The following is a 72,089-nucleotide window of genomic DNA, read 5'->3' as shown; positions in this document are numbered from 1 at the left end:
TGCTCCACAAAGCCCATCCTTTGATTCCCAAGTTGTTACCAACCCTGTCCCTTTAATTGAAGACACTCTCCCTGTTGAACAGGCTCAGCCCGAATCTGCCCCTACTGTCTCCAATGAGCTTTCTATCCGACAAGAACAACCCCCAGAAGTCACACATCCATCTGCACCTTTGGGACGTGGTCACCGTTCTCGCCGTCCTCCATCATATCTCCAAGATTTCGAATGCTCCAAAGTCATCGCACATAATCCACTAGCTTCTTCTACTTCTTCCAGTCCTTCCTCAGGTATGGCTTATCCTATTGCTAACTTTGTTTCTTGTTCTAGATTCTCTCTCAAACATCAACAATTCCTTGCTGCCATTTCTTCTGGTGTTGAACCAAAAACATTCAAGGATGCTGTAACTGATGAAAGGTGGCGTGTAGCAATGCGAAAAGAAATAGATGCCCTTGAACAAAATCACACGTGGGAACTCACTTCTTTGCCACCAGGAAAACGTGCCATTCCATGCAAGTGGGTATACCGCATTAAGTACAACTCAAATGGTACAGTGGAGAGATTCAAAGCACGGTTGGTCATTGCCGGTAACAATCAAATAGCTGGAGAAGAATACTTCGATACATATGCTCCTGTAGCCAAAATGGTGAGTGTCCGAACACTTCTTGCGGTAGCTGCTGCCAAATCATGGCACCTATACCAGTTGGATGTTACGAATGCCTTTCTACACGGAGACCTTACCGAAGAAGTTTACATGCGCGTTCCACAAGGTTTCAATCATCACAAACCACATCAAGTATGTCGCTTACGTAAATCTCTCTACGGTTTGCGGCAGTCCCCTCGCAATTGGTTTGCTAAGTTGCGGTCTTCCATTGAATCATATGGCTTCATCCAATCCAAGGCAGATTACACCTTATTCACCTTACACAAAGATGGCCACTTTGTTGCTCTTCTCATCTACGTTGATGACATTATTCTAACAGGCGACAATGATGCCTTATGCACCGATGTCAAGGTCTTTCTCCAGTCATGCTTTCACATCAAGGATTTGGGGATTCTTAAATATTTTCTTGGCATCGAAATAGCTCACGGTCCATCAGGTCTTTTTCTGAGCCAACGAAAGTACGCTCTCGACATATTGGAAGACGCTGGTCTCCTTGCGTGCAAACCATGTGCCTTTCCTCTCGAAACAAATCATAAGCTTGCAGTTACAGAAAGTCCTCCATTCTCGGATCCCGCACGTTACAGAAGACTCATAGGACGTTTGGTTTACTTGACAATTACTAGACCTGAGTTAAGTTACTCCGTCCATGTTCTTTCCCAGTTCATGCAAAATCCTACTATTGCTCAATATGATGTTGTCATCCGCGTTTTAAGGTACATCAAAACTGATCCTGGCCAAGGTTTACTCCTTCGATCCGACAATGATCTCCTTCTTCGTGGATATTCTGATTCGGATTGGGCTAGCTGTCCACTCACCCGTCGATCAGTTACTGGTTATTTTATCATGTTGGGTACTTCTCCTATCTCTTGGAAAACAAAGAAGCAACCCACAGTGTCTCGCTCCTCCGCAGAAGCTGAGTATCGTTCAATGGCAGCAGCTACAGCTGAGTTGTTATGGATCAAATCGTTTCTGGACTCGCTTGATGTTCTACATTCACACCCTATGCAGTTGCACTGTGATAACCAATCTGCCATGCAAATAGCTGCTAATCCAGTTTTCCACGAACGTACCAAACATATAGAGATTGATTGTCATTTTGTACGCGATCATGTTCTCAGCAATACAATCACTACTACCTACGTTCGTACAGATCAGCAACTCGCAGACATATTTACCAAACCGCTTGGCATGAAGCAATTCAGTTTTCTTCGCAGCAAGTTGGGCATTTCGTCACTTCATGCTCCAACTTGAGGGGGCGTGTTAGGAGAAGATCACCTTTGATCTTATCCTTTAGCAACTAAGTCCTAGTTTTTAGCAAGAATAATTTGTTATTATTCCATGTATAGTTTGTTGAACAGTATACTTTATTCTAGTTGATCCTCCTTGATTCTGTATAACCGACTTGTGTATATATTGGCTATCAGCCATTTCATTAAATATAACAACATATTCAAATCCTCTTAGTTTTCTATAGATCCCGTCCAGGGGGCTTAAGGCTGTTTGGGCTTTCCACCTTGAAGGCCCAACCAGGAAGGACATTGGCCCAACCATCCATATGCACCCATCCTCTCGGAAACACACACAGTTATAGTGTTTTTATCGGACTTTGACATGAGGTGCTAGACTTCTCATTGTCTGTCATATCTACCATAAGCCTTACAGATACAATTACAATTACTAGCTATGTAGCAACAAATTTCTATTCACCTTCGAAAAATAATTATTGCAGTTAATATCGTGAAGCTTGTGTTAATGTGCATGTTTTTTGTTCATGAGATTTTTAATTCCTGTACAATCATTACAGGAACTAAAATTTTTACAGCATGACATAATTATTTTACATAAATATGAATAATTATATGTTTCCTAATTGATAACAAATCAAATCAAAAGTGAATTGATTTTCGTGCGAAATTTGTACGAGTTTATCAGTAATAGCATATTGAGAAATTAATTTTTGTTTATTCTAATTATCCACTATGTGCATGCAATGGTCTTCCCAGACAATGTTATAGCATGTTGTATATGTCATTTTCCTTCTATTAGATTGCAGGAGCTACAGTTATCTTTGAGTTATCAGAAACAAGGAAAAAAGAAGAAAGAAGTAGACTCAAGGAAGAACGACGCAGACAAGAGCATAGACAGGACAATGAACTACTTAGAAAAGAGCATAGACAGGACAATGAACTACTTAGAAAGGAGCATAGCCAGGACAATGAACTACTTAGAAAAGAGCATAGACAGGACAATGAAATACTTAGAAAGGAGCATAGACAGGATACTGAACTACTTAGACAGGACAATGAACTACTTAGACAGGACAATAAACTACTTAGAAAGGAACATAGACAGGAAAATGAACAATGGAGACAAGAGCTACAGCTTATAAAAGAGCTACAGCTTAAACAAGAGAATGAACTACAACTACTTAGACAGGACAATGAACTACTTAGACAGGAGATACGGGTTGTCTTTTGGCCTTTCTGTCAGTTGTGGATTATGGATGGATTTCATGGAAGCAAAGTATCCTTTTACGTAGACACATAAGCATGCTTTATATTTGATTGCAATGAATGGTGGTGATTTTAAATTGACGATATGTATGAAATTACTGTTTTTCTCATATAGGCTTAGTTTCACCAGCTTATTTATTTGTTTTTATTTTTTTGGTCCTTAACATGATATTACAGTCTCTAAAACTAAGACAAAGTGATCACGAGTTCAATCCTGCCTATGCTATTCTAAATAAAAAATTTCAGCACAAGGTCGGGTGAACATATGCATTATTCATGATTCAGTTTTGAATAAATTCTTTCAAAAGGTTGTTTTAAATATATAACCAGTCAATGAGACTCTGCTTAAGGGAATTGGTCCGTGACACAGTGTAGTGGGTGGAAGCAATTGATTAGGGTCAAAATTATTCTAATTCTTAAAGATATGCTCACATTTTCATTATTTTGTAGGCGATAAATCTAAATCAGAACTTCTTTCAACAAAAGGAAGGTGAAGATGAAAAAAAGCTTGAGATTAAACAACTTGCAACATTTGCCTTCATTCTTATCCTAATGCACACCCATGGCAATGAAGGTAGAAAGTCCAAATCTATCTGATTGTTGCAACAGTCAAGTACTCTGCTTAGATTTGGATGGGGTACGTAATACTTAAATTTATTCGAGACATCGCATTTGATTTGAAAGAATGTGAAATAAATGAGATATAGGATCATATTTTAATTTCGGCAAGATACTACAGATAAAAGTGTTGAAGAATTTTTCTCATTTTTGTTTCTACCATTCGCTTGCTTTTGTGCAGGTTGAGCTTTGGAGCAGCGGTATAAGATTTATGGAAACAAATTCTAATCACAGAAAAGGCTATATTTTCACATAAAAAGGATGTATACATATAATTGTCGTCAGAGGCTAGCTCCCAGTGGTAGCATTGTTCTTTTTCTTCATAGCTAGTCTTTAACATGTATCAGAATTGTAATAATTTTCTCATATAAAAAATGAAATAAATTATATTTATTTTTTGTCGGGCTAATTTTTTTGTTAATAAAATTAAGTTACTCTGCTAATGGATGGTGTATTTAAGTATAGTGGCAGACTTATAATTTTTTATAATAGGAAGCGATAATAAAATTATTATATACATTTTTTTTAATTATTAGTCTTAATAAAATATTATTAAGACTAATAAGATATATTAATTATTATATACATTCTTTTAGGGAGGGGCTCATTTTTATTACTAATAACTTATTATTATTATTAAAAAATAGAGTTCGCTTTTTCTACAGTCAATGTAGATAACTTATCTACATTGAGCCAAAAACGATGTCGTTTTGAGATGGAAATCAAGGTATTTTTTGTAATTATAATTTATTTCAGGATTATAATAATCTTTTTAATTATAATTTTTTAATTTTTCAATACAAAACGATGATGTTTTGAGAATGAATATAGATAAATTATCTATATTCACTGTAGAAACATTAAAGTCTTAAAAAATATTATTTTATATATAAAATAATATAAAAATTAAAATTTAAGGAGCCGCAGCGGCTAATACTATAATGCTAGCCCCTCCTTCAAACCATCCTTGTTTAAGGACTGTGCTGATGTAACTAGCTATGTGTCAAATTCGAGCTGCGAATAAGAGCTTAGGAGAAGATGATTGCTTTGGAGGTAAAATTGAAGGTCCAAGGGTCAAATATGTAGACCGTCAACTTATGCAACAGCGAACTCTCCAACAATTGGGAATGATCTGTTTCTGTTCTTCGTGCTTGGCTCTTTGAACACTTCCTCCACCCGTTAGCACATCCTTAAGAAAATGAAAAAAAAAAAACCATTTTCAATCTCAAGGAAGAAGAGAGTTGTAGAAAACACAGCTCTATACGAAAGATTTATATCGTGCTTGAAGAAGTCCGGAAGATGTATATCATGATTGTAGAAAAACCCATCTCTGTATTTTTATTTTTTATTGTGCTTGAAAAAATCAGAAAGGTTGGTTGTCTCACACCGATAGACGTTAGTTTCATAAAATCACCCCGCATTTTCGGTAATATTTGATAATCAACTAAATATAGAATCAAGGAACTTGAGCCAATATTTTTTTATAATATTTTGTCTTACTAAATAATATTTTAGTAACATTCTTGAGAAATTTACTTAATTTACTTTCCTAACATATTTCTCGAAATAAAATAATTTCTCCTTTGTCAAACACCTCCTTACCGAACTAAGTTTTGTGTATTTACACATCATTCATAACTGTTAAAGCAAGGGTATTCATAATTCATAATTAAAACAATTCACTACTTAAAAAATATGGATTAGAGACGAAAAAAAAATCCATCTTTAATAGAAACGAATTTTGTGATGGAATAACAATCCTTTTCAAATAGGAAGGGAATTAGGGACGAAAATATTTCTGTCAATGTTATTGACGGATTTGGAGACAGAAATTCAATCTTTCTCTAATAGACACAAATTCGTCTCTAAATCTGTCTCTAATAGAGATGACTATTTCTCCGTCTATAATAGAGATAGATTTAGAGACAAAACATAATATATAAAAATAGTGATAATATTAAGGATATACATTTGGGCTTAGGGAGGGGAATTTAGTGATAGATTTTTTTCCATCTCTATCGGTGATGGATTTAAAGATGCAACGTGTAGTTACGTCTCTAATTCTGTCACTAATAGAAACAACTTTTTTTGTCTCTATTAACGAGGGATCGTGTTCCGTTTCTAAGAGAGACATATTATTTTTTGTCCTTGTTTAAGATGGGAAATAATGTGTCTCTAATTGGGATGAGTTTTGAGACAGAAGTAAATGACCTGTCTCAAAATTCGTCTCTAATAGTGATAGATAATTTTCTGTCTCAAATATGGACAAAAATAATCTGTCTCTCTTATGGATGAAACAAGATCCCTCATTAATAGCGATGAAATTTTTCTGTAACTAACAGTGACGGAATTAGAGATGCAAATACATGTTCCGTCTCCAATTTCGTCACTGATAGAGATGAATTTTTTTTATCTCTATCAGTGAGGGGTTATATTTCATCCCTATTTGAGACGAAAAATATTATGTCTCTATTTGGTACAAATTTTGAGATGAAAGCAAATGATCCATCTCAAAAATAATCTCTAATAGAAATATTTCACTTTCTGTCTCAAATACGGATGGAAAATAATTCATCTCTATTAGGAATGTGAACAAGATCTCTCACTAATAGAACTGTAAAACAAAACCAAATAAAACTTGCATAATAATTCATTAATGCAATTGAATTTCATATCACTAGATTTTTTTTATTGTTTTTTAATTACTTATAAGCATTCATAGTTGCGCATTTACTTTTCAACTTTTTTTCTTTCCAATCATGATTAATTATTTGGCATTTGTAACAATTTCGGTATAAAAATTTTCATATCAAATACTGACAAAAAAGGCCTTTCAGAAATATACTATGACATAGATATTTCCTACTAGAATATAATTATCTCCCGTAAAGAACATTTGTGTTTTATCCAAAAAATAATAATTGTAAACATCATAATAGATGTTACAAACCACGAATAAATAAAACTTATTATGTTTTAAATATATAATATATTATTTTCCATTTCAGTGTGCAAGCAATCATTTTCTACGTATTTTAGCATGTTTAATAATAGTTATTTTTTTAGGGGAATGAATTTTTTTTTAATATATACCGAACCTATTAATTTTTTGAGATGAGTTGCTCCTTTCCCCAAATATTCCCACAAACTTAAATTTTTTGAGCGGATTATAAGATTCATCTGACGTATAGACTAATCTAGACTCTTTTGGAATGAGGGAGATGCATTTTTAAACCCACACTAATTAATTTATGTCCTTTGGTATGCATTCACGCATTCATCTCTAAAAAATATTTGTTATTATATTAATTAGTCAATTTTTTGTCTATACAATAATTACCTACATACAAATTCAATAATAAAAACTTTATATTTTATTAAATTTCTAATACTAATTAATGTGTTTCCCAGTTAAGAAATATCATGTATATACTATTTCCATTATCTACTATACGGCTACTATATAAATCTCCTGTCAATAAGCATCATCTATCAAATAAAGATTCATATTAAATATAAAGTAAAATATAAACTTAATAAAATTAAGAGAAAAATGTTTCTGCAGTTAATGCAGATAAGTTATCTGCATTTATTTCCAAAATGACGTCGTTTTGGTATTGAAATTTTAAAAATTTATAAATATAAAGTCTATTTTAACCCTGAAATAAATTAAAATTACAAAATACCATGATTTCCGTCCCGAAACGACGTCGTATTGGGCTTACTGCAGATTACTTATCTGCAGTAACTGCAGAAAAAGCGAACCCTAAAATTAACTATTAATTGTATTTATTAATAATATTTATAATATTAATTGAATTTATTCCCAACTTACCATTCTCTACCTGTTAAAGTAACGGTGATCATTATTAAAAAAATTTAATTTAAACAAAAAAAAGTTAAGTTAATAAATTGAACAAAACCAATTAAGTTTCATATTTTTCATATTGAGAAATGTTATCTTAAAAGATATAATTTTGTGTCATTTTAATTAGGAGAAGAAAGAAGGAGAAAGAACCCCCAAGGGTAGCTCAGTTGGCAACTGAGCTCCCAAGGGTTTGTTGCAAGATTAATATATATATGGGTTAGTAGATTTTCCAGAATCGCATAAATGGTGAGGAATGTTTGGGGCTCTGTTTGGAGTTGGCAGACAGTTTTGCTTGTCCAACTTCAAACGGTGATAACCGGAGCTAAAAAAACTCCAAATGAGGCATGTGATACCTTGTTGGAAAGGTAATTGAGTCTAGATTAACATACTAAAAGATGATAAGGTTATAACAAGTGGGTTGCTCACAGTGACTAGAAAATAGAAGCATGTATAGTTATAGGAAAACCGTAAAAATGAGATTTAGACTAAGTAGATTTATGGGAATCCCTTAGTAACTTATAATAATCATATATATGTCTTGGAGGAGTTGAAAATAATCTAAGTTATCTTAGTGATACTAGAGTGTGATTCTAAGATTATGTAAGGTGCTTAAACTATGTGGTTGATTGTGTAACAAGTGAAAACTTCATAATGTTCTAAAAACGTAATTAAGTAATAAATGGTCTCGACTTGTAATGAGCATATTATTGACAAATGAGTATGAAATGTGGAACCATTAAATGATTGAGTCTTAAATATGACTTGATTAATTAATATGTAATTAATGATATGAATGGTTCCTACTCTAGGTGTGCCTAGAGAACCTTGCACTTAAGGATTTTATTGGAGTGTGGGCTTGTACTAAGCTTTTTGAGTAAGCTACTGATTTTGGTTGCTCCTTTCTCTTGTGGTCCCACCATGATGGTGGGCATTATGGTTGAATTGTATAAAAGTATGTGATATGTGATATATGTGCATGCATTCACATTCATATAGATGTTATATGATTCTTGATGTTATGATGATGCACTGATGATGCATGGTATGAGGTTCCTGGCCAGCGAATATGTATGTGGGCTGCCTATGGCTTGACCCTAGGAGCTATTTCATACTACAGTTGTGTTGACTGTCTATGGCTTGATCCTGGAGTCACACTAGGCATGTTGGACATGTCAGTTAACTATTCTTGGGGAAATCCCTTGAACAGTTAACCAGAGGATGAAGTATGATGCTATGTTTATGCTGTTTGTTTGTTATATATGCTTTACATCTGACTTGTCATGCAGTTAGTGGGCTCAGAGAATTAGAGGATCCTCTAAGAACCTTGAGCTTACTGAGATGTTGTTATCTCACCCCTCTTTGGGGACATCATTTCATGTACCCATGATAGCAGTGAGCAATCTAAGGGCAAGGGCCTAGCTATGGATTAATGGATTGAGGGTTCTGTTTATTTATGTTGTTATGTTGTTATGTGGCATGTGTATTGTGTAAGAACCCGCACCGTTAATTAAGGAAGTTAATTAATTAATTATGTGAAATTAAAAAATAATTCCATAATTGACCCTAATAATTATTATGAGGCTTAAATAAATATAGAAACTGGTTATTGTGTTGAAAGTCGCTTTTCTGACGAAAAGTGCAGATACAGTTTCTGCTAGTTGGTATAAATGCGTACCGAAAAAGTATCCCGAAAAATTATAATAAGTGCATGAATATTCCTAGAATAATATATAGGACTTGTAAAACAAGTTTCGAGTTAAAATATGAGAACTGGTGCCAGAAACTGATGCTGGCTATGGAAAAACGCGTACCGGAAAGGTGCTGCGAAAAATAAAATAAAAATATGAAAAATCTTAGAAAAATGAGTAGGTTCAGAATTTCAAATTTGAGATTAAAATGCTAAGCATAGCTATTAATGTTAATACTGTGTATTTAAAACTTAAGTGGCCTATATAAGACCTTGGCACAGATTTCTAGGTCAGAAATCTCTAACATTATGTGCCTCCTTGCTGAACCTTGAGCCTCCCTTGCTGCCACCCTCTTCCTTGCTTGAGAAATCACCATTTTGATCACCTTTCTCATAGTTTCTTCACTAAATCTCTTGGTATGAGTGTGCTTTGGACTTGTGAGTGTGAAATGAGTACTTTTTCTGAGTGTGGTGGCTGTGGGAAGTCAGTTTAGTGGCTGTGAGTGGTGGTTTGTAGGCTGAGTTTGTGAACTACCTTGGTGAGGCTTTGTTCATGACTTTTGTGTTGCCAAGTAGTAACCTTTTGGCTTAAAGAACCAACCTTGGTGTGTTAAATTCGTATCTTGGGGAAGTCAGTACCTTGGAGCTGTGTTGGAGGCTCCAAGTCAGTGCCATTTTCGAAGTTTTGAGCATTGAAAGGTATACAATGATCACCCTTGTGTATTTTGATGTTTTAAGCTTGTTTAAGCAATTAAAAATCGTAACTTGAACCATTTGATAAAAGGAATGTGTTTCTGGGTTCATAACATGTTAATAAACATCTGTTTAAGGAGTTCTTGGACTCCATATCGAGTTTGGATCATTGGAGGTCAATTTTACCTTTAAAACTCAGTTTTCTGCGTTCTGTCGAAGAAGTATTCGAATACTTTTCGGGAAGTATTCGAATACTTCCTGGAAAAAGGCAATAATCGAATACTTCGCGAGACAACAGCGACCTAGTTTAGTAAAATTGCGATATCTCAAGCTTCAAAGCTCTAAATTGAGTGAGGTTTGGACCTATGTAAAGCTAACACATAGGGATACAACCCTGTAAATTTTCAGATCCATTGGATAAGTGGATTTCTCTCAGTGTATGTTTGAAGTCGAGACCCTATTGCTGGAAATTCAGCTTGTCGTAAGAACTTTGCAAAAATCATAACCGGAGTTATACAACTCCGATTGAGGCATAAGATATGTCGTTGGAAAGCTTGAGATGTCTAGTTTAAAATAGTAAAATCTTAGAGTATTTGGTAAAAATTTGCAATGGTAGTTTTAATCTGGTAGTCGAATACTTCTGGCAGGAGTATTGGAATACTTTTCTGGGAAGAAAAGTATTCGGATACCTTTAAAGAAGTATTCGAATACCGGAAAGTATTCGAATACAGTGAGGTTTGGTATTCAGATACTGTAGTATTTAGATACTGGGGGAAAAAGTATTGGGATACTTGCTAGTATTCGAATACTTAAATGAAAGTAATCAAATACTTTATGGAGAGCTGGAGTATTCGATTACTACTCGTGGAGTATTCGAATACCTCCTGCAGAAATAACATGAAATGAGTTAAAATGAGTAAGAAAGCCTTAATCACTTAGTGGAATCTGAACTATGATTATTGATGATTAATTATGGTATGGGCAGATTGTGATTGTGATGTTTGTGGGCCTTGAGCTTGTGTGGACTCTTGGCATTGGATAGTTAGCTTGCAAGGTAAGCTTTCGTGTCTTCGGTTTAGCCATGTTGTGGTTCCACCATGTCCCATGGGGGCATGGTTATATGCATGCTGTGTTACATGCTTTGAATATTTAAAATGCTGTTGAGCTTTATGTGTAATGGCTTTTAATATGCATGTGTTGTTCCATCTTGACGGTAAGCCTGAGTATGTAGCGTCATACAAGACGGTGATCCGGGGTGGATGCAAGTAGCGTCTTGCACTATTTGTGGGTGTTAGACGTATATAAATCCTGCATTTCTCTGGCCAGTAGAATAGTATTGACACACATGACATGATTATCTGGTGCATTGCCATGTTTTGGAAATTATATTGTTAAACTGCTTTTGAACTTATATTGCACATGTAAGTGAGCTTAGGATGGAAGATCCTTGAGGACCCCTTGTCTTACTGAGATTTCTTTTTAGATATCTCACCCCACGTTTCGGGCACCATTTTCAGGTTCAGGTGGTTTGGGGGCTGATGCCTCTGGCGGCAGGAGGCCGGAGCTTAGCTGATTATGATATTAATGTTTATCTGCTGACATGTTTGGATGCTGGATAGGATGCTATTTATGTTTCCTGCCATTTATTATTATGTTGCTGATGAGGAGACTATGTTGGGCTTGTTGCCTTATTTGTGTGAGCATGGGGTTTGTCCATGCCATTTGATGTTAGTACTTTAGTTTGAGTTGTATAAACTGTTAGTTTGTCCGGTCTACGTGTGTAGTTCCGTGACTAGAGACATATTTACGCTGTTTAATTAATGAGGTATTTCAGTTAGCTATCTTTTGCAATTTACATACGGACAATGTTTTATTAATTGGTTAATAAGCAAGTTGGTAATGATTAATGAAATCATAATTGAAAAGAAAAAGATATTCCGCAATTTTAATTAAGCGCAGCTTAATACGATGATATGATAACATGCCGGATATATACGGGGTGTTACATTTTATGGTATCAGAGCAATGGTTTGAGGGAAAAGCCTGTATGGATTGCAATAACTTAAGATGTTTGGTTGTGTCTGTCTTGTGTGTTTGCTTCCTTGGGTTTTATTATGATGATGCATATATGATCACACTGCGTGGGCCTGATCAACTCACAATGTGTGTAACTTGTGCAAGAGTCATGGTAATACCCAGGAGAACACGAGAGACTGTTGAGGGTCAACCCGACCCAATCCTGACTGCATTGGCTGAGATGCAGGAGGCCACTAGATTGGCCAACGTGGCAATGATGGACGCTGCCAGAGAAGCGAACCAGAAGGCCACAGAGGATGCTCTTGAGGCAAATCGGCTGGCGAACATGACCATGATGCAGGTTATGTTGGAGGTGATGAGGGCGGGTCCTGCTGTTGGCCAGTATCCTCCGCCACACCTCCACTGCCACCGCCGCCGCCGCCTCCACCTAGTGTTCAGGATGAGACCCTGAGTCACATTGGTAGTGCTACTCATGTCACTGGGGTGATGGAACCCTACTTTGAGCCTGCTGAGGACTGTGACGTGATTGACCGTCGGCTGAACGCTTTCAGAAAGCATAAGCCACCTTCTTTTGATAGGTCTTTGGATCCTATTGTTGCGGCGAGATGGCTGCAATCGCTGGACAAGATCTTTCGGGTCATGCAGTGTACAGATCCGCAGAAGCTGATATTTGCTACTTACATGCTGGAGGGTGATGCCCACGAGTGGTGGACGAACACTTCCCGTGCTTATGAGATGCAGGATCATGTGATGACGTGGCCATTCTTTGAGGACTGCTTTTTGGGCAAGTATTTCCCTTATGACGCGCAGGAGAGGAAGCAAGGGGAATTTGATAGATTGGTTCAGGGCTCAATGTCTGTTGACGAGTACCTAGCCAAGTTCAATGAACTTGTGAAGTTCGCACACTTTCGGATGGCAGTGCCTACTCTGATGTTTTTGGCTGCTAAGTTCCGCAGAGGACTTAGTGAGGTAATTGCAGAGCATATTGTTGGAGCTGCTTCGAGGGATTTTGGTACACTGGTTCAGCAGTGTAAGGACATTGAGGATGTCTGCATTACGAGCAAGGCCAAGAGGGCCAAGGTTGATGAGACCAAAGGAACGAGTGGTTCCACTTCCTGGAAGGATATGAGGTTTGCTGAGAAAGGCAAGGGAAAACAATTTGCGACTTGGCAGGCGCCTGGTCAGTTCAAGAGGACTTCTCCGCAGCAGGGAAGCTTTGCGAGGCCTCCTTCGCCTCCTAAGTGTTCGGGGTGTGGAAAGAAGCATGTGGGACGTTGTGCTTCGGAGCAGTTGGTATGCTTTCAGTGTGGTAAGGAGGGCCACTTTTCTAGAGACTGTCCGTCGTCGACGGCGAGAGCTGCAGCTGTTCAGGCAGTTCCATTGCAGATGGTTCCTTTGGCACCTACTTCGGCACCTGCAGTGCCACCTTCTACTCGGCGTGTCTACACTTTGGATAGGCAGCAGTCGGATAGAGCTCTGAACCATGTCAGAGGTACTGTGTCTGTTGGTGATTCATCTGTTGATGTATTGTTTGATTCCGGGGCTACGCATTCGTTTGTTGCAACCCCGATTTCTTTGGGGTTTGAGTTGCCCATGTCTGTGCTTTCTCCACCATTGCAGGTGACTACTGCCACTAGAGAAAAGTGTGATGCTACCACTGTACATCGAGATGTCGTGTTTCAATGGGAGAGCCGTGACTTCTCGGTAGATCTGATAGGGTTGCCGATGGCTAATTTGGAAATCATCCTTGGCGTGGATGGATTGTCCAATAGTTGATTGATTGATTGATTGTTGTGCCTAGCGAGTGGTGATGTCTCTGTGTGAGTCCACAGCCAGTTCCTCGCCTTTTATTGCTACGGGCTAGGAGGGCCTTGTGGGCAGGGACATTGATTATGTCATGTTGTGAGGTTTGGTGAGTGGGACACATGAGGATCTCACTGGCATTCTTGTGGTGAAGGAATTCCTCAAGGTGCTTCCTGAGGAGAGTCCTGAGTGTTTGCCACAGTGGGAGATAGCATTCTCCATTGAATTGTTGCCTGGTGTGGGGCCTTGTTATTAGCTCCATACCGGATGCCGCCAAGGATGATATAAATATTTGCATGTTAAATATTTATACCATGTATCGCATTGTTAATAAATTTATACCATTTACATGTTAAATATTAAACATTTATACCATGTAACATGCCGCCATGTTACACCTACTAATGTAACATGGTCGGGCTGAGTTTTTAAATACTGATTGGATTACGATTATCATTTATTGATTTTAATATAAATATTTGTGATATCTTATGGGTTTTTGCAAAATCGATAAGTATTATAAGTTTAGCTTCATTTTTTTAATTATTGAATATTAAATATAATATACATTACATAAATTAAAAATATTTAATATTAAAACGTGTCCAAACGTGTCAAAATTTAATATTTTTTAGCATTATATGTCGGAGTATCGCATTGTGTCGTATCCCGTGTCCTAAATCAGTGTCGGTGCAACATAGCCCATGACAATAAAGGTAGAAAGTCCAAATCTAACTGATTGTTGCAACATTCAAGTACTCTGCTTAGCTTTGGATGAGGTACATAATACTTAAATTTATTCGAGTCATAGCATTTGATTTGAAAAGAAACATAGTTGCTTTTAAGAATGTGAGATAAAGGGGCTAGGATTATATCTTAATTTCGGCAAGATACTACATATAAAATTGTTGAATATTTTTTCTAATTTTTGTTTCTACCATTCACTTGCTTTTGTGCAGGTTGAATTTTGAAGCAGCGATATAAGATTTTCTGCTTGCTTTTTAAGATTCATGGCCACAAATTCTAATCACAGAAAAAGGCTCTATTTTCACAGAAAAAGGATGTGTACATATAATTGTCCTGAGAAGCCAGCTCCCAGTGGTAGCATTAGCACTAGACTGTTCTTTTTATTCATAGCCAGTCTTTACCATGTATCAGAATTGTAATAATTTTCTCGTATAAAAAATGAAAATAAATTATATTTTTTTATATCGGGTTAATTTTTTTGTTAATAAAATTAAGTTACTCTACTAATGGATGGTCTATTTACGGACCGTACGTGCTGATATAATGCTAGCCACATGTCAACTTAATTCACAACTATTAAAACTTGTCCCCCTTCACGCCTATTATAGAACTAAGTTTTGTGTATTTTCTTGTCATTCCTACTTATTAAAGCAGGGGTGTACATGTTTACCGAAGAAAAATCGAATTAAATTGAATTTTTTGAAAAATTAAACTGAATTGATTTAAACAGTTCGGTTTGAAAACGATTTGATTCAGTTTAAAATAGATTCAGTTCGATTCAGTTCACAGTTCGGTTCAATTTTTTGATTATTTTGTGTATCCCTATATAGTAAAGTAAGGGTGTTTATAATTTCAAAATTAAAACAATTTAAATTAAATAAAAAAAATTCGAAATAGAAAATTAAACAAAAAAAATTAAGTTTCATTTTGTAAAATTTTTAAATGATAATAAAATTATTTAGTTTAATTTTTTTTTATTTACAAAGCTGCAAAACAAAACCAAATAAAACTTGCATAATTATACATTACTGCAATTGAATTTCATATAATTAGATTATTTGGCATGGACTTACATGGGCTAAAAGTTATTTGGCATAATTATACAGGCAAAAAAATTAAAATAATGTATTTAAATTAAATAATTACGCATTTAATGTTGTTTCGTAAAAAATTACAAATCTACTGCACAATGTGACGCCAGTTTTGGGCGTCACATGTGACGCCCCAATGGGGCGTCACATATGACGCCCAAAACTAGCGTCACATGTGTGCTCTATATATTTCCTCACCCCCTCCATTCAATTCACACCTCTTTTCTCACTCTTCATATCTCTCTTCTCCACCAACATTCCTTTATCTTTAATTTAGTATTTGAATTTTAGTTGTAATTCTATTTAAAAATGAGCTCAAATCCTGATTCTGTTCGTGTTGAGTTATATTACAATGGTAGGAAGGTAGAAGGTCGACGAGGTGTCATATTCGAAGGTGAAAAAAGGCCGACACGTATCCAACGCAACACAACCGTTGGCGATTGCATCAGAGAATTCGGCAGAAGTTAAGTCTTCAAGACAACCAATGTATCACCGAGATCACAACAAGGGTGTGGCAAGGTGATAAATACATTAGTTTGAAAGTGCTTGACGATGAAGACTTGGAGATGACAATGGAAGAATTTTGCAACCAGTCAAGGACAGATTTTCTAGAGTTGTATGTCGACATCGTTGCAACGGAGAATGCTCCCATACCGGTGAGGTCAGTTTATTTAAATTCTCCCCGTCTTCCAGCTTCTCCTGCCGCTCATGCGTCTCCAGTTGGTAACTTTTCTGAGGGAGATGAAAATGATCCGACTTGGGAAATGCACGACGAAGATGACGATGAAAATATGGCAATGGAAGAACATCTTCTGGCGGAGGATGCTAGTTCTTCAGAAGGAGATGAATCTCGTGAGATGGGTGCGTCTGAAATTCCAATATTCCATCAACCAGTCGTCGCGCAAATGCCGCAGTTGAATGACGTTGCGTCTGCTCCGTTTGGTATTCCACAAGAAGGTAATTGTTCCCATTTGTATACTGCGTGAATAAATAACTGATTTAATACCTGAATTAGTAAGTTCGTATTAAAAAATTATAATCCGCAATTGCAGGTGACACAGATGTTATTCCTTTTTGGGAAGGAATTCCGTATTATTCTTACATTGATTGGAGTTATCAGAGCGAATAAGAATCATGTACTGATGGTTCGGTGTCTGGATCGGCTTCAATACAAGGTTTGTGGCAACTGGGTGACATGTTATTTGTCAATCAAGAATTTGCGACAAAAAAAGATGTCCAAATGGCACTTAAGCACAACCTTATTAGGGAGCATCAAGAAGCCATTGTAATTGAGAGCACGCCTGCAAAGTTGTCCATGAAATGTTGTGCATACGATCAAGGTTGTCCGTGGCGCGTAAGGGCGATCAAACCGGTGTTTCGTGAAAATTGGAAAATAACGAGATGGGTGGAAAACACGAATGTGTGAATGAGCACATTTCCCAGGGTCATAGACAGCTCGATGCGGACGTTATTGCAGATCTCGTGATAGGTACCTTTTTGTATTTTAGATGTGTGATTGAACACAAATGTGTAATTAAATTCGTTCGATGTTATCGAGGCACTGATATCCTCTTCAATGCAGGGATGATAAAGTCTGAACCATCTGTGTCAATCTCTTTGGTGCAAGAAAGGATAACTGCTAAATATGGCTTTCAAGTTTCCTACAGAAAGGTGTGGTATGCGAAGCAGAAAGCGATGGCAATTCTGTACGGTGATTGGGAGGAATCGTATGCTTTTTTACCAAGGTGGTGCGAATACATGCTTCGCTTTTTCCCAGGTTCATTTTATCATATACAAACTAATGATCTTTATGCCGAGCAGAGCTTAGTTTCTGGAAAAAAGGTTTTTCATCGTATTTTTTGGACGTTTAGACAGTGTTGTGAGGCGTTCAAATTTGCCAAACCCGTCATCCAAATTGATGGAACACATTTATATGGAAAGTACAAAGGGAAATTGTTGGTGGCCATAGCCCAAGATGGTAATAATGAATGTTTACCGATCGCATTTGCCATCGTAGAAGGCGAAACTTTGGAAGCATAGGATTATTTTCTCGTTAATATTCGTGCTCATGTGACTACGATGTCAAACATATGTTTGATATCCGATCGGCATCGAAGCATAATATCTGCTGTGGAAAATAACCCTACTTGGCAGCCGCCAAATGCGTATCACGTATTCTGTATTCGTCATATTGCAAGCAACTTCAATCAAAAGTTTCGAAATGAAGATTTGAAGCGGATGTTAAAGAATTTAGGTATACTCATTGACTGAATGCGTAATTATTTCTTTCCATCATGATTGTCAATTTATGCTTAATTCGTTTATGTCCAATTTGTGCAGGTTATACTCCAACAATGGTTGATTTTGAAAGGAATCTTGCGAGTTTCCGTGAAAGTAGTCCTCAAATTGCTGAGCGGATAGATGCGATTCCTAAGGAAAAGTGGTCGCGTGCCTACGATATTGAAGGACGGAGGTACGGTCATATGACAACAAATTTGGCTGAATCTGTCAATAGGGTTTTGAAGGGGGCCAGAAATATGCCTATAACAGCATTGGTTAAGCATACATATAGCAGATTGGTTGCATATTTTGTTGAGAGAGGAACAAATGCTCTTGCACAACTTCAATCAGCTCATCGTCACTCCAAACATGTTGTTGAATTGGTCAAGAAGAACCAGGTAGATGCAACAGGCCACCACGTTCGTGCATACAATGTTGAACATACTGTATTCGAGGTTGACGCAGGTTGAGAACGTTCATATTCTGTCAACCTCCCACAGAGATACTGTCAGTGTGGAAAGTTTAAGGCCTTTAAGTATCCATGTAGTCACGTCGTTGCTGCTGCGTTAAGTGTTAGGCAGAGTGTGGAGGAAGGGGTGGAGCAATGGGTGGGAATCGTATCCATGCCCAAATTTGAAGGAGAATATGGCAACCACCCATGTCGCTTCGACGAGCATCTGTCACTTCACACAAATTCCTGAACAAGTGTGTCAAAACTGCAGATCCCCAGCTGAGTCGGCCAATGTCCTCAAATCCTCCACCTAGCAACGGGACAAGCCGGCAACCAAAATTGCTACCTCCAGACTTGTCCGCCAGCAACCAAGTCCCTAACATTCGGGCAATGTGGGCTTTTGTGAAGTAGATCTCGGCAACATGATTCCCTTCATGATCAGTCCACCGGGTATAATGTCGATCCAAGAATGAGATGCGGAGGTCGCCAGAATGATGGAACTCACCGGCCTCTGGAACATGTCCAAAAACAGCAGCACAAGCAGCGTGCCAATCCTCAGAGGTCGATCCGATGACGACAGTACCGTCGGTCGGCAAGCCCAAGATGCCTGCCACATCTTGTAAGGTGATCGTCATCTCACCTTGGGTCATGTGAAAGGTATGTGTCTCTGGTCTCCACCTCTCGACCAGAGCACTAATTAAAAATGTATCTATCTGTGATAAATTACGCAGTTATCACGTGTTAACGAATTTTATTAAATAATTACATAAATACAAAACGACATAAATAACATACCTGGATATGTTGCATCCTGGCAACATGTATGAAACCCGCCTGTCTGAGGTACTCTTCCACAACCTGTGGAATAGCACCGGTAGGTGGGCCCCCTTGTGGCTTCCCACGCCTAGTCTTAATCTTTCTTACATGCTAAGTATTCCACACTCGATGTGAAATATGACCTTTCTGCGTCCTCTGACGAAGGACCTCCCACCTGTACGGTCCATGTATGATCCACATGCTGGGATCGGTGGGCTCTACATCCGAATCAGATCCCGAAGAAGATGATGACTCAACCATTATCCTCAACTAACTACAAAGTTATGCACTCCCGCATTAATAACATCATACATACGAAATTTACAAAGTCTCTAACACTATTTATAAATCACTAATTAATATGCTAAACCCTAATACATAATTAAAAATCGGTAATAATAATAACTACGTAATAATAATATTACTAAATCATTACAACATTCATAGCATGACACAAAATTTCTAAGTGACTATCCTAATGTTCCAAGTCTCTAATATACAATCAATCCTAACATGTATTACTAACTAGCACTGTAATTTAAATGTATACATATGAGGTATTATGACCTTACCTACGTTGGCAGAGCTTCGCTACGAACCGCGGTTAGAGAGAGGTTAGAGAGAGGTTGAAGAGAGGTTAGAGAGGTAAATGAGTAAGGAGTGAAAAAAGGAAAGTGGGGTATATATAGGTTGCACATGAGACGCCCTCTTTGGGCGTCACATGTGACGCCCAAAGAGAGCGTCTCATTGTGCAACAGATATGTAATTTTTAACAAAACAGCATTAAATGCGTAATTATTTTAATTAATTACATTATTTTAATTTTTTTGCCCAACTTTGCAAGTTTTAACAATTTTTAGAATTTGATGTGTAAGATTTATAATAAATTCAATAACTTTGTTATGGATTTCCTATCGAATTTTTAAGTATAAATTATAGTTCTAGTTCAATAAATTATAGCTCGACTAATAATTCATCGATTGACGATTGAAATGAGAAATATAGCTCTCATGTGGTAGGAGAAATTTTTTTCTCCTCCAACGAATTAACACTATGTACCACTCGTAATATATAATTATAATTTTAAAAATTATTTTTTTCTCTCTTCGTAAACTATCTATTGATGTGAAGAAAAGAGGAAAATTATTTTTAACATTATAATTATATACATATAATATTAATTCGTAGGAAAAACCTCTTCTCCGTTGGGCCCATAATCAATGCATTGGCTGATAGGCCAGGTAAATTACTAAACAAAATGAAAATGAAAAAGTGCTTATGAGCGCAAATATCAAGCACTTAGACCCAAAGCACTGAGTTCCGACTTTCGAATAATATTTTGGCTCTTAATACAAAGTTACAAACAGCGACTGAGTGGTTGGAGGAACGATGAATAGTTCATCCCCGGCTCATTCATCGATATCGACTACGGCGGTTGTAGGTGGTGGTGGAGGAGGAGGAGGAGGCGGCAGCAGCAACGCCGCCGTTTCCGTTGACGATTTTAATTTCCCGTGCAATCCCATCTCAACGCAAGAGCGAAAGGACGAGGCCATGCGAGGTAAGGTTTATTCAATTTACTTTGTTTCTTGTTAATTTGTTATGATTTTCCAGTTATATAACGCAAGAGTATTAACCGCTGCCATTACTGTAATTTTTAAGTTTTCTTCCAATTATTGTTAACAGCTAATTGATTTTATCGTTCAATATATATTAATTGTTTTCTGATGTTCTCTTTGGGGTTTCTCAGGTTAGAACTATTATGTACCCTTGAATTGTATTCTGGTTAGGATTCATATCAGTGAAGCCTTTTTTGTCTTGTCTTGTATGTTGAATTCACTATATCATGGTTACCAAAATATTGAAGGGCCAAGATGAATCTTTGGTTTCAGTAGAGCGCAGCATCATTCTATGTTGTTTTGGAGCCAAAATATGATGCATTCTTTTGTTCACGAGGCATGCATTTAGACATTCTGTTTTCCTATTTTTGCAGTTTTAAAATCAGATCTCATGGCTGCACTTGACAAGGAGGTTAAATCCTTGGATGATGATAACTGGAAGTTTGAAGGACCTCGTTCTCGGATCCATCTTGTATCACGTCGAGGTGGTTAGTATATCAATCACTTAATGACCTTGTTACTTGTTAGAATATCTTAGATATATCTTTAGAGTTTCTTACAATATTTTAGAACGTGATTGCTATACTTTTTGGTTTCAATTGATTAAAACTTGAGACCCTAAATCTTAGTTGATTCTTGCATTTAGTTAATCAAACATACTTCAGTTGATGCTCATAAGTCATAACCATAATTTCATGGTGTTAAAACTAACTTTATGAAATCCTTCTGATTGAAAAAATAGACACATATATCAGCACTGGTCTGCTTTTTTCATGATATGTGTGCAGTTATGGATTTGGCATGATCACGAAAATGAATATATATTCTATGAATCCTAAATCAAATTTATAATCATCAACTCTGGGAATTTTCATTACCCTCCTGGTTTATCATATTTTTCTATTTTGTTATTTATTCCTCCTCTTCATTTTGATCAACATATGAACAAACAGAACTCAACTGAGTGCCTTTGGCTTTACCAGTATATTTATTATATTATCTAATGATGAATTCTCGAAAACAATCACCTCCTTGGTACATGGCTAAAATCTGGTTTGGTCAAGCCACGGGGGCTCTAGGCATTGCTTTTCCCGTCAAAGATAGTGGCAATAGATTAACGATGATTGATATGAGCCTAGGCCCACCAAGCAGCCCAATTAGCTATGGATCCAGCAACCAATACAGTGGAGAACCAAGCCCAAGGACCATCTCAAAGTACTATCGAGAACCTTCAGCCAAGGATGCAACCAGATGTGCTTAACAATAGAGAGGAGCTGAGTGAAGCTGACAGAGACTTAACGGAAGAGGATGGGAGATCTAGAAGAGTAAGGAAGAGACCATCACGATTGGAAGAGGAAGGGTACGATTGGCGAGTTTAGAGGCAACAAGACAATTTTGTATACGGATAGTAGAGAATACTGTATAGGTCTGTATACTTTCAATTAGATTGTTGCATGTTGGTATAAAGGGAAAGAGACCCGATGTAAAGGTTGTTGAATGTTGAAATAAAATTTCCTTCTTCTTTTCCCCAAATTCTCTCTTCTCTTCTCATCTCATCTTGCCAGATAGGATTCATCCTATCAATTAGTGCTTTCATCCTTCAACATGGCACCACCTGACACTCGTTCTCGTTCTATTGATGATAGGTTGGAACAAACTCAATCGGAGGTGGAGATTCTGAAAGATCAGATGAACAAGCAGTTCCAAGAGATTACTTGTAAGCTTGATGCAATTTTTTACAACTATCGGGAACAACCAGCGTCATCCAACTCGGGGAACCACAACGCCTTCGATTCTAAAGAATTTTCAGCTATTCGACATCTGCGTCTCAAAGTTCCCAGATTTGATGGGTCAATCGATCCACAGGATTGGATTTTCAAAGTTTGCCAATTCTTTGATTTTCACGGTATGGATGAAGAGCAACGTTTGCGCATTGCTCCTTTTTACTTTGAAGGAAAGGCACTCGCATGGTACAAATGGTTGCACAAGAACACCAAAATTGATTCGTGGGAGAGTTTTCTGCGATCTCTACAGGTTCGGTTCGGTCCTTCAGAATTGGAGAATTATCAAGGCCAACTTGCAAAGCTGACGCAAAAAGGCTCCGTCATTGAGTATCAGGCAGAATTTGAGACCCTTTCAAACAAGGTAGATGGTTTATCAGAATCCTTTTTGCTTAGTTGTTTTCTTTCTGGGTTGAAGACCACTATTCCACATGAGGTTGCGTCCTTTGCACCCACCACCTTAACCAGAGCAATAGCCTTAGCAAAAATACAAGAAGCCAAGCTACAATCCAAATACCCATGCCCAAGATTACATTCTTCCTTACCTCCTCTTTTGCCTACACCCACAAACCAAAACCAAAATCCCCAAACCAACCAAAAAAAATTTAATACCCAAATTACAAATAATCCCAAAGCTGCCATGCAACGCTTGACCCAAAGCCAAATTCAAGAACGTCGTGAAAAAAACCTCTGTTTTACCTGTGGAGACAAGTACTTCTTTGGCCATAAGTGCAAAGCTTCAGTTCATGTTTTGATAGTTCCGGATGAATATGATCTGGATATGGGGGGAGAAGATGGGACTGAGGAAAATCAAAATCCAAACACTTCTCTAGATCCAGACACAAATGAAACACCTCTTATTAGTTTACATGCACTTTCTGGAATTTTAACTCCACAGACTCTTCGATTCAATTGTCATATTGGAAAATTAGATTTAGTTTTGCTTGTGGATGAAGGGAGTACCCACATTTTTTTGCAACCGAGTGTAGTCTCAACCTTACAGCTACCCATGTCAACTGACCAACAATTTGATGTTATGGTGGGCAATGGTCAGACTCTCAAGTGCGAAGGATTCTGTCCAGCGGTTCCCACCAGAATACAAAACCATGTATTTTTTGGTTGACTTCTATATTCTTCCTGTCCAATGGGCAGACATGGTGTTGGGTGTTCAGTGGCTGCAAGCCCTGGGACCCATTGTTCTGGACTAATCAAAATTAACTATGGCATTTACGTGGGAGGGAGAGAAAATTGAGTTGCAGGGGGGTAAACACCAGAGCCCTATCTCACTGAATCAATTCAGAAGAATACAACAAAGACAGCAGATAGCTTCTCTATACCAGTTAACATTACTGGAATCAACTCCAACAACTCCAGAATCATCCATTCCCCTAGCGGTTCAGCAACTGTTATTAGAATTTGAATCTTTATTTCAGGAGCCCAAGGAACTACCTCCTCATCGTCAATTAGATCATGAAATACACTCGGAACTAGGTACGAAACCAGTAAGTGTTAGGCCCTATAGATATCCACATTTCCAGAAAGGTGAGATTGAAAAACAAATTCTTCAGATGCTTGATTCAGGTTTCATAAGAAGTAGTACTAGTCCTTTTTCCTCTCCCGTGTTATTGGTTAAAAAGAAAGATGATTCTTGGAGATTTTGCATAGATTACAGAGCTCTCAACAGTATTACAATTAAGGATAGGTTCCCAATACCCACTGCAGATGAGTTAATGGACAAATTGGGTGACTCTCAAATTTTTTCTAAGCTGGATTTGAGATCTGGATATCACCAGATTAGAGTCAAGCCATCTGATATTCACTAGACAACATTTAGAACCCACCAAGGTCATTACGAATTTCTAGTAATGCCTTTTGGGTTAACAAATGCGTCAACAACCTTTCAAGCCACTATGAATCTAATATTGCAGCCTTACGAAAATTTGTTGCTGTTTTTTTTTTATGATATCCTAATTTACAGCTCTAACATGGACCTGCACTTACAACATTTGAGATTGGTTTTAACTACATTGCAGAATAACCAATTTTTTGTCAAGAGTAGTAAATGTTCATTTGCACAGCCGAAGGTAGAATATTTGGGTCATATTGTTTCAGTGGCTAGGGTAGGCATGGATAGCAACAAGATCAATGCCATGTTGAGTTGGCCAGTTCCCAAGAACTTGAAACAGCTGCGAGGATTTTTAGGACTTACGGGCTACTATAGAAGATTTGTAGCTTACTATGCTACTATAGCAGCCCCACTGACGGATTTACTAAAAAAAGATTCTTTTTCTTGGTCTACTGCTGCACAACTTGCCTTTGACAAGTTGAAGGAAGCCATGACTTCAGCACCTGTCCTGGCACTCTTTGATTTCAGCAAGGAATTTGTAGTAGAAACAGATGCTTCTGATTTAGGAATTGGAGCAGTTCTTCTCCAAAATGAACATCCTATCTCCTACTTCAGTAAAAAATTGTCATTGCGAATGCAAAGAGCTTCTGCCTATGTCAGGGAGCTGTATGCTATTACAGAGTCAGTCAAAAAATGGAGGCAATATTTGCTTGGGAGAAAATTTCTCATCCGGACTGATCATAAAAGTTTAAGAGCTCTATTGGACCAAGTAGTGCAGACACCAGAACAGCAGTATTATCTTTCTAAGCTCCTGGGATTTCAGTATTCCATTGGATATAAGCCTGGCAAGGACAATAGGGTTGCGGATGCATTGTCTAGATGCCCTTCTACAATGTCTCTGATGGCCATATCAGTTGTGCAATTCGATTTATTGGAAGCCTTAAAGAAGGAAAATCAACAATCTGTTTTTTTCATTCAGAAATACCAAGATTTGGCAATTAACCCAGAGGCAAACACAGATCTGGAAATCAGAGATGGGCTGCTGTTAAAAAAAAGGAAATTATTGTTGGATCCTACATCACCTTTGATCCACCAAATTTTATATGAGAACCATGCAACATTATCCAGTGGTCATTCAGGGATTCAGAAGACTATGGCTCGCACAACTGCAATTTTTACTTGGTCAGGACTGAAGCAAGATGTTCAGAAATTTGTCAAATCTTGTGTCACCTGCTGATAAGACTGGCAATGCAATCAGAGAAATAAACGCAGCACACAAGTATTTTTGGGCCCAGAAATCTGGATTTTCTTAATATTAATCAAAAGAGCAAATGCTATTACAGTGAACTTTCAATCTAAAGCTTAAAAGAGAAATACTACAGAAAAGTACTCTATAATTTCAGTGCAATTAAAGAGGCACTGATCTCTCCCAAGAACTCCCAATTTTCCCAGCCTCCTCTTCCCCTTAATGCGTTCTGTTTATATAATCACATTAGGATCCTTTTCCATCCCTTGCCACGTCAGCAACAACATGCACCTCACTAACCGAATGCCTTCTAACAGAATTTCCCTTGGCAGCATTATCATTCCCATCTCTCTCCTCTGAGTCAGCAAGAGTTTGTGATCCCCTGTAGCGTTTTCTGCTATACACCCTCATAGTAGTCTTATCAATACTCCCCCCCAAAACCTTCACCTTGTCCTCAAGGTGAAATTCAGGGAATTCAGAATGCAATTGAGCTAAATCTTCTCAAGAGTTCTCAAAGGAAGGAAGATGCAACCACTTAATCAGCACCTCAACCCGACCCATAGAGTTCCTCCGCCATTGAAGGACTGCTTCAGGTTGAACCACAAGTTCCCAATCATCAGTCAACATGGGTGGCAACGGTTGTACCGTAGTGTTAGGGGAGAGAGCTTTCTTTAGAAGGGACACGTGGAAGACGTTATGGACCTTGCAATCCTCTGGCAACAACAGTTTGTAAGCTACAGCTCCAATGCGATCCACTATCTCATAAGGGCCATACAATCTAGGACTTAACTTCTCATTCAGTTTTCGGGCCAGTGAGCGTAACCTGTATGGCTGAAGTTTGAGGTAGACCATGTCATGTATTTGAAACTCTACATCACGCCGATGAAGGTCAGATTGGGTCTTCATTCTATTCTGAGCGACCACCAGGTGCTGTTGTAACTCTTGCAAAATCAGATCTCTATCTTGCAGCATTGTGGACACCTCATCTACAGGGGAAATAGCAAAGCTGGATCGGAATAGTGTAGGTGGTTCACAACCATATACTGCCTTGAAGGGACTGGTACCCGTAACACTCTTGAAGGTGGTATTATACCAAAATTCTGCCCAGTGTAACCAAGAAGGCCATGATTTGGGCTTAGGTGAGCAAAAACACCTGAGGTAATCTTCAAAACAACGGTTCACCACCTCAGTTTGTCCATTGGATTGGGGATGATAAGAGGTGCTGTACTTCAAGTGTGTGCCACTGCAGCGAAATAACTCAGACCAAAATGCACTAAGGAAAACTCTATCTCTATCACTTACAATGGATGTTGGGAACCCATGTAATTTGACTACTTCCTTGATGAACACATAGGCAACCACCTTGGCAGTATACGGATGTTTGAGAGGAACAAAATGGGCATACTTTGTAAGCCGATCCACCACCACAAAAATTGTGTCAAAGCCTTGAGCCTTGGGTAAACCACCTATGAAGTCCATAGATAAATCAGACCAGGTTTTTGTAGGAATGGGTAAGGGCTGCAAAAGTCCAGCAGGAGACAACGTGGATACTTTATTTTGCTGGCACACGGGACAAGCTGCCACGTATTCTTGAATTCTCTTGCGTATGCCCTCCCAATACACTAGACTATTGACTCTCTTCAGTGTTCGGAGGAACCCAGAATGCCCACCAATGTTAGAGTCATGGAACTCATGTAACACTAATGGAATAAAATTAGAGTTTTTGGCCAATACTAACCGCCCCTGATGATACAGACGACCACCTTGTAAGCTGAATCCTTGATGAGCTTGTGGGTCGAGTAGCAAATCTTGAATGATCCCCTGCATTCGGACATCAACATGTAATTCATGTTCCACTGCTTCGTATTTGTTGGCATCCACACATGAGAGGGAGAAAAATTGCAAATTTCGGGACAAGGCATCAGCAACCTTGTTCTCTTTTCCCGGCTGATACTGAATTTCGAAGTCAAACCCGAGGAGTTTGGAGACCCACTTTTGTTGCTCTTCCCCCAGAAGACGCTGGTCAGCAAGAAACTTCAAGCTCTTCTGGTCGGTTTTGATGACAAAATGACGACCCATTAGATAAGGTCTCCACTTTTGGACAGCAAACACGATTGCCATCAATTCCTTCTCATAAACCGATTTTTCCAAAGCTCGAGGAGAGAAAGCTTGGCTGAGATAACTAATTGGGCGATCTTCTTGAGTAAGGACAACTCCTATTCCCTTGCCAGACGCGTCTGTGATGACAGTGAACGGTTTGTCAAAGTTGGGCATTGCTAAGACAGGGACAGTACTCATGGCCGCCTTTAACGTTTCAAAGGCTGCTTGGGCTTCTTGACTCCAGAGGAAGGCGTCCTTTTTAAGCAAGTCAGTAAGTGGTTTGGCTATTTTCCCGTACCCTTCCACAAACTTGCGATAATAACCGGTTAGCCCAAAAAAACCTCTCAGTCCTTTCAAATTTTTTGGACTAGGCCACTGAGACATAGCTTCAATCTTGGAGGGATCTGCTTTCACTCCCTCCGAAGAAATGATGTGGCCCAAATATTCAATTTGTTGTCGCTCGAAACTGCATTTCTTTTTATTTGCTACCAATTGATGTTGACGTAAAATCTGCAGAACAGCCCTGAGATGTCTTAAATGCTCATCCTTACTGCTGCTGTAGACAAGAATGTCATCAAAAAACACCAGAACAAACTTGCGCAAATGCGGCCTCAATATCTCATTCATCAAGGACTGGAAGGTAGATGGAGCGTTTGTGAGCCCAAAAGGCATCACTAAGTACTCATAGTGACCCTCATGGGTTCTGAAAGCCGTTTTGGGAATGTCTTCTTCCCTCATGCGTATCTGGTGATACCCTGATTTGAGGTCCAATTTGGAGTAAATGCTGGATCCTCCCAACTCGTCCAGTAGCTCCTCAATAACAGGAATGGGAAACTTGTCGGGTACAATGAGCTTGTTGAGGGCCCTGTAATCCACGCATACTCGCCAACTTCCATCTTTTTTTCTTACTAGAATTACTGGACTCGAGTAAGGACTGATACTTGGACGTATCATTCCTGCAGTAAGCAACTCAGACACCAGAGATTCAATTAAAGACTTCTGATAATGAGGATACCTGTAGGGCCGAATATTGGGTACCGCACTACCAGGTTTAAGTTCGATGGCATGATCATGGCGCCGGTGGGGTGGTAAGCCTTGAGGTTGTTGGAAGATATCATCAAATTCGGCCAGCAGCTGAGAGAGTTCGTCCCACTTCTCATGTTCTGCTGATGAGTTTCTTTGGACCCACTGAGGCTCAATCACACAACCGAGGCCCTCATCCTTCATGGTTTTCATCATTGACCGTACAGAGGCCAAAGCACCCTTACGGGAGAGTGAAGGATCACCACGAAGAGTCATCTGCTTACCCTCAACTTGAAATCTTAACGTCAGCTTGTTGAAATCAGCTGTAATTTCCCCCAAACCCTTCAGCCAATCCATTCCAAGAATGACCTCCGCACCTCCTAGGTCAAAGACGAACAAATCCTGTTTCGTCTGATACTCCTGAATTTGTAGGTTTACTTGACGGCACACCCCTTGACTTCCTACCTTGTGACCATCTCCCAACACTACGTTAAAACTGTAGGAATCTTCAATGGGCAACCCCAATTTTTCTGCCACATGACGGTTGACAAAGTTGTGTGTGGCACCACAGTCAACAAGCACCGTCACCCTCTCGCGCTTCACGGATCCCCATAGCTGCATGCTTTGGTTCGAAGAGAGCCCTAGGATGCTGTAGACTGACAACTGTAAGGTATCCGTTCCGATCGGTTGCTCCTCCTCGTCTCCTTTTTCTTCGTTCGCGACCGTCGGTACATCGTGCGCCTCTTCAACTTCCTCGACCACCAGCAACTGCAACTGCGCATTCCGACAGCGATGGGTACGATCCCATCGTTCTCCACACTTGAAACAAAGTCCGCGGCGGCTCCGGTCGTGCAACTCCGCTTGGCTGAGTCGTCCTCGTCCTTTAACATTGCTGCTTCCAGAAGCTTCATTCGTTCTAGGGTCTCCTACGGTGTCAGCGTTATTAAAACGCATGGTATTGCCCTGTCCGAAACGCAAGTCGTTTTGGTTAGTTACAGAGGCACGTGTCACACCACTAGTTGGATTAGTGTTATTTGTGGCTGAGCCTTTTGTGTGCGGCCCAGGGGAAAATCCCTTCGTGGGCTGATGTGAACGGCCCAACTCACTTGCCTTGCCTCCCCACAGCGTCCCAAGCCCATCCGTCAGCCAAGATTCGTTCCGTCTCTCCAAGTCCATCGTCTTCCTCATCAGGTCCGATAAGGAATCAATGTTGCTCTGCAGCAACTCTGTTCGAAGGTTGCTACTAACACCATGAAGCCAAATTTCCTTGAGCATGGTCTCATCGGCATAGTGAATGGGGCTGATTATTCTCTCAAATTCAGCCCTATAATCAGCAACACTACCCACCTGCTTCAAGCTCATCAGCTCTTGATAGGGACTACCAGTCAACTCCAGTTGGAAACGGTCCATGACGTCCGCCCTGAATTCCTCCCAAGAAGCGTTTGTATTACTACGCTCCCATATGAAGAACCAGTTTAACGCAGCTCCATCAAGGACGGTCAGAACCGCATCCAACTTCATGCGCTCAGGGATCTCGTTAACCAAAAAATAGCGCTCGACCCTGGATACCCACGCGAACACATCCTCCCCGCAGAATCTGGGGGGCTCCAACCTGGGTTGACGTGGGGTTCCACCCCCATGTCTTCCGGCCATTGGATTACGCCATTCCGATTCAGTTGAATCGGTACTCCTCTGACGCGAACGACCACGACGAGGGCTGGGTACCCTGTGAGGTCTTTCGCGACTGCGCGTTCGTCGTTGCAGCAAATCCAAGATCTCATTTAACCTTTGCTCACTTCTGTCATGGCGTTCATCAGCCACTGTCTCCATCCGTCTGAGACGCTCCTCAACAATTTCCAAGCGGTTATCCATGTTGCGAGTAAGAACCATTCAAAGCACCCCAAGGATCGGAGTGCTCTGATACCAGTTGATAAGACTGGCAATGCAATCAGAGAAATAAACGCAGCACACAAGTATTTTTGGGCCCAGAAATCTGGATTTTCTTAATATTAATCAAAAGAGCAAATGCTATTACAGTGAACTTTCAATCTAAAGCTTAAAAGAGAAATACTACAGAAAAGTACTCTATAATTTCAGTGCAATTAAAGAGGCACTGATCTCTCCCAAGAACTCCCAATTTTCCCAGCCTCCTCTTCCCCTTAATGCGTTCTGTTTATATAATCACATTAGGATCCTTTTCCATCCCTTGCCACGTCAGCAACAGCATGCACCTCACTAACCGAATGCCTTCTAACAGAATTTCCCTTGGCAGCATTATCATTCCCATCTCTCTCCTCTGAGTCAGCAAGAGTTTGTGATCCCCTGTAGCGTTTTCTGCTATACACCCTCATAGTAGTCTTATCACCTGCCAACAGGTCAAGTATTCCACACAAGCCCCAGCTGGGCTGCTACAACCCATCCTTATCCCTGAAAGAATTTGGGAGGATTTATCCATGGATTTTATCATTGGTCTTCCAATGTCTTATGGTTACACAACAATTCTGGTTGTAGTAGACCGATTGTCAAAACAGGCCCACTTTGGATCCTTGCCTAGGAAATATAATGTTGCAAAGGTTGCAGAACTCTTTGCCGAAATGGTTTGTAAACTACATGGTGTGCCTAGATGAATCATATCAGATCGAGATCCTATTTTTCTTAGTCGATTTTGGACAGAGTTATTTCAGTTTAGTGGCACTTGCCTACGTCGTTCCACTGCCTATCACCCACAATCTGATGGCCAATAAGAAGTGGTCAATAGAGTTTTAGAGCAATACCTTTGCTGTTTTGTTGCTGATTTTCCACACAAATGGTCTAAAATTCTGCACTGGGCTGAACTCCCTTCAAGGTTGTTTATGGTAGGGAACCCCCATCTCTTTTAGATTATGTGTCTTCTACCACTGTTTCTGCTGAAGTTGATCAAATCTTAAGGGATTGACAAGCTATTACACTGCAATTAAAGGAGAATTTGCAGAAAGCACAGGGTATCATGAAGCGCACAGCTGACAAACACTGAAGAGATATACATTATGCAGTTGGTGATTTGGTTTGGGTGCAATTACAGCCTTATCGTCAATCCTCGATGTCCCACAGAGCTTCCTCTAAGTTGTCCAAACGTTATTTTGGACCCTTTGAAATTCTGAAACGGGTAGGAAAAGTTGCCTATATGATGAAATTACCAACCCATGCTAAAATACATCATACATTTCATGTCTCATTGCTGAAACCGTACCAAGGAGACTTGGATATCACTCCCTTTCCCTTGCCAGAAGTATTCACCAGCACTTACCAGTACTGGAACCCAAGCTAATATTAGCAACCCGTTGGGAAGAAGAGAGCAATCCACCAAAAGCACAAGTTCAAGTTCTTTGGGAGGGGATATTCCCTGACTTTACTACGTGGGAAATTTTGGAAGACTTTCTGCATCAATATCCAACCTTCAACCTTGAGGACAAGGTTGTTTCTAATGGGGCAGGTATTGATATGAGTCTAGGCCCATCAAGCAGCCCAATAGCTATGGATCCAGCAACCAATACAGTGGAGAACCAAGCCCAAGGACCATCTCAAAGTACTATCGAGAACCTTCAGCCAAGGATGCAACCAGATGTGCTTAACAATAGAGAGGAGCTGAGTGAAGCTGACAGAGACTTGACGGAAGAGGATGGGAGATCTAGAAGAGTAAGGAAGAGACCATCACGATTGGAAGAGGAAGGGTACGATTGGCAAGTTTAGAGGCAACAAGACAATTTTGTACACGGATAGTAGAGAATACCGTATAGGTCTGTATTCTTTCAATTAGATTGTTGCATGTTGGTATAAAGGGAAAGAGACCCGATGTAAAGGTTGTTGAATGTTGAAATAAAATTTCCTTCTTCTTTTCCCCAAATTCTCTCTTCTCTTCTCATCTCATCTTGCCAGATAGGATTCATCCTATCAATGATTATCTACCTGTACCGTGATATTTAGTTAAAACTCATCTGTTCTTATCAAAAGTCCATGCGATAAAAACTTTCAAGTTTGGTTTGCACGTTTATGATAACATTTTCACCCTTCCTTGTCCCTTTTTCCTATTTTTTGATTTGTCATAAGTAGAAAGATATTGAGTTGAGTGTAACTCTTTTTATAGTCCTCAATTCATGGTGTGTGTTGTTGAGCAACAATTTCCTTTTCCTGTCTTAGATTAGATAGTAGACGATCATATCCCTTCTTTACATTGTTGGAGGCCTGAGACCCCTCGGCTTTGTTTCTGCTGAATATTCTACTGCAGGTGGTCATCTCCATAGGTGCACAGAAATTTCAAAGAATTGGAATTTGGCTCCACCGAAATAGTTGGATTCTCACCTCAAAGCACTTTGCATCTGTTTATTATCAAGTGATTATGGTTGTGATCTTCTGATAAGAACTGTTGTGCTGCATTTCTTTTCCCCTGATAGAAAACACTGCTGTTATACTACAACTTCTGGCGATCTGGAGGAGCATGATGGTTGCAAACAAAAGTTCCTTCCGTGCAACATTTTTAGTCACATTTTCCCTTGGTCTTTCTAGTCTGGGTAGCGAAGTTGGTATACTTTGATATATATGCAGCCAGTTTATTTTAAATACGGTTCTGTACAAAAAGTTATATGATTGAAAATAATCTAACAATATTTACCCAAAAAAAAAAAAAGGCAGACCTGGTGCACACTACGAGAACAGGGATGAGGGACAATTGTATGCTGTCTTATCTTTGTATGTTTGTAAAAAAATTATTTTTCAAACTCGAATTCATGATCTTTTATTCACAAAGAACAACCTTATCAAAAGAAAAAAAAAAACAATTTAACATTAGTTTAAGGAAAAAGTGTTTCTCCTGCCCCGAGAAATAAAATTATTTTTCATAATTCCAAAACAAAATGTTTTTTGGGGTTTAGGGAAAAAAATGCATGACATTTTGAGAATTTTACTTCTTTTATAATATGAATTTTCCTGAAATGTCTTGTATTTTTTTTTTCCAAATTCAAAATAACGTCGTTTTGGAATTACCTAACATTTCACCCTTAGTTTAATATCAGAAAAAATTGTTGAAATTATTAAGTATTATTATTATTATTATTATTTTTATAAATTTTGTCAAGGTGTGTTATTAGGACATATGTCAGTGAATAAAAATAAAATTTATTAGTCATCTTATTAAATACATTTTATATTTTTTTAAAGATATTTGAATGTTTAGTTTCTTTTTATATCTAACACGTGAACAAAATCTTTTGTATTTAACTATTGAATGGCTTTATGCCTTTAATAATTTCATTTAATACATATTCAATACTTAAAATAAAAATATTAAGAATATTAAAATTTAATGTTTATTCTTTTTATCAGTAAAAGATGTAATCCTGAACTTTCAATGCAATTTTTTCTTCACTTTATTCTCCTAAATCAAACTTCCGAGATTACATTGCGTGTTTGATGATGAGAAATCGAGAACATGGAGCAGATATTCTATGGTACCACGTCTATTGTCATCCATTCAGCAACTAGTGATTGGAAATTTGCATTAGGTGGGGCTCTTTGCTACCTGGTAGTTCCAGATTTTGCCTGTCATAGCATGCAGTAGATTCTCAAAATTATTGATGTTCAAATTTCTAACTTAAAGCCCAAAACGATTATCCTTCCTTCGTCCAAAATGGAACCTGAATTTTCTTTCACGATGGTCTGAAGTAGAAAAGGCCGAAGACTAAGTTAAAGGCTCAAAACAAAGTTTTGGAAAACTAGAAGAGGAGGAAAAATCAAAATCTAGTGCACTTCACCCATGAAGAACAAAATCACCCAACCCTTTGCTAGAAAAGCAATGCTTTGTATTCACAAAAGGGTGGTGAAGAAGCTCTAACACTGTTGCTCTCTTCCTCCAATCCTTTTCAAGACACCTCCTGACAAAATTTTGGAACTGGGATGATGCCTTCTCTGGCATCTCCAGCTTCTCACCAAAGCATATTGCACACATCAAAGTTGCCCAATCTGGTCTCTGCCCTGGACCAATTAAGGGAAAATAACCCATAAAACATTCCAACATCACCACTCCCATTGACCACACATCTCCTGCAAACTCATCTGCATTTTCACCACCCCATCTCTCTGGATCAACTCTTTCAGGGCTCATGTAGGCACACGTACCAGCGTTGGAGTCAGTTTCCTCTAACCTTCCTTCCACTACGTGACTGACTCCAAAGTCTGCAATCTTCACCTCACCCTTGTCATTCACAAGCAAGTTTGAGGGTTTAATATCTCTATGCACAATGTGCATGCCATGCAAATAGTTCAACCCTTCCAACACACGATTAGCCAAGACAGAAATCACCTCCTCGGGGAGTCTATGGTGTTCTCTCAACACATCATGCAACGATCCTCCTTCCATGTATTCCATAATAAAGCTAATATGACCTGCATCACTGCTCAATGCACCATTATCAAAAACTGCATGACACTTTACTATATAAGGGGAATCCACTCGTTTAAGAATCTCAGCTTCGAGTGTAGCGGGTTGACGGATGCCAATGGCATTCTGATTGAAGCGTAGGACCTTCAATGCATAAAGAGAATTGTTCTTCTTGTGATGAACTTTATAGACTATGCCACCATTGCCATGGCCAAGTACAGCTACTTTCTCGAGGTCTGAAAGGTTCCTGATGCCTGGAGAAGAGTCTACATGGGAGGATGGGGATGGCGGCAACGATGGTGTTATGTGGGTTTGGAGGGGGAAATCAGATAATGGAATTGAAGGTTTTGGTAAGGAAAGCCTTAGAGCTTGTTTGTGTCTCCTCTCTCTGATAACCAGTGTCATTTACCTTTGTTACACTTGAAAACACTCTCAAGCCTTAACAAAAAATATATATATGGGGTATAAAGAATGTGATAAAAGGGTAAGATTTCAATTAAAGAAAGACACGTGCTTGACTCTAACTGTTGGCATATTAGAGTACTGACAAGTGTCGTGTGATGAATCCGAAATGGATGGACAGGTGAGCTTTTGGTGGTGATATCAGAATTCAGAGCATATTCGGTGGCTGTGATAATTTTAGTTTTATTTGCAAGATTTAGATGTGCTTTTGCTGCCATTTGTTATTGTATATATATTTTTAATATTTTTCTTAAATCCAGTTAGTTTCTAAATTTAGCTAAAACCTCAAATTTCATGGTTCTCATTAAACATGTGCATCTACATCCCTGAGGTGTTTGTTATGGTCAGGATGCTATATAGTCTACTTTATAGGTTTGAGACATTATAAAGGAATGATGGTGCGATAGTGGAGATGCCTATAATCAAGTGTTAAGCATGCAAAGCAGTGACACAACCCGAAATAAAAGAGCTGAGCAGTAGAAATCCATGGATCAGATTTTTGGGATAACAATCCGAAATTGAAGCCAAAACCATATAACATTTTCACTTTATATACAGAAAAATGAGCATGTTTTCTTTGCAGAAAGGTCACTTCGAGGTGATTCAAATAGTTGAGTGGAGATGGAAATTTTTATTGAAACCATAGTTTTATGTACAAGTTAAAATTGGATCTTCAAAGTAAATTCCCATCCTAGGTAAAAAGGAAAATGAAATTGATAGTTTAACATTATTTTTTATACATCGTTTGTGTATTGGGAAATAATATGTAAACAGCTAGTCAAAGTATTTAATTAATATTCCTGTTCATCTCATGATACACAATGTTCATTAGTTATTTGCTCACATTTACTGATGTAAAAATGATTGCGAACAATTGTGTATGTATATCATAATTGAAATGAAAAAAAAACGTTACAGAAAGTTTTGAAGTTCTGAATGAATCAAGGCATGTGGTTGCCTTTGTTTTGTTTATCCTTTTTTTTTTTTTTGGTTTGGATCTTTTGTGCTTATAATTACTTTTAATAAATAAATAAATTATTGTGGGCATCTGGATACAAGTGGGAATGAAAAAGAATTCAAGTTTTATCAATAACATTTCTTAAGTGATTGAACCATACCATCAATTAGGCTCTATTCAAGTTGTTGAAAAATTCTTTGTATTTTTTTTTTATTTCCTAAGGTATATAGTCGAAGACTAATTTTTTCGAGACGAGAAATCACATTAAGTGAATAAATCTCTCCCTACAAAGCTTTTTTCATAGATACAGTCAAAGATCAAACCTGTTAGCATGCTTAAGGAATTCAGTTATCTACCAACTGTACCGGACTCTATTCAAGTTTATGAAAAAAAAATTATATAATTTTACCCTAATACTGGTACCATTTAATATGTATGATTCCAATTATAATACCAAAAGTAAGACCCAACAACAACCCACGTAATTGAGCTGGTACACATTAAATAACGATTTCCTAAGAATTTCTCATAGTTTTTTATGAACAGATCAGCATATATGTCAAAATTCAGAATTAATACCCCAACTTACAATATAAATAAATTCTTATATATTTTCAATATACTACACTAGTACAGCAAAAACATAACAAATGGCACAAAAGATGAATACACGCCATTGGACTAAACTTGTAATATTATATACCAAAAAAATTTAGACACGATAGAAAGGAAATGGATCATATAAGCCGATCTTATCTATCCATAGACAAATTAATGATAGGAGTTAAGAGAGAACAAGCATTAAGATAGGATGAGGAAAGAATAACCATTAATGTGTTTATGAACGGCTGATATTGTTTCTCATCACCTGATCATGTTAAATAAGAGATCTGAAGATCCATTCCTTGATCTGAAGCATTGGGAATACTCGTTAATTACATCCCAAAATAAGCATACATTTTGTTAGCATAAACGATGGAGAGAAGGTAGAGTTGGAATTCCCATCCACATATAATGTACTTGGTAAGAATGAAAAGGAAAGGAAGAGGTAACAATGAATCAACACATATAATGTATCTGACATTGCTAATTTTCACTCCTCCCTCGATTCTTCCATTTTCACTTTTACATAGCGGACCTTAAGAAAGGATAAAGAAATAAACAGCCCGCAGCTTAACATCGTAACCACTGCCATCCATTGTTTTCTCTCCTTGTTCATGAAGTAAATCTTCCAAACAAGAGCCGATGTGGATTTTCCATTTTTCCCCTCACAAAGGAAACTTGAAGATTGGGAAAGAACTTCAATATAATTCACATATACTCAATTTCACAGATTACCTACAACATTGAAAGAACTGATCAGCTATAACAAACACTCCACAAGGATGCCATGACAAGACCATAAGTTCATAACGTGTTTTCAACATGAAGTTGAAGGAAATATAAATGGAAATACACAGAAAAGAAAATTAGATTTAGGCCTCATATTAACAAACTAGACCCAAAAAAGACCAAATGAAAAGCATCTACTTTTTCAGTGATCAAGTGGAAGTGTAATTATATTATAGACATCAATCGTGTATTGTTTGGGTAAGAGATTACCTTGGAAAATATGAAAGATTAATACAAATTCATAGACAATCAAACTCTATCTACATCAGAAGAAAGAAGACCCATCTGCTCAGTAAGTTGATCCATATGTTGAGTTTTGTCCCATCCATTTTCCATTGGCTGCACTTCATTCCCCTTGGACTCTTCAGCAACATTGGTCTCGATATCCTCTGCAACTGGAGTTTGCAAAAGATCGTCCCAAATAGAAGGATTGCCAAACAAATCATCAATGTCCACGTCGGGTGAAATACCTTCAAAATCCATAGAAAATGACCCACTTACTCCCAGTGAAGTAGGATCCATATATCCCGCATCTGTCTCTGGAACCATATAATTTTCTTCAGGAATATCAAGAATATTTCCTGTCTCTAACTTTGTTATTGAAGGAAGATCAGGCATGATGACATCTGCTTGAGATACAGGGATAGAAGGTGCCTCATGTGCTCCATCCTTTGCAACTTTATCAGAAACTGCAGCTTGCGGTACAGATAGAATTTCAGGTTTGCCTGTTGAGGGGAAGTGCCCTTGATTCCCCGTTGCAGCAGGAATATGAGAAGACTGCACTGTAGCAGGAGGGATCTCTTGAAGAGTTACTCCAGAAGTCCAGCTTGAAGAGCTGCTGCTGTCCATTGCACTGGATGACGATGAAGTATCACCAACCAAGTAATTATCGGGGTTTTTATTAAAAGATTCTACATGAGACGTATCCCATTTCATGATCTGTCTTAGCATTGCTTTTGCTGCTTCATTCCCCTGAGGTTGATATTTTACAATTTGTCCATCAGGAGCGGCAGCACGCTCTGTTTCGGCAATACCTTCTTGCTTGAGCCGACGCTTTTTGTTGACTTCAGTTATACGCCTATTGCTCTCATTTTGCTGTTGTACAAACTGAGCAAAGAAGCCAGGGCTCTGGACAGCTTTTGCAAGGAATGACATCATTTGCTGCTGTCGTTGCTCCATTCCCTGAAGGCGCTGAACCATTGCCTGCAGCTGGTTATCAGTGGTCTGTTGCTGCTGCCTCAACCTCACTAGCTCTTGCATGAGCACATTTTTATCTCTTTTAAGCCTCTCAACCTCTTCCTCAAGCCCAAACTTCCCAACTTCTACACATGCCCCTACTGATGAACTCTGTCCATGTGGTTGCTGAGCCTGTTGATGATTATGACCATGGGCAGGTTTTCGCCTAGTTATACTCCTAAGCAAGTGCTTTTGACCCCTCAAAAAGCCCTCATTTGCAAATTCCCAGCGATCTGGATCAACCTTCCTGAAGCCCTGCTTAAAATAATGAGTTGATGATGTTAGAAGAAAAAAGAGGCAGGAAGGAGGTCGAAAGTACCCACAACTTTCGAGTTGTTATATAAAACAACGAAGTAGACATGCATAGCTAAACTAAAAATAGACAAGATAATGAAGAATGTGCAACAATATAGTGCAAGGATGCAAGGTGGTCTACCTACGACAAACAAGAAAAAATCTAACTCCAATCATGGCCATCTGGATCTGCTCCATAAAGGATATGCACCAGCTTTACATCTAAAATGAGTACTGCTAATTTACTCAGGTAGACATGTCAACGAAAAAAGCCCATGTCCACAAACTGAGCCTGGGGACAAACTCACTGTTTGATGTTAACTTATTTCAGGTTCAATGGATTTCTGCAATATGAAGTAATGGAACTCTGATAGAAACGTGACAATGAGAACGTGGCCACAGGGAATCAGCAGTGGCATAACTAATCTGTTAGAAGAAAGAGGTGGTGGAATCTGCTAGAATCTGATGAGTGGGATTCTATTAAGGGCTGTATCATGCAAATATATAAAGAGAGAATGGCATCATAGAAGGGTATCAGGGAATTTAGACTTTGGACTTGGGAATTGGGAGAGAATCAGAGCACTCTCCAACATGCTCGGGCTTTGTTTCTGTTTCTTCTTTCATTTTCTGTTCATTTACATTTCAGTATTACTGAAATTTTCCTTTCTGTTTTTGATACTGGTGTAATGAAAACATTGGGTCTGGTCTTGATTCAACTATATCAATATCATTTCAGTCTTTTCCCTTCTTTTCTGGGCTGAGTTTGTATCAAACTCACATATCAATAAGCTAAAGCTTTTCAAGTACTCAACCAGAAATTAAATATATGACAAAAGGTAATTCCCACAATAAAAGAAAATGTTAAAATATTTATTCTAAACTAATCTTCAGAAAAGAAAGTAAACTAATAAATAGAATTTGCATTCCACTCACAGAAGAGTTCAGCAAATCAGAAGTAGATGTAAAATCCTGAATGAGTGCCAATAAAATATACTTGCATGTAGCTAGCATTGGTTCACGAGGAAGACAGAACAGAACTTATTGCAGCCGTAATGTCCCAGTGTTTTGATACTATTAGTCATGCTTAATTTAGCAAGAGGCTACGTAAACATTGCTATTGATTCCTCTAATTATAAGAAAAATACTAGCTTAAAATTTGAGAATTCAACAGCCTTATACTACATAAAAAACGCAGTCCTATGCCACTAAGGCAACTAATCAATTCCACAACATAGTTGAGAAGTTCATACCATTTACCTAAATGAACTCAATAATCAAGCAGAGCTGCGTTAATGGTCTCATCCTTATTTCACCTTTACCATTCTTCCAACAAGATTTGAAAAATGTACATAATACCCATTGTACTGATAGCAGCAGTACAATTAAAAGTTTCTGCTTCATAGAATTTAATTAATATTTCGTGCAGAAAACATAAACACATTCCCTCATAACAGAGGGCTAATACAATTGTACAGAAAAAGGACACTGAACCCGCGTCAGATATCATAACAGCTTCATAGCAAGAATCTTTTCGTAAACCCCTAACTCCTCTTTTCAGGAATTTGAAATCTACCTCACTTCAGTTAGGTTTATACAGTACACCCAGTTGACATTTGATATACTACAACACATGAGTAAACTAGTAATCAAGTAACATATTAACCTGAGAACTGCTTTCTTTGTCAATTTTCCCACTTCTGCTCCATCTGGTTGCTGAGACAAAGCAGGAGGATAAGAAATCAAATTTAAATTTCACAGGCTATCCATTCTTTTGACACACACAAACAAAACAACAAACCCCACCCTGGTTCTTTTAGTTAAATTGAAGGCTGAAGCAACTTTCCTACTTCACTAGTTGAGGCCACCATTCACTTTAATTGAAAATGAACTAAGACGTTGGATGATAAAGAGGGATTGGGGCAAAGCAAAAACCCAAAATATAAAATAAAAACAAAAACATCTCTCACACACTCCTCCGTACATTATAGCAAAACAAATACTTAAAATCAAATTTTGCCAGCAACCCAGTTGCAGACAGTAAGTCAAATCTACACTCACATCATAATCTGAACTAATTATGAATCGTACTTACCCACAACAGCGCAAAACATCAAAATCAAATCCCATAAACTATAAGACATTATTCTAAGACTGAGATTAAACAGTTCAAAAGGATTATCATTGTACATCAACAAGACCACTCATAACCGATAATCACTTCCATTCCAATGGTCAAAGGCGCAAAATAAAAAAGAAAAAGAAAAAAGCGCGTCTCTTTTGTGATCTAATCGACAATCAGTAACAACTTTAAGGAAGAAAATGCAAGGCAAAGAAGAAGAAGAAGAAGAAGAAGAAGAAGAAGGGGGAACGTGAACATACATATGTGTTCAACTGTCTAACGAAGCTGGAGAAGTTGTTGTGCTTGAAGTACTTAGGCAAAAGGTCCCTTGCGAATTCGGGTGGGTCCCAAACCACGAAGCTGTTGTTGGTTGCGCTCCATGACACGATAGCGTCCGTCGATGGGTCATCCACCATGTCATACGTTTTGCTCAGAAACGGTGGCGGCGCGTTCACGTTCGGAATCGGGGCCGGCGCCGGCAACTGGGTGGAGCTTCCGTCTCCGCCGCCGCTCACTCCGTCCATATCGGAAATTTGAATTTTAAGAAAAATAAAGGGAAAACTGGAATCGACGAAAGAATATATTAGGAAAGGATGGTAACGCCAGGCATTTTTGCGAAAAAAACGCAAACCCTAGTTGGTGAGGTTGAGACAAAGTTTAAAATATTATAAAAATGGATTTGGAATTGTACACACACAGAGAGAGAGAGAGAGAGAGAGAGAGAGAACAGACACGACATGAGGGAATGGACTTATGGCCTATGGAGTATGGGCACCTTTCCTTTTTGGGCTGATGGAGTGAGTGAAGTTACCAATTTGCCATCCTCGCAAAAGAATGTTATTTTGATTGAATATTATTATAATCTCAATAAAACACATTATTTTATGATTGAATTTTGTATGATCAGTCATTTTTAATCCGAATATCCAATTAAGTTATAGTGTAAAAATGATTATGGGATTAATGATTTAACCTGCACACTATACACTTCACTTTAAATTTGTACAACTTTTATCATCATAACCAGTTTCTCCTTGTTGAAGGCACATATTCTACTACCTTAAATAGATTTTAGGTCATGTGCTCAACCGTGAAGTGTACCAAACATTATTCTTATGAGATGGTATTTATTTATTTATTTTATTTTTTTTAAAAAGACAGCATGTAAAAGAGGAATCCCCTGTGGAGGAAGACAACTTTTTATGAGTATATTATATAGATAAGGCCACAATATATAGATAAGATGGAGACAACAAGAAGGCTTCAAACACATTACTGGAGAGGCTAACCAAGGATCTGGTTAAAGCTTAGTGGTGGGTAGGAAGATTATCACTGAAGCCACAAAAAATATATGTGCTGTTTTGTACCTATACCTTTCTGTCCATTGGATGACTAACACTATTTCTCCCAGCTGCATTTTTCCTTTAAAGAGGATTGCATGATAGTTACCTGAATTAGAGAACTTTTAAGTATCTGGCAGTTTTAAGACCACAGTTAAAAATTAGAAGCTTCTCATGATGCTAATGCTTCTTCAACCTTGCTGGCCATACTTTTGATTAGATTTCTTATTTCATCCCTTAATAAAGCTGCAACTGCCCCCGTACCATCCTTTGAATTGAATGTAGCACCCACCTTAACTTTTAGCCAGATTGGAGGAGTGGGTCACCACGTACCAAGTTATAATGCTCAGGCAGGCTGTTGCCTGAGTTATCAGAGAGTAGGAAATGAGTTCTCTATTGGATTTTTAGGCAACTTTGTCATGTGAAATTTTCACGTGAAAAGATCAATTTTTCCTGACAGTGACAGATCTAAATTGGGGCTTCGGGTAATTGGTTAGCCATCTATAAATCATTTCCTACTTTTGTTGGGCTTGTTACATCCACCATAATCATATTAGATTTCAACCCATTCTCTGAAACTAAACCAAGTTTCTCAACATCTAATAGGCGTTATTTATTTCCATATAATACCCAGTTTCTTTCAAACACTATTTCAACAATATTCTTACAGGAGTTACTAAAGTGCCTCGTAAGTATTTTAGTCAAGCTAGCTGAGTTATAAAATGTTTTATAATAAATTAAATATAGTAAAAATAAATTATTGACAACTCACATGAAGTACCGGTACCCTTGAAAAATAATATAGGTACCGGAATAATTCTCTATTCATACATCTGTGAAAATATTTCATTCAACAAAAATACTTACGCCAAAGAAAAAATTGAAGATTATAACGGGCAAATGTGGAGTACAATGACATCAGCATCAGCAAATATCTCGTGCGCCCAAATCCAAACCACATCTGCCTTAGATCTCCTTTCCCCAAAATCCAACTGCACTTGTCATGGTGCCAAAGAAAAGAAGGTAAGTACATTTAGTATAAATCAGAATAAAATGAATCATAATCTGCACCTGATTTTTGCATCGTTCATGGCAAAAGAAAGTACGGAATTTTGATTCAGGAATGCTCATTTCTTTTGCTTTTTTAACTATTAAAAAAAAGAATAAATACATTTTTTTATCCTCAGCAAATTTCACGATGCTCGCTTTAGTCCCTAACAAATAAAAAAGCTATTTGTGATCCCTGAGAAATTCAAAATGGGCCCATTTAGTTGAAATCGTGGTCCCTCACAAATTGAAAAAAGATCCATACTAGTCCCTCAAAAAGACTAAAATGGGTCTATTTTGAATTTTTTAGGGACCACGAATAACCTTTTTATTTGCTAGGGACTAAAGCGGGCATCGTGAAATTTGCTGAGGACTGAAAATGGTATTTACTCTAAAAAAATGCAGATTAACATTAATTTATCAGTAACATCTACCTTCAAGATAGTCTATATGTTTATAGAAAACACTTTTTCACCCGGGATCTAAGTTTGACCTATTTATGAGGATGCAAAGCCAATTTCCTGAAATATGTGCAAAAACTAAAAATAACCAGATCGATCAAGGGTGTAGTGAAAATGGAAGGATCGGAAAGAGAATGAGAGAAAATTGATAATGTATCTTAACATCATGTATGGTTGGGTACGTTGTCAATTTTCACTTCCCCCTCTACTTACATTTTCATTCTTAATAAACACACATAGTATTCCCCTTCGAATAGATAAAATGCGAAAATAGCATTCCCCTTCAAAGAGATAAAATGGTAAAATATAATGCTACAGAGAAGAGAGTAAAAACTATCTGGCTGGCTGGCCCATAAAATATAACTTCTCTTAACAAAATGAAGAAAGTGAAGTTTGTTATAGAATCTTACCAGAGAAATAATTCTGGCAGTCCACATCCCTCAGGATGAAGTCAATGCAAGCAGGAAAATGAGACCCAATTGGTCCAATGGCATCTTTAAGTAGTAAATGGAAATCTTCAGCTTTTTGTTCAGTATTGATCACCCTCCCTCCTGTTGTGTCATAGTTTCATCTCATCTGAAACCTTCACAATATCATTTTCAAGCAGACAAAAGCCAAATCAATTGGTCCCTGACCTTTCAAATAGGAGCCAATTACACCAATGAACAGGTTTTCATAATGTAGAGCAGCAGCGTTACACTTTTTTAACCTGTATATGGTACAGGTTAAAAAAAATAGATACCAATTGTTTTGGTCACAAGGCCATGGCAATGAGAGCTAAAGATGAGATCTCCTAAAGTGAGAGATGAAGCTTGCCTTCCAATAGAAGAACAATATGCTTATTACTTGAATATCCATATTCCGATGCTGAACACATCTTCAGGATTAACTTATTGACATCAAAGTACACCCTTCTCCTCAAGCACCAGGCTAAAAAACAAAATGCAGATAAAGCCCCACATCATGTTTGTGCAAAGTGTCCCTTAATAGGTTCACAACTACTCGACCATAAATATAGCATCGCAACCAAAGTACTAATATCTATCGGGAATCATGTTCTAAAGTTGCTCAGCAAAAGTTGAAGCTTTGCTGCACAAAGAAAATGCAAACTTTGGTGCTTCTTCAAGGAAGATTGAATAGTCAAAATTGTTTCTTATAACAATCATCAAATGTAAAATGCCTCGTCACACTAAGTACTTTAGACATATCAAAAAGAAAAGTGGTGAAACCAAATGGGCTAGAGTCACTCCAATAGTGCAAGAGCAAGAGTTTAAGAAATCAAAATCATACAACATAGCAGTCATTTCAACCTAAACCTTAATTTTTTTTATAGAATACCTCTAGCTAATAATTATGCTCTTCCCTGACATTATAAAATTTTACATGTCTAGTGTATGGGTAGCCTTGATGTTTATAAATATGAATAGAGAACTACCCCCATTTTTGCAGTGATTACAACTTCCATTCAGCCACTTCTGCATGATGATTCAGCATTTTCTTAAAATGCAAATCCATCTTCCTGCCCTATAAACATAATGTCTGCTACATTGCAAAATGACAGTGAACATACAAATAAGAATCAAAAGGGAAATATAATATGCACAAAACTCCAAAAAAATAATTCATAGTATAGTACTCTCCAAAAGTGATGCTAAACTTTGCAGGACATATAATGCTTGAAATATCAATTATTAGCAATGTCATGGGCATCCCATTTAACTTACCAAGTTTGATTCTCTTTAACACTCAATATGTCTTCTTTGGATCACTGCACCGGAAATGAAATATTCAACCTTCTTATTCTGTGACACAAATGGCAAGCAAGGATGATGAAGATAATAAATTAATAATACTCATTTCTAGTAATACTTTCAGTACTGTAATCATTATTACTATCAGTACTGTAGCGAAAACATTTCATTTCATCATTTCATAACAACCAGCATCTGCAGATTATTTCCACTTAATGATACAATGTGAGTCTGCCTAGAATTGGAAAATGTGAAGATATTTGGCAATTCATCAATTAAACAAGCACAGCAACCGGTAGTGGATCCAAAAAATTTGCTTAGCGGGAGAAATTTCACACTAATGTACAAAATTAAAAATAAATAAATAAACGAATGCTTAATGTGTCAATACATGTAACAAAATATAGTTTACACAATGAAGTTGAAGGATGATGAGTACGAAACAAGTTATCATTTAAACTAGTACTAGTAGTATCTGGCTGCTCTGTTTTGGAAAATCTAATGCAGATGCATAAACAAAAATCAAATGGTGTAGAATATGTAGAAAGATATGTGAATTTTCACAAGTACAAAATATTTCATATATAGCATTATTCATCTCAATTTATTGACTTAAAAATGATAGTTCATACATTAGTCGCAAAAATAACTAGCTAGTGCCTAGTGGGGACAATTGTATATAAATTATAAACTACTAGGCTAATAACAAATAACTATATATTATTACCCAAAAAAATAAACTATATAATAAGTGGATGCCAATGAGTGATACAACTATTGAACAACACAGGTTTTATTATGATCATACTGTATCAAGTGGATTTTCAATTAGCAAGCAAGTTTAATAACCTGGCATATAATAATGGAGATGTCAAATACAAGAAGAAATTATGTCAAAACACATACCAGCCGGATATCATGGAAGCTTTTATACAGCTACCTAACCTTCTTGAATTGCACCATTCAGACCCAGAACCTTATGAGTTATATCATCTGGCAAAATACCCTTTGCCTTCATTTCGTCATATATTCTATGTGCCTGATCTATGCACCCATGCTTATGGTACCAAGAAATAAGGACAGTGTAAGTTACAACATCAGGAATAACTGCATCCCTGTTCATTTTATCAAACAGCCAGGAGGCCAAATCTATCCGGTTTGACTTGCAAAATCCATCAATCAAACAAGTATAAGTAATTACATTAGGCAAACAGCCTTCCTTCAACATTTCTTCAAATAATGCCCAGGCCTTTTTCATTTCTCTAGTATTACAAAAGCCAGCTATTAAAGATGTATATGAAATCTGATCTGGATGCAAACCCCTTTCTTTCATTTCCTTTAAAATACCATATGCTTCACACATTTTGCAACTACGGCTAAATATGTTAATAAGAATTGTATATGTGATGGTGTTAAAAGTGATCCCTACTTTTACCATTCGAGTGAATAACATCACAGCCTTTTTAAAATTTGACTGTTTGGCAAAGCCAGAGATAAGAGTACTATAATTCACGACTCCAGGAAGTACATTCCTTTTAAACATTCTGGGCAGGAGCTCCAATGCTCTTTCTGGGTAACTTTCTCTGCAAAGCCTGTAGATAATCGCATTATATGAATGTGAGTTGAGGTTAATTCCATGGTCTTGGAATTCTTCCAACAGTGTCAAGGCTTCTTTGAAGTGACCTGCCCTGCAGTATCCATTAAGAACATAATTGCAAGCAATAGTATCTGGCCAGATATCATCCTGTAGCATGATATTAAAAATTTCCAATGCCTTATCAAAGAGTCCTAGTTTGTAGAATCCCCTAATTAGACAGCGGAAACTAAAAGCTGTAGGTACCAAATCATTGCTGGTCATCTCCTCCAAAAGCTTGATAGCTGAATCCATATCACCTTGCATGCAAAATCCATCAATTAACGTTTCATAGACAGTCTGATCATATTTGTGACCAGAAGCACCAATACTACGAAAGATATCCACAGAGCTTTGCATCAGCTTATTCTTGCATAGACCACGGATGAGGGAGGTATAGCTAACAATGGATGGTTTTATCTGGTAGAGTTCCATTTCCTTCATAAAGTCAAGACCTTTCACTACATCCCCTTTCTTGCAGAATGCATCAATTAAAATGCTGTAGCTATAAACATCAGGAATTATCCCGGAGCTCTTCATTTCTTCCAAAACTTCCAAAGCTTCATGTACTGCACCTCTTTGACAAAATCCATAAATTACAGCATTAAAACAATGGTTATTCAGAGGCTGGTTTTTATAGCACAAGTTTCGAATTAACTTCAGAGCAACCTCAACGGAACCAACTTTACAAAGTCCATGAATATAAGTACTATATGTGACAACATTTGGGTTTTCCCCACTCCTATATATTTTTCCTAAAATCTCAGTAGTCCGTCTAATATCTGCACCCTGCCCAACATCTCTACAATAAAACTTCATCATAATTGTATACGTGTAGATATTTGGCGACGGACCAGAGTCTTTCAACTCCTCAAAATAACATCTTACAAACTCCACTCTATTAGCTTCTACCAAGCATTTCAACAAGAAATTGCAAGACAATATATCAGGTTCAATCCCAACATGCTTAGCACTCATATACACATCAAGAGCATTTTCAAGCATAGAGTTGGATGCAAATACTTTTATGAGCATATCAAACACAACAATGGATCTTTCCACATGGTGGGGTGAATCCAGCAAATCTGAAAATAATTTGAAAGCATCGTACTTGGCCTCGTTACAGTATCCAACGACATCTCTAAGCAAAGCAAACACTTCACAGTGCATCCCCACCACAGCAAATGTGTGAATGATAATCCTAAAGGAATTGATTGAATGAGAAAACCCATGACTCTCAACCCAACTACCAAACCTTATTTCCCTTGCAACCCTCCAATTCAAGGACTTAAACACCCTAACCACTAAAGGAAACAATTCTCTCCTTGTTCCGGGAACTCGGAGTGTTGACCTACTCAGCCCAAAATTGGCATCAATTTTCGGACTTTCATCAAACACTTGGTCTTCATACATCAATGCGGAAGAAGCAGCAGAATACAACATAAACAAGCATTGCTGTTGGGAGTGCGCTTTGCTGCGGAGCAAACTGCACCCAAGTAAGCATATTACCGACATGAACATGAACCCATCAATTCCCAATTTGCGCCACCATGGAAACAACTAAACAACAAGTTGTGAGGTAAAGATTGAGGAACCCACCTTGTGCCACCGCCGCTTTGGATAGAGCTGCAGAAAAAGGAAGGTTTTTTTTTTTTTTTTTTTTAAATTCTTTTTCTGAAGTTGAAAAGCTTCTCACTTCACGTCGAGTTGGAGGAGAGGGTAGGGGTTTAAAGAGGTTTACGCTAATTTCCTTTTAATGTAGTTTGTTCTATGAGAATTTTTTATAACAAGCATTGTTTGTTCAAACCTAGGGCAGCTTATTACAGAATTAAGGTTTTTTTTTTGAGATAAAATATTGTTAATATCAAATAATGTTATTATCATATCTTAACTATTAATTTTTGTCAATCAATGGTTTATTGTGAATTAATAATTAATTAATAAATTTGATTTATAAAAAGTTATAACCGTTGATTAATGAAAATGAACGGTTAAGATATAATAATAACATTATTTAATAATAACAATATTTTTTTTAATGTTCGAAAAACAAAGAAAGAAAAAATTGGATGGCTGGTTTTTTTCTTTTTCTTTTTTGGGTTTAGAATGAATGAAAGTTTTAATTTTATATCAAAGTTTTAAAAATTATTCATTCTTTGGCTCCATTCCAAAATATATGGAAAAAAAATCTTAATTAATTCACTATTAGAACATTCTCAGACTTGATTTTTTTTCCTGGTTCATTTTTTTTAACGACCTAACCATTTATTGATTAAATTTGATTATAAATTGAATAAAAATGGAGAAAAAATCATATTTTTATTTTTAGTGTACTGGGTCACTTTCTCCATTATCATATGCTAATTATATTATTATATTTCAGAGTAGGATTAAAATACATTTCCTCTTTAAAATTACTTACTCCTTAATATTTTTTTATCACTTATCAGATCGTTGGTGAAAATAATATCCAAATACCATTTTTCATGTCTTCTTTTTGTTGAAGTTGACCTAAATATTGTCTACCAAAAAAAAAGTTGACCTAATTATCATTTAAAATTGTATAAATTGTACATTTTGCTCATATGTTAAGAGAACGAAACATCATATGCTCCTTCATTCTTTTTTTTTTTTGGGTATAATCTGAAGGGTATCATCATTCAACCGGTGAATGCATTGAGCTTCGCTACCAAATGAAAGATGAGACTAATATCCCATATGAGGAGAGAGATACGTTGCCAACTGAGCTACCCTTGGGAGTTAATGCTCCTTCGTTCTTAAACATTCTTAAAATGTAAACAACGTATTTATATATTTGTGTGGGGCTGAAGCTTGAAATCATTAAAAATGGAGAAAAAGAGTTGAATTACTTAGCATGATCGAAGGGTATTTTTAACATATTATTATTTATAAATTAGAAATTAGACAAAAGAATTACATAAAAAGTAAGTGATAAAATAGATAAAAAAAAATTTAGGGTAAATCACAAGAGCTATTTCGACTTTATCTATATAGTAGTTATGTACCAAGAATATTATATTTCGCCTGTCCAAAAGAAAAAAATTATTAAATCTTAATTTAAGAAGGCATATGTGAAATCTTATTAACACAATTATTTGTAATAAGATATAACACGATGTAAGAAGCACATTAACACCAGAAATGGATATAATGGATAATGCTACTCCGGAAACTTGATCAATCTAGATAATGGAGGAAAAGAACTAGGTATCTAGACATGCAAGAATTGATGAATTGAAACTATTGCAATGCCACTGATGGAGTTTGAGTATTTTTTTCACTTTCGGTTGCAAAAGAAATAAACCGTGTGGGTTCCCACATCTAGTTGGGTTCTTGAGGGTCATGTGTATAATTGATCCTTTTGAGTAGTAACATTTATCTTCATTTACCTTATAATGTAGCAGTCATATGGAAAATCAATAAAACGAGCAAATCTTTGTGCCTCTATGTAACTTATATATGATGTAGTCTTTCAGTGTCCCTCTTTATTTGTAGAGGGACATTGGACATCCGTTGACAGAAAAGCCAAGCTTGTGATAAATCTTCCAAGAAGAGAGTACATAAACAGTTTACAATAATTAGAAAATAAAGCTTTCTGAACATGTAGGAGAAAAGATTGTTAATTACTTAACCTAAACAATCCATTTACAAAAGAAAATAATGTACCCTTAACCATAAGAGATTAGCGATACTTGCAGAGTATGTTTGTTGAACGGCTCAAGTTATGCAAAGGTTTCTTGGGGATTACTTAATTATGGAATCTAATTCCTATCAAGACTGCTTAATCTCTCACTAGGTCTTAAACTCCTTTGTAACAAAAAAGAATCCATGATGGGTTATTACAAGGATAGAACAAATAACAGAACTAAAATCTGCAAAACATAAAGAGCGACCGCTAACATTCTATTCCATTTCTAATACCATCACAGTAACTATTCTATACAATGTATTATATCTAACAGCTCCACTCCTCCTCTTCGTAACAGAGGAAGGAACGAGTAATTTTTCGTTTTTAAGTAAATATTTATAACATTTGAAAAAAATTACAGTAATTTTTTTATTTAACATTTAAGTTATCCATCTTATGACTTAGATTGGAACAAAAAATAGACGTGTGAAACCTATTCTTTTGTACAGAGTTAAGAGCTAAATTAGAAAATTAATTAATGTAGAAACCAAATGGGATCCAATTCATTTCAGTCTTCAGATATGGTAGTTGTTAAATTTTTACAATCAAAAAGTAATATGGACCTGAAACTTCGAGTTTTTTTTTTTTAATTGTGCTCTTGATTGTTTTTAAACGGTTTTATAAAGTAGTTTATAAGAATTGATTTTCAAAATAAAAGATGAAAAATTTGTTTTGAAAAGAGTTTTAAATTTTGAAGAAAAAATTGTTTGGTGAATTTATTCTACAAATATGTTTTCAAAGAAAAAAAAATTCAATTGATTGGTAAACTTTTTTAACTGTTTTTTATTGACTCAAATAAAATTTGATAAGTATATAGAAAATAAATATATAATTCTATAAATATATAAATAACCTTGAATTTATTTAATTTTTTTTTATTATAATCACAAACCATATAAAAAATACACAGCTCACCAAATTCATCATCACTTAAAATCTGATAAAATTTCGTCAAAGGTACAAACATAACTTTCTAATGAAATATTATCAACATTTATTATAGTTACAACTGGTGATTTTATTACAAGAACGATAACACTTGTTGCTCCTAACGTAGGTGCTTCAGCTCTAAAAAGAGGTAATTCCTCAAATCATATTCTTTTTCCTGATTGGCTCCATGTGCTTTTGATTGATTGAATGAGAAATTAACCGTGTTTCGTGTTTCCTTTTTGTTTTAATGTGGTTGACTATTCCCTTGATTTTTTCAAATCCAAGTTTTTAACTTCTTTTCACGTATTGATTGACTCCTCATTGATCTTCTCCCTTGAAAAGTAAATCAATTTTTTAATAATAATGTTAAAAATCCCTCCCAATTAATTTGGGATAAAGGTGTTGTTGATGTTGATGTTGATGTAATGTTAAAAATCTATTCCCCTCTCTCTTTGATTATTCACTTTTTTTTTTCTCATCTCCTTCTCTTATTTTATTTTTTAATAAATAATAATAATAATAATAAAATAATAACTTGGTCAAAATAAGATGTTCACATAAATAAACCCATTATTATTTTTATAAACATAAATCCCACGCTATAGACGCGTGTGAAGACCCCAAATATATCATATCTGAGCTAGAAACGCATATAGAGAAGACACCAACAAAGCATATTATACCATTGAATCGTTTCTTAATTACAAAGGTAGAGAGTGAAGCAAATATATAGATCATCAACATGGCTGTTGAAGCTGGCCATCTCAACCTCTTCCACCCTCAACTCATAGGAACTGCAACTGGTATGTACCTTTTTTCTCCTCCATTCTTTGTTTTTGGGTCTGTTATGCAATGTCTCATAAATTAAACTTGTTGTGACATGAATCTACAGGGAAATGATGAACCCATTGAGTCAAGCATCAATCTTTACAACAATCAGGTGATGGGTAATAATTGTTCACAGCTGCCACTATCTTGAACCACCGCCGCCACCACTGGGAGACTCTGTTACCACAGCCGCCATATGTAGGAGTAGTAGATTCTTTTCATCAGAAACCGTTGTGAAATCTGATGGCTGTCTCAGATTTTAATTTGTTAGACGTTCAAAATAGTCTGGCCTACATTAGGTCTGATCTCAAAATAGAGCAGGTATAGAGTTTTAGAAAAATTCATTTAAAATTAGGACATAGGTCCACTTTAAAAAGTCTGGCCTAAAAAGTTGTAGGCTAACTTTTTAATTTTTTTAATAATATAATATATTTATGATATATATTATTCACTTAAAGACATATTTTGATATATGATTTGTAACACTAATTTTCAAAGTAATAATTGTAGGATTTATGTTTTTTTAACAAATAATAAATATTTATTTAAAATATAATATAAAATTAAATTAGTAAAGAAAGTGAAAAATGTATATATACATATATGAAATTTTTATGTGATATTTATGAACATTTTCATGTGATCTTTATGAACATTATTTCATTTGTTGTTAATGAAATAATTATTTCATGCGATCTTTGTGAATAAGACATTTTATCTTATATATTTCAATTTGGTTTGGGCCTATAAACTTTAGTTTGCAACTTAGTAGGCCGTACAGGCCGTGTTAGGCTTTTTAATTTTTTTATAATAGGTTAGGGCCTATAATATTAGAGAAAATGTGAATATTAAGTCTTATGAAATTATGATATTTTTATGTTTGATTTTGTCTTCATAAATGTGTATATTATGCTTTATGTGTAACACCCCCGTGTATATCCGGTTTTGTTAACATGTCATCGTATTAAACTATGCTTAATTAAAAATGCGAAATATTTTTTCTTTTCAATTATGATGTCACTATCCATTACCAACTTGATTACTTCATCATTTTCAAAATATCGTCTGTATGTAAATTGCAATAGACAACTAACTGAAATACCTCAATATCTAAATAACAAAAATGTGTCTAAAATCACGGAACTACAACACGTAGACCGGATAAACCCTGATAGTTTATACAACTCAAGCTACAAAGTACTAACATCAAAGCGACATGGACAAACCTCATGCTCACCAAATAAGGCAACAAGCCCCAACAACGTCTCAACAACAAAGACATAATCATCAAAAGTACAGTAAACATAAACAGCATCCAACATTCAGTCATGTCAGCACAACATATAATAATCAACTAAGCTCCGGCCTCCTGCCGCTAGAGGTCTCAACCCCTGGATTACCTGAACCTGAAATAAGCGCCCCAAACGTGGGGTGAGATCTCTAAACAGAAATCTCAGTAAGACAAGGGATCCTCAAGGATTTTCCACCCCAAGCTCACTTACATGTGCAATATAAGTTCCAAAAGCAGTTTAACAATATAATTTCCAAATCAGTGCAATGCGGTAGATAATTATGTCATGCGTGTTATCACTAATCTACTGGCCAGAGAAATGCAGGAATACGTCTATTACCCACACAATACGCGCCCATGCCGTACCTGCCCACAGGATTGCATCTCGTCTAGGCGAACACCATATACATATCATAAGGCATTTGCACTAAACAGCTCAATAGCATTTCAAATATCAAAGCACGTAACACATCATGCATGTAAACCATTCCCCCATGGGGTATGGTGGAACCACACAATGGCTAAACCGAGGACACGAAAGCTTACCTTGCAAGCTAACTATCCACACCAAGAGTCCCCACAAGCTCAAAGTCCACAAACAGCCAGATCACACTCTGTTTTAGACCAACAATCACACCAATATTCATACTCTACAAGCATATAACATAAAGACAACACCTTTCCTTTACGTTTCATGTCTTTAGGCTTCTCACAAAGCCCCAAGCCCTTAATCCCTTGGATTCTGACTTAGATTAATCATTACAGAAGTTTAACTTAACCAATCTAGGGTCCACAAACCCCAAACACAATTCTGTATGAACAGTACATACATTGTCTCGAAATTTCCAGAATATCCGGATATATGTCGGGGACATATCCGGATATCCCATATCCGGATATGATATCCGGATATCACAAGACCCCATATCCGGATATCAATATCCGGATACCATATACGGATATTTCGCGACAGAATGCAGTTTCTGCATTTCGCGAGATATCACTTCCAAGGTTCCATTTTTAACACTTCTAAACGTTAAAGCATGCATCTTTAAACCCTTCTAGTTCAGTTATCACGTTGGTTACTTGTTTATGTTATTAAACATGCCAAGACTCCACTTTTACCCATTAAAACTCATGATTAAAGATGATGAAGCTTACCCAAGCTTAAAACAGAGCAACAATGGCTCTTGGAGCTCTCACAACAGCTCCTCAAGTTCTGACTTTCAAGACAAACGAAAATGGCACACCAAAGGTTGGTTCTTGCACAAAAGATCACTCCTTGGAGCTCCCACAACCAAGGATAATGCTTCCTTCAAGAAAACTCTGAACACAGCCCTTAGAACTTCCCAAGACAGCAACCCCAACTCAGCCAAAGCTGACCCTCACCTTCACAAGGCACTCTACCAAGTGTTTACAAGGATTAAGAGGAAGGAATCAAGCAAAAGGTGGCAACTTGATGGTTTTCCCAAAGGAAGGAAGGCAAGAAAGGGAGGAGGTTGGTCAGCAGCTCCAAAACTCACGTAGGTAGTGCACAAATGACCTAGGATCATGTGCCACTTTGATATATATAGTCACTTAAGTCTTAATCGCACTGTATTAGCGCTAAATGCTACGCTTAGCATTTTAATCCCAAACTTAGGATTCTGAACCTACTCATTTTTCTAAGATTTATCATATTTTTATATTATTTTTCCCAGCACATTTTCGGTACGCGCTTTTACATAGCCAGTATCAGTTTTGACACCAGTTCTCATTATTTTAACTTGAAACTTGAAATCACAGTCCTATATATTATTCTAGGAATATTCATGCACTTATTATAATTTTCTGGGATACTTCATTGGTACACATTTATACCGAGAGTAGAACCGGTATCTGCACTTTTCGTCCGAAAAACGACTTTCAGCATTATTAATTACTTACTATAATTATTCAAGCATTCTCATAATTATTAAGGTCAATTATGAAATTATCTCATTAATCTCATAATTATCTAATTAAATTCCTTAATTAACGGTGTGAGTTTTTACACTTTATGTCTTTAAAATTGATTTTGGGGCAATGATTTCATCAAAACACTATATACTAACAATAATAGATGTTAACCCTAATGCATCATGATTTATTTACAGGCGAGGAGCATATTATTGATTTATTGAAAGCGGAGAACCTCACATTGTCATGATTGTATTTTCACACGAGGAGCATGACATTGATATATTGCAGTTTTGTTTGATTATATCCATACTTGAAAGCATATACTATTTTAGATTTTACATATATAAATTGATTTCAATTGGATATATAGTTTTTAGCTTTAATGTTTGATTACGACCAAATATTATTTTAAGTAATATTGATTTCTATGATATTTATAAATGATTTGGCATAAACATTGGTTTAAGAGTTTATTAAATATATTATAGATAAACATTGATATGATGTCTCATCTCGATTGTTATAGATTTTATTATTTACTCATTGAGTTGCATTGCAACCCAACCCGATCATAATTATATTTCTGCACATATAGTTACATAGTTTACTTTTGATTCCACTCATTTACTTTGATCGTGGGAGTCTGATTCCACTCTCATTTAATCGTGAAAGTCTGTTTGGTTATCGTTATGAGCCCAATACATCATTTCGTGTTGGAAATATATATATAAACGAGATAGAATCATTTGACACCGGAGTCAAATTTTAAAACTTGACACCAAATGCTAACGGTTGATTCAATGATTATCATTTATTATGAATTAATAATCAATTAATAAGTTTGATTGACATAAATTTTAATTGTTGATTGGCCAAAATCAACGGTTAGGATTTGGTGTCAAATTTCAAAGTTTGACACCGGTGTCAAAGAATCCCACCTATATATGGGATAGGATCCTTTGACACCGGTGTCAAACTTTGAAATTTGACACCAAATTCTAACCCTTGATTTCCGTCAATCAACGGTTATCATTTGGTGTCAAATTTCAAAGTTTGACACCAGTGTCAAAGGATTCTACCCCATATATATATATATATATATATATATATATATATATATATATATATATATATATATATATATATATATAGGGCTTATCATTTCTCAAGCTGCTTGAGATAATTTTATCTCCGGCGGCTAAATCATAATCGTACATAGTTGGATCAATGGTGATAAAAGAAGAGAGAGAAAAAGGAAATCATAACCATTCAAAAGTGAATCAATTAATATAAGGAAATAAATAAACAGAACGACGTAGTTTTGGGGTGACCGGAGATAAATATATCTCAAGTAGCTTGAGAAATATTTTTCTCATATATATATATATATATATATATATATATATATATATATATATATATATATATATATCTTAATTTTGGCTGTTGATCCTATTTATATCTAACGGTTCTAATTTATTAGATAATTAAGCTGTTAGATGGAAGCAAATTAATGACCAAGATTTGGTGTAAGACTTTTTATTCTTACACCGGTGTAAGAATATCTTGTCCATATGACATATATATATATATATATATATATATATATATATATATATATATATATATATTGGTTATATAAGTGTCAAGTCACTGGATATAAGCTTTTGTCCAGTCACTAAATCATAATCGCACAAGGTGGGTCAATGGTAATAAAGGAAGAGAGAAAAAGGGAATCATAACCATATAAAGATGAATCTATTAATATAAATAAATAAATAAAATGACGTAGTTTAATCATGACTTGACTATCCAATGACATAACAAACAATAATTTCTATATACATACACACACACACACACACACACACATATTTATAGGAATTTACATTTCTGTAGCTGCTGTACGTGCAGCAATCAAATACTTGCCACATATATATTTGAAAGCATTAAATGCGGGGAATCGCAATCATACAAAGGATGAAAGCATTAAATGTGGGAAATTATAACCATACATATGTCGTTGCTATACATAAAGCGGCTGCAGAAATGATTTTACCATATATATATATATATATATATATATATAACTTATTTCATTATATCTACAAGCAGGTTAATTGTAAATTTGATAAATTTAAGTGTATCATGGTAAAAGTTCGGTTTCCCAAGCTAACTAGTGGTAAGATTAAGTTTAGTTTGTGCATGAAGCTAGAGTTGGGTCATGACTGGGAGTGTAAATGATGCAGATCAAACCAAACTTTAGTCAAAATAGACTAGGCTCATTGTGACTAGAGGTATAAACGAAACAGGTCAAGTTAGACTTTAACCAAAATAGACTAGGCCCATATAAAATAGAACCGATTCATGAACCGAACTGATTTTAAAATCCAGTTCAAGAACCTGAACTATATTAAGAATCGACCCATTTTCCGTTCAAAGTTGATTGTCGTTGATTGGGTCTAGAGATAGCGTCCTCTTTGATCATTTTAAAGTCCAAAAAACCACTCTTCACTTCCACATGTACTCTCATCCTAAATCACTAATACGTTTTGAAAATTAGTTTGGATTAAAATATTATTATTTTAAATAAGTTAACTTCGCAAAATATGTTTATCAATAGAAATTTCCAAATCTAACTACATACGATAAAATGTTCTTATATTTTATTATTTTTATTTAAGGGGAATAATTTTCTCCTTTAACAGGAGAGAAGAGTTGTCTCCTACTGAGACAAAAAAAGTGGGACCAGCAATTTAAAAAAAAAGTAAAAGTAAAAACAAAAACAAAAGCTTGGCACGGAAGTCGATGTATGTGTAGGAATGAAATCTTGTCTCATGTGAAAGGAGAAAAGCATTTCCCTTTATTTAATCATCTTTTTTATTAAAACTTTTATGCTATGCATTTAATTATATTATTAATTGTTTCACATGATAAAAAATAAATTAAATAGAAACCGGTTCTCCAAAGCATTGGGACCAGAACAAGCCTTCAAAATAGGGCTCCAAATCCATTGTACCAAGAACTACCTACCTCGAATGCCATTAAGGCTAAACGTATTTCCATCTATGTCCTTCAAAACTTGTTCCTTACAAACCCTCGCACAGGTCACCGATCTCGGTGGGTGCAGTGTGGTCTTCGCCGGCATACCACGCGTTCACCAGCGGGTTCGACAACTGCTCCGTCAGCTCATGTTCGATCACGGTCACCATCCCATCCACCTCGATGTCTCCGTTCGGTGGCAACAGCTGCCCCGGTCCACCGCCGCCCATCGCCAACGGGTACGCTCAAACCTCCGAGAACTGTTTTGAAGAACAATACCTCTTCAAGCCCCTCATTTCCATACCCAATAAATCATTTTGAAAACAAAAAAAAAAAATTCTTAAAACCGGTTCGAAAATAGTTCTAGTTTAGAACTGGTTTGAAATTAGTCCGGGTCGAACCAGTTCCGAACTGATTTGATTAAAAAAAAAGTTCGGTTCAAAGAACCGAACCAATTTAAATTGGTTCAGTTCAATTTTTTATAAAATTCGGTTCGGGTCGACCCATGCACATCTCTAATTTTGCTTCTGCCTTAAAATAGTGATGATTTTGAAAGCTTATTATTTTGCTTCAGTCGATAATAGTGATGATTTTGACCTTTCATTGATGGCCAGCTGTGTAGTAGCCTTTTTATTGTGACGTCATTAATATTTTTTTATGTTATATTTTTTTAAAAAATTGAATATAAAATATAAATTTATATTTATTTATTTGGTTCAAACAGTGGATCAATTTTCTACTAATTAAATTACTAATAATCCAATATCCTAACCGAATTAATAATCTGTATGAGTTTGATAACATTTCCTTGATATTCGCTAATTCTTGTGTGGATAACTAGCATTTAATTAGACCATGAAGATTAATCAATCATAAGCTGGCCCATACAACACCTGACTGTAATTTTTTTTAAGTATAAAATTTGTTTAAAATCTTTTTATCTATTTTATAAAAAAGAGAAAGGTTATATTTATAAACTTTTTATTTATGAACTCTTATAAACTACACTATGTCTGACAGGTGATACTTTAATTGAGAGTGTATGACCTGTCATATTTATTGTAATTTGTAAAAAAAAATTTGTAAACGGATCTTTCCCCTATAAAAAAATATGAAAGAAAGTAATTTAAATAAAATAAGAAGGGGTAGGATCCTTTGACGCTGATGTCAAATTTAAAGTTTGACACCTCAAATGAAAGCTGTTAGATCAAAAAATATCAATGGTGTCACATGCTTACAAATCAGAGTCGTTGATCTTTTTTGATTTAACGGCTCTTAGATGAGGTGTCAAATTTTAGCTTAAATTTGACACCGATGTCAAAGGATCATATCCCAAATAAGAATTGTTTGTATAAATTTTTAGCTTAATTAAGTATGTTTTACTTAATTTATTCAATCATAATTCCCTTTCAGTAAAATTACTAAAGTGTTCTAACTCGGATAGATTTATAAAAGTTGATATTGGGATTTTTATTATAAATTTAAATTTAATAATGTCTAGCATCAAGATTTATACAGATGATAAGTTGAAATGTTTTGACATTACTTTCGTAAAAATTTAGTAACACTTTTTCTATATAAGACCATGGGTATGTTTTTTTGCTGTTATAGGGAGAGAAAAAAAACCCCTCCCACGCACCCATAAAAAGTTTGGCTAGTTTTGCATTAAGATTATAAGTTTCTCTGAGAAAAATTTATAACCCTAAGACGACATCATAAATTTTCTTATCGAACTTATAACTTAATATGGTGTCTAATTAATTAGGTGTGAAAAAAATTGAATTAATTATTAATAATTGTTAATATGGCAAGTGTGTATTTAAAACAAATATTGTTTTGGATACCAAAAAAAAACGAATATTGTTTAAAAAAAGTAATTTTTTATATTATTATATTAGAATAATTAAACAATATAACTAAAAGCTTGAAAAAAATATATCATAAAAAATATTTTCAATAAAAAATAAATTTATCAATTTCAGTTACTTGAAAGTAAAGAAATTACTTTCAATAAAAAAATAGAATTATACAAAAGACCAAATCTTTTATAGGAAATCATGCTCTCGTGCGACATGAAGCAGATTCTGTCTCATCCAATGATCGTTTTATAGGAAATCATGTTCTCGTGCGACAAAAGACCAAATCTTTTATAGGAAGGATTCTTTTAATACGCTCCAGGACCGCAATTCTATTTGATGGTCCTTTACTAAAGCAGAAAATATTTTCTTCCATTTATACCCTGTCTTCCTTCTCAATTACCTCTCAGTCATTTTTTCCTTCTATTTTTGGAAAGGGAGCACAAGTTCCCGGACCACCAAAAACGAGCTCTTATAGGAAATCATGTTCTCCTGTGACAAGAAGCAGATTCTTTCTCCCACACAAAGATCATTTTTCGCACCAGCCAATTTTTTTTTAAGTGTGAGACCCACACCTGGTTTGTGTCTGTTGGAGGAGACATTTAGTGTCCTACAACTAGGGATGTAAATGGACTAGGTTAGGCCAAGCTTTGCTTGGGGTGTTCGCGGTCTAGATTGGATCAGTTTTGGAAGCAAAAATCATCCGATCCAATCCTTAAGGTTTAATCATGTAAACATCCATTCTGTTTGAATTTTTTTTTCAAATCTGATCCGATCCAATCCAATTTTATTCAGTTTGGATTGCATCGGTTTTCGATTTTTTGAAAAGCCTAAGATTTGTATGATGATTATTGTGCAAATAACATATCTTTTGTATGTATCGGTTTTGTAAAGTATGTATGATGATTATTGTGCAATATAGAAGCATTGTACAACAAAAAGTTGAATTACCATCTTTTATCTCCAACAAAAAATTCATAATATGATTGCCTGAGATAGGAAGTAACCCAAATTTTTATCCTATAGAGGAGCTTCTATACAACAATAACCCATGTAATAAAAATATATAATGTATAGATCAAGCACAATCCACTATTTCCAACACGATGGGTTAATGGGTCTTGAATTTAGAACTTTGCTATATGGTTTTTGGGCTATGATTGGAGAAAAGCCCAAGTAGGTGGATGGTAAGGTTGGGGAATCATTGGATCGGTTTTCACCAACTAATCCAAAAACCGATCCAATTCAATTAAGTTTTACGATTTTTTTTCGATTTTCAATTTTTCAGTTTTCGATTAATTCAGTTTTCAATTTTTTTTTTGGATCATTGCGGTTTGAATCGGTTTAGATCAGCTGATGAACACCTCTAAGTTTTGCCTTTGATAGCCTAAGCTTATGTAAAATATTTAGAGTCTATATTGGCCTTTTGCCTATCAAAGGCTTGATTTATAGGTCTACCCTAACCTATTATACAAAATTAAAAAGCCTAACACGGCCTGTACGGCCTACTAAGTTGCAAACTAAAGTTTATTGGCCCAAACCAAACTGAAATATATAAGATAAAATGTCTTATTCACAAAGATCGCATGAAATAATTTTTTCATTAACAACACATGAAATAATGTTCATAAAGATCACATGAAAATGTTCATAAATATCACATAAAAATTTCATATATGTATATATACATTTTGCACTTTCTTTACTAATTTAATTTTAAATTATATTTTAAATTTTAAATAAATATTTATTATTTGTTAAAAAAACATAAATCCTATAACTATTACTTTGAAAATTAGTGTTACAAATCATATATCAGTATATGTCTTTAAGTGAATAATATATATCATAAATATATTATATTATTAAAAAAATTAAAAAGTTAGCCTACAGCTTTTTAGGCCAGACTTTTTAAAGTGGACCTATGTCCTAATTTTAAATGAATTTTTCTAAAACTCACTACAAGAAAAAAGTTTATTTGTGACAAAAATTCTCGTCACAAATGAAAATTTTCAACACAAATAATCAAATTTCGTCATAAATAAATTTGCGACTCAGGAATTTGTGACGAAATTTCATATGTAGTGACGAAATTTGCGACACTAATAAGATTTTTTCTTGTAGTGACTCTATACGCGCTCTATTTTGAGATCAGACCTAAGGTAGGCCGGACTATTTTGAATGTTTAAAAAATTAAAATCTGAGACAACAATCAGATTTCACGGCAGTTTTCTTATGAAAAGAATCTGCTACTCTTACATTTTGTGGTAACAGAGTCTCCCAGTGGCGGCGGCTGTGGTTCAAGATAGTGGCAGTTGTGAACAATTATTACCCATCACCCTGATTGTTGTAAAGATTGATGCTTGACTCAATGGGTACATCATTTCCCTGTAGATTCATGTCACTACAAGTTTAATTTCTGAGACATTGCATAACAGACCCAAAAACAAAGAATAGAGGAGAAAAAAGGTACATACCAGTTGCAGTGCCTGAGTTGAGGGTGGAAGAGGTTGAGATGGCCAGCTTCAACAGCCAAGTTGATGATCTATATATTTGCTTCACACTCTACCTTTGCAAGTAAGAAACGATTCAATGATATAATATGCTTTGTTGGTATCTTCTCTATATGCGTTTCTAGCTCAGATATGATATATTTGGGGTCTTCACACTGTATCTGCGTCTATAGCGTGGGATTTATGCTTATAAAAATAATAATGGGTTTACCTATGTGAACATCCTATTTTGACCAAGTTATTATTTTATTATTATTATTTATTAAAAAATAAAATAAAAAAAGGAGATGAGAAAAAAAAAGTAAATAATCAAAGAGAGAGGGGAATAGATTTTTAACATTATTATTAAAAAATTAATTTGCTTTTCAAGGGAGAAGATCAATGAGGAGTCAATCAATACGTGACAAGAAGTTAAAAACTTAGATTTGACAAAAATCAATGGAATAGTCAACCACATTAAAACAAAAAGGAAACACGAGACACGGTTAATTTCTCATTCAATCAATCAAAAGCACATGGAGCCAATCAGTAAAAACAATATGATTCGAGGAACTACCTCTTTTTAGAGCTGGAGCACCTACGTTAGGAGCAACAAGTATTATCGTTCTTGTAATGAAATTGTGTCACCAGTTTTAAAAAGAATATGATTTGAGGAATTACCTCTTTTTATAGCTGAAGCACCTACGTTAGGAGCAACAAGTATTATCGTTCTTGTAATGAAATTGTGTCACTAGTTGTAAAAAAAATATGATTTGAGGAATTACCTCTTTTAGAGCTGAAGCACCTACGTTAGGAGCAACAAGTATTATCGTTCTTGTAATGAAATTGTGTCACCAGTTGTGAAAAGAATATGATTTGAGGAATTACCTCTTTTTAGAGCTGAAGCACCTACGTTAGGAGTAACAAGTATTATCGTTCTTGTAATGAAACTGTGTCACCAGTTGTAACTATAATAAATGTTGATAATATTTCATTAGAAAGTTATGTTTGTACCTTTGATGATATTTTATCAGATTTCAAGTGATGATGAATTTGGTGAGCTATGTATTTTTTATATGGTTTGTGATTATAATCAAAAACATTTAAATAAATTCAAGGTTATTTATGTATTTATAGAATTATATATTTATCAGCAAGAGCCTTTCTAGGGATCTGAATCTTACTCGAGAGATCCTCATTTCCCTTAACATTCAGCTTCGGAGATCCAAGATCCCCTCCCTGCATGCGATCATCCATCACATCATCTTGGACCTCCAAGCCCTTAGGCTTTTTTATGCTCCGATTCAGATTATCTTCTTCCTCCGTCGACGCCGATCGTGTTTCTCCCATGACACTCAGGAACTTTCAGAGAGAAAAAGTTTAGCGCCACTGTTAGGTGGTTCCTCTGGGAAAAGCAGTGGGCAGGGGCGGAGATTTGTCTCTTACAAAGATAAGCTGCTGAGGCTCAATGGAGCTGATGATATGTCGGATGATGAAGAAGAGGACTGGATGACTAGGCAGAGAAGGGAGGAAGAAGAAGAGGATATGCTGGAAGAAGGATCGGTTGATGCTGTGGAGGATCCTTTATGCCCTTCGTTCAAGTTGTCGAGAGAGCAACACAAAGAGGATTGTAAACAATGGAGGAAAGCGCTGATTATTAAGCTGCTGGGGAAGAGAATGGGAGCTAGGTTTCTAATGGCTCGTGTGATCAGAATGTGGAACCTGATGGGTGTGTATGAGGTTATTGACATGGATAATGGGTATCTGGTGGTTAGATTCCAGGAAGACAGTGACTACAATCATGTGCTCTATGAAGGACCATGGATAGTTGCTGATCATTATCTAACTGTGCAAAGATGGAGGCCTTTATTTAACTCGTATGATGATCAGTTGAAGAAGTTGGCTGTTTGGATCAGAATACCAGGGCTGCCCTTGGAGCTCTATACTACCAAAAATCTTTGGAAAATTGGCAGTATATTTGGGAGAACACTTAAGATAGATAAGAATTCTATAAGAAGGAATGAGTATGGAGATGGGGATGTAACAGAAAGGGCCAAATTTGCCCGTATCTGTGTTGAGGTGGATCTTAGGAAAAGTTTCCTATCGAAGTTCTAAATTGGAGAGAGGGTATTGCAAGTTGGCTATGAGGGGTTGCATATGATTTGCTTTGCCTGTGGTATGTATGGGCATAGGAAGGACTTATGTCCTAGCATTGGTGGACAGAAAATCAGTGTTGAGTCTGATGCTCCTGGTGTGAGGGACCAGGATATTGAAATGAAGGAAAAAGTTGAAGAGAAACAGAAAGATGATGAGGCTTTCGGATCTTGGATGGTAGTCCAGAAACCTGGTAGAGGGAGGAGGATGAGGGTTGCTCCGGTTAACTCTACAGCTAATAAAGAAGGAAACCAGAAGTTGGAGGATCAGAAGGATACTGCTGTTGTTGGGAGAATTGCTGGGGAGGCTGTGTATACAGATAGCCCTATGCAGGAAGTGGTCTCTGATATAGTGCCTAAAATAGTTGATAAGAAGGAAGTGGTCATGAGTAAGGTTGATGGAGGAAGTGGTAGTGATAGAAAAGCTAAGGGACCTGTTCCTAGTATCCTGTCTTCAGGGTCAGATAAGCAGAAAAAAGGTGGAATGAAGCCTGGCCCTTTTAAAGGAGGCACTTTGGGTCCTAATGGTGTTCAGAAAAATAAAGTCACTAATAAAGGGACTGTGAATAGAAGTCAGGGTACTGAGAATCATCCTCCCAATTCTTCGAGTTTGGGAATGCTAAAGGTGATTGCTAGAAGCAAGGGGTCAGAAGGGGGAGTGTTGCAGCCTTCTCAGGATCCTAATAATCTAGTCAATGGTAATTGCAAAGGGGAGGAAAACACCATTCCTGTGAAGACTGGAGGCTTTGTTCTGAATGGGACAGAAGGTGATCAGGGGATCTCAGCTCCAGGAGGGACCAGGACTCTTGTAGGTACTTGATGATTCAATCCTTGGTGGTTGAGGTACTGATTCTTTTTTTTCATTCATGACTATGAATCTTTGCTCATGGAATTGTAGAGGAGTAGGTAAAAAAGGTTTTCCTGCTTTGATTAGGGATATTAAATATAGGTTTAAAATAAAAGTTCTTGCAATGTTAGAAACTAGAATTCAGGGGGATAAAGGTGATGCTATTGTTAAAAAGCTTGGTTTCTCTAAGTTTTTTAAACAGGAGGCTGTTGGATTTATGGGTGGTATTTGGATCTTATGGGATGATAGAGATGTTGAGGTGGAGGTTATTCGTGCCCATCATCAGTATGTACATACTAGAATTCACTATATTGAGGAAGGAAGGATAGAGTTAGCTACCTTTTTCTATGGTAGCCCGAGGAGAGTGGAGAGAATTAAACTATGGGAGGACTTGGTGGATATTTCTGATTCTGTTGTTGTCCCTTGGATCCTGCTTGGGGACTTCAATTCTGTTTTAAGACAACATGAAAAGGTTGGGGGTCTGGATGTGTGCTGGAAGAGTATCCAGGATATGCAGGACTGCCTTATGGATTGTAGGATTGCTGATGTTGGGTTTAAAGGTCCTAGTTTCACTTGGAGGAGGGGAAAATTACAAGAAAGGATTGATAGAGCTTGTGCAAATGAAGAGTGGAATGTTGTTTGGCCGAATAGAGTGGTAGCTCATTTACCTTATTTCAGCTCTGATCATAGGCCAATTCTTGTCAACTGTTCTCAGTCTAGCCAGGAGTCTAGGGGTGAAATTCAATTTAAATTTCTTGCTGCCTGGCTCACAAATGCTGATTTTAGCAATATTGTAAAAAACTGTTGGGGAAGTAATGCTGAATGGATTGTGGCTAGGAGAGACTTTGAGATTACAGCTTCTAAATGGCATCAGGAGGTGTTTAAAGAGGAGATGAGACAGAAACATAAACTCTATGCCAGAATTCAGGGTTTGGATTGGAAGCTGGAGGCTGGGTATGATAGAGACCTTGAGAGATTGCAAAGAGATCTATGGAAAGAATTGGAGACCATTTTGTTAAGAAAAGAATTGACTTGGTTCCAGAGATCCAGAGTCAAATGGCTGAGATTTAGTGATCGAAATTCAAGATTCTTTCACTCAACTACCATTGCCAGAAGGAGGAGAAATAAAATTTGTGCTATTAAAAATGACATTGGAGAATGGACAGTTGACACTGAAGGTATGATTGAAACGGCTGTGAATTATTTTGAGAATCTTTTTTTGGAGGAAGATAGTTCTTTTGAAGATTTTCCTATCAAAGGGACTTTTCCTAAATTGGAGGTCCAGGATCTGCAGAATCTAGCTAAGACCCCTGATGATGTGGAGGTCAAGAGTATTGTGTTCAAGATGGGAAGATTTAAGGCCCCTGGCCCAGATGGCCTAAATGCTGCTTTTTTTCAATCTCAATGGCACCTGGTTGGCAAATCTGTTGGTGAGCTAATTAGGAGTATTTTTGAAGATCCCAAAAGAATTCAGTTGATAAATCAAACTCATCTTTGTCTAATCCCAAAATTAGATAATCCTGAGTGCATGAGAGACTTCAGACCAATAAGCCTATGTAATGTTGCTTATAAGATTGTCACTAAGGTGGTTGCTGACAGATTAAGGAACCTGATGCCCAGTCTTGTTGCCCCAAATCAGTGCTCTTTTGTAAAGGGTAGGCAGAGTGCTGATAACATACTGGTTGCTCAGGAGATTATCCACTCAATGAGAAGGAAAAAAGGCAAGCAGGGTTGGATGATGATTAAAGTTGACCTTGAGAAAGCCTATGATAGGCTGAATTGGGATTTTATCCATGATACTCTAATAGAATTGGGTCTTCCTGGAAGTCTGGTATCTCTTATTCATTGCTGTGTTGGAACTAGTGAGTTAAATGTGCTGTGGAATGGGAAGCCCACCAAGTACTTCAGGCCCTCCCGAGGAATAAGACAAGGAGATCCATTATCTCCTTACTTATTTGTCTTGTGTGTTGAAAGGCTTGCCCACCTTATCCAAGTAGCTAATGATGTGAAAGCCTGGAAGCCTATTATTCTTAGAAAAAGAGGTCCACCAATATCGCACCTGCTTTTTGCTGATGACATCATTCTTTGTGCTGAAGCTTCCATGGAGCAGGCTCAAGTTATAAATCAGGTGCTTAGAATTTTTTCTATAAGTTATGGGCAGAAAATTAATTTGGAGAAGACCAGGGTTTTCTTCTCTAACAATGTTAGCTTTGGAAGAACTAAAGAGATTAGTGGTTGCTTAGGTATAAGCAGTACCCCTAACCTGGGAAAATATTTGGGGGTCTTGCTAAACCATGATAGAGTGAGTAAAAAGTCCTTTGGCCATGTGTTGGATCGGGTGAAAAACAGACTGTATGCTTGGAGTGTTAAAACTTTGTCTCTAGCTGGGAGACTCACTTTGGCTAAGTCAGTGCTCTTTGTTATGCCCACCTATGCTATGCAAACAGCCTGGTTACCCAAATCTGTGTGTGGAGAAATAGAAAAGTGTACCCGTGGATTCATATGGGGTTCAACTAAAGAGAAAAGAGGTGTCCATTTGGTTAATTGGGAGAGTATGTGCTCTAATAAGCAATGTGGTGGAGTTGGTTTGAGGGATCTACAATCGTTTAACCAAGCTTTCATCATGAAGGTTGGTGTTGGATTAATGACCAAAAAGGAATCTTTATGGGCTAGAGTGCTGAGAAGTAAATATAAAATGGAGGATTGCCTTATGCCAAAGATGCCTAGGACTACTAATGCTAGCAACATGTGGAAGGGTATAAGTTCCTCCTGGAACCATGTCCTGGCAGGTACAAGAGTTATGATGGGGAATGACAAGCTAACTAGTTTCTGGCTGGATTGGTGGATTCCTGACATTGGCAGATTAATTGATAAAGTTACTAGCCCTGTTCCTGAAGAGGATAAATGCTGGAAGGTTGCCCACTGTGTTAAACAAGATGGGGATTGGGATTGGGATTGGGATAAATTCAGTATGTATATTCCTGAAGAGGTTTGTGAGTCCATTGCTCGGATTGAAGCACCAAAGGAAGGAGATGAGGAGGATAGGGTTATCTGGAATTGTTCTAGCAATGGCCTTTTTTCTGTGAAATCTGCTTACCATCTCATCAGAAATGAATATCCAAGTATTAAGAACCAGGACAGCTATTGGGATCTTGCTTGGAAGTGGAGGGGTCCAGAGAGGATTAAACATTTTTTATGGCTCTTAATTGGTAATAAGCTGTTAACAAATGAGCAAAGGAGATGTAGACATATGGGAGATGATGCTAAATGCCCCAGATGCATGCTTCCGTGTGAAGATTGTTGTCATGTGATGAGGGATTGCTTTTGGGCTAGACAGGTTTGGTCCTTGTTAATTGATAAAGCTAGTTGTGGTGGCTTCTTTGCTGGTAATTTTATGGAGTGGATTCAATTTAACCTGGGTAGAGGGAGGAAGGATAATCAAGACCAAGCTTGGAGACTTACCTTTGGTATCACTTGTTGGATGTTGTGGCAAGCTAGGAACAACTTGGTTTTTAGGAAGATTATTAGCTCTCCTGAAAGCTTTTGTCATAAAGTGAGGGTCTATGTTCAGAATGTGGTACATGCTGAAAATGCTCTAGATGTGGCAGAGATTAGAGTGAGGAATAAGGAGGACACGCTGATGCAATGGGAGCCTCCCCTAAAAGGTTGGATCAAGATCAATACGGATGGGGCATGTTCACTAGATGGTTCCAAATGTGGTTGTGGGGGAGTTATTCGCGACAGTGATGGAAAATGGCTAGTTGGTTTTATGAAAAAGGTTGGTCAAGGTAATGCTTTGAAGGCTGAATTATGGGGGATGTTAATAGGGCTTCAAGTTGCTTGGGAGCATGGTTTTAAGCAAGTTCACTTAGAGGGTGATTCATCTGAGGCTCTTCAATTGATTCAAGGAATCTGTCCTGATGTCCACCCGTTCTGCAATCTGATAAACAGGGTCAAGGAGCTGATTGATAGGCAGTGGGAGGTTATGCTATCACATACGAGGAGGAGTGGGAATGAAGTTGCTAACTTCTTGGCTTCTAAGGTGGACCATAATTCTTGGGAGTTAGCTTTATTGCCTAATATTCCTTTAGGTTGTTATAGGTTTGTTGAGAAGGATGTGTTGGGGTATGCTAATACCTTCAAAGATCCTTAAGTAGGTTGTTTTGTTTGTTTGTAATTCCCTAATATCCAAAAAAAAAAAGAATTATATATTTATATTCTATATACTAATCAAATTTTATTTGAGTCAATATTTGTAGAATAAATTCACCAAACAATTTTTTTCTTCAAATTTTAAAACTCTTTTCAAAACCAATTTTTCATCTTTTATTTTGAAAATCAATTCTTATAAACTACTTTATAAAACCGTTTAAAAAAAATCAAGAGCACAATTAAAAAAAAAAAACTCGAAGTTTCAGGTCCATATATCTTTTTGGGAAGTATTCTGTGTAATTTTTACATTTTAATTATGTTTTGGGACATATTAGTGAATATTGTTACAGAATTTAACTGTCATATAAGTATGGGTAAAAAAAATCCTTTTTACTAAAAGAGAGTACCGTAGTATTGAAGAAATTTCCCATATATAGACACCTTTTAAATTAATACTATGTATACAGTATTAAGGGCCTAAATGGGCCAGGTTAGGTCAGACTTTGTCTTTGATAACCTAAGTCTATGTAAAGCATTTAGAGTCTATACTGTTATGGTAGCCTAATAAAGGCTTGATTTACAGGTCTGGTATGACCTATTATAAAAAAGTAAAAAGTCTACCATGGCTCGTGAGGCCTACCAAGTTTTATAAGCTCAAACCAAACTGAAATATAAAATATAAAATTTCTTATTCACAAAGATCACATGAAATAACATTTTCATTAACAACACATGAAATAATATTTTTATTAACAACACATGAAATAATGTTCATAAATATCACATGAAAATATTCATAACAATCACATGAAATAATCATAAAGATCATATGAAAATTTCATATATGTATATATACATATAATTTGCAC

The 72,089-nt window shown here is 36.7% G+C and overlaps 7 protein-coding genes across 10 annotated transcripts; 3 read left to right on the top strand and 4 right to left on the bottom strand.

The window, feature by feature from the left end:
- Window positions 1–18,568: 18,568 nt before the first annotated feature.
- On the bottom strand, window positions 18,569–19,081 carry LOC133307192 (serine/threonine-protein phosphatase 7 long form homolog). Its single transcript, XM_061507650.1, has one exon. The coding sequence runs from the start codon at window positions 19,079–19,081 to the stop codon at window positions 18,569–18,571; it is 513 nt and encodes a 170-aa protein (XP_061363634.1).
- A 1,483-nt stretch (window positions 19,082–20,564) lies between these two features.
- Window positions 20,565–33,597, top strand: LOC133307216 (protein SAMBA-like). Of its 4 annotated transcripts, XM_061507689.1 has the most exons (4): window positions 20,565–20,820; window positions 21,253–21,366; window positions 33,139–33,199; window positions 33,305–33,597. In XM_061507689.1, coding segments are annotated over exons 1-4 (345 nt in total). In that variant the 5' UTR covers window positions 20,565–20,651; the 3' UTR covers window positions 33,306–33,597. The 4 variants fall into 4 exon arrangements, with proteins under 4 accessions (XP_061363673.1, XP_061363674.1, XP_061363672.1 ...); XM_061507690.1 differs by having other exon boundaries at window positions 21,253–21,363; window positions 33,139–33,597; XM_061507688.1 differs by having other exon boundaries at window positions 33,139–33,597.
- A 713-nt stretch (window positions 33,598–34,310) lies between these two features.
- Window positions 34,311–35,864, bottom strand: LOC133307215 (mitogen-activated protein kinase kinase 10). Its single transcript, XM_061507686.1, has one exon. It carries the CDS (start codon window positions 35,689–35,691, stop codon window positions 34,657–34,659), a length of 1,035 nt encoding a protein of 344 aa, XP_061363670.1. The 5' UTR covers window positions 35,692–35,864; the 3' UTR covers window positions 34,311–34,656.
- A 1,660-nt stretch (window positions 35,865–37,524) lies between these two features.
- LOC133307214 (heat shock factor protein HSF8-like) lies at window positions 37,525–42,483 on the bottom strand. Its single transcript, XM_061507685.1, has 3 exons — window positions 42,008–42,483; window positions 38,309–39,589; window positions 37,525–38,044 (listed from the first exon to the last, which is right to left on the bottom strand). The coding sequence occupies exons 1-2, from the start codon at window positions 42,269–42,271 to the stop codon at window positions 38,348–38,350; spliced, it is 1,506 nt and encodes a 501-aa protein (XP_061363669.1). The 5' UTR covers window positions 42,272–42,483; the 3' UTR covers window positions 37,525–38,044; window positions 38,309–38,347.
- Window positions 42,484–46,319: 3,836 nt separating this feature from the next.
- Window positions 46,320–49,659, bottom strand: LOC133307211 (pentatricopeptide repeat-containing protein At3g22470, mitochondrial-like). The gene is made up of 2 exons (XM_061507682.1): window positions 47,253–49,659; window positions 46,320–46,363 (listed from the first exon to the last, which is right to left on the bottom strand). The coding sequence occupies exon 1, from the start codon at window positions 49,498–49,500 to the stop codon at window positions 47,287–47,289; it is 2,214 nt and encodes a 737-aa protein (XP_061363666.1). The 5' UTR covers window positions 49,501–49,659; the 3' UTR covers window positions 46,320–46,363; window positions 47,253–47,286.
- Window positions 49,660–65,550: 15,891 nt separating this feature from the next.
- Window positions 65,551–66,183, top strand: LOC133307191 (uncharacterized). The gene has a single exon (XM_061507649.1). It carries the CDS (start codon window positions 65,551–65,553, stop codon window positions 66,181–66,183), a length of 633 nt encoding a protein of 210 aa, XP_061363633.1.
- Window positions 66,184–67,093: 910 nt separating this feature from the next.
- On the top strand, window positions 67,094–71,221 carry LOC133307209 (uncharacterized). The gene has a single exon (XM_061507680.1). The coding sequence runs from the start codon at window positions 67,094–67,096 to the stop codon at window positions 71,219–71,221; it is 4,128 nt and encodes a 1,375-aa protein (XP_061363664.1).
- Window positions 71,222–72,089: the final 868 nt, after the last annotated feature.

Source organism: Gastrolobium bilobum, unplaced genomic scaffold (assembly GCF_033153095.1).
Source record: "Gastrolobium bilobum isolate Gb01-03AN ecotype WA unplaced genomic scaffold, APGP_CSIRO_Gbil_v1 utg6974, whole genome shotgun sequence".
Taxonomy (NCBI): Eukaryota; Viridiplantae; Streptophyta; class Magnoliopsida; order Fabales; family Fabaceae; genus Gastrolobium; species Gastrolobium bilobum.
This window is presented reverse-complemented; position numbering and strand designations above follow the sequence as displayed.

Bases quoted from the DNA above. Each gene is read 5' to 3' on its own strand.
- LOC133307192 (XM_061507650.1), bottom strand. From the start codon at position 19,081: ATGACGATCACCTTACAAGATGTGGCAGGCATCTTGGGCTTGCCGACC.
- LOC133307209 (XM_061507680.1), top strand. From the start codon at position 67,094: ATGAATCTTTGCTCATGGAATTGTAGAGGAGTAGGTAAAAAAGGTTTT.
- LOC133307214 (XM_061507685.1), bottom strand. From the start codon at position 42,271: ATGGACGGAGTGAGCGGCGGCGGAGACGGAAGCTCCACCCAGTTGCCG. The intron at 39,590-42,007 runs GTATGTTCACGT...TATTTTAAGCAG, and splicing joins TTAGACAGTTGAACACATAT to GGCTTCAGGAAGGTTGATCC.
- LOC133307215 (XM_061507686.1), bottom strand. From the start codon at position 35,691: ATGACACTGGTTATCAGAGAGAGGAGACACAAACAAGCTCTAAGGCTT.
- LOC133307191 (XM_061507649.1), top strand. From the start codon at position 65,551: ATGTCGGATGATGAAGAAGAGGACTGGATGACTAGGCAGAGAAGGGAG.
- LOC133307216 (XM_061507687.1), top strand. From the start codon at position 20,652: ATGAATAGTTCATCCCCGGCTCATTCATCGATATCGACTACGGCGGTT. The intron at 20,821-21,252 runs GTAAGGTTTATT...CTATTTTTGCAG, and splicing joins AAAGGACGAGGCCATGCGAG to TTTTAAAATCAGATCTCATG. The intron at 21,367-22,017 runs GTTAGTATATCA...ATATGAGCCTAG, and splicing joins TCTTGTATCACGTCGAGGTG to GCCCACCAAGCAGCCCAATT.
- LOC133307211 (XM_061507682.1), bottom strand. From the start codon at position 49,500: ATGTTCATGTCGGTAATATGCTTACTTGGGTGCAGTTTGCTCCGCAGC.